We start from the raw sequence: 72,089 nt of genomic DNA, 5'->3' as shown, positions 1-72,089 counted from the left end.
GTTCAGGCTATGTGCCTTGGCGTTTAATCAACACAACGTCACTATTCACTATCTTTAACCTTACTGATAAACAGATCAGTATGGCACAAAAGGGTGCTGATTATACAATCCTGAGCATTGAGAAACTCGAGAGATTACCAGTGATAATGTCAGAACGACCTGTCAGTGAATGGATAATACATGGGATAATTAATATTCCAATATCAACCTTCAGGTTTCAATACTGCCAAAAATATATACAGGCTGGCATGTACGAAAAATTGGGAAAAGGGTACATTAAAACAACATGGAACTTGCCCTATTCACATGCATGTGTCAGTAATAAAGGACAGAAAGTGGTTCTTAGTGGCAATAATTGTGCGATGTCACTAAGCGGTACACTTCTGTGTAATGGAATTAGTTTGCATGGAGCCTGTGAAGGGAACTCAAATAACCTTTCATGTCACCAGCTAGGCACACCTGCTACAGAGATAGAATCATTCTTTCAAAGACTCTATAATGGGAGTTACATTCTAATTGTGGACCGCAGATGCTGTAGTCTTATGCCCGGGACTCCTTATCTCGTAACTACGACTGCGAAGGTCAAGTGCTGTGGACGCTTATTGTTCCCCAGCTCCTTTCCAGACAGGGAGGCAAGGGCATGGCCCAACTTGAAAATTACTTCTATTCGAATAGACACTTTAAGCAGAATGAAAACAGTGCTTCTTCGGACGCCGACCAGACTCACGTCATCAAAAGAAACGTATGATCTCCTAGTCGCAAGGACGACTGCAGAGATTCACTCATTGTTATCAACTAATTCCCCCATACATTTCGCAGAAATCCTGAATGAAATCTTAAATATTTCTGATACCAGTGGAGTCTCAAAAGTATTTAAGACAGTATTTTCAATGGCATTAACACCATTCAAAGCCATACTGGGTATTTTTCCAGATTTCGTCCATTCGATTTTTGGCGGACTTCCCCTCATTTTAGGACTAATTGCAGGAATCCTATTCTTGGTCCTTATATTTCGTTATGGCAAACCGTGTCACAGACAAAACACCTGCGACAAGGGAAGAAACAATCCGAGCCATTGGATACCGGGACCGGATATCAAAAATCCTGGGACTTTCCCGGCTTAGAGACCTGAACATGACTTGGTTTCTTTCATTTCGACCAATGTGGCATCGATGTGTTTTACCTGTATTAAGGTGCTTGCTGTGCGGAGAAGAATGCGTGTTGGACACCTGTCTGACGCTACAATCAGATGCGCCAATGGATGCAGAAACATTGTTGAGTCCAATAACGGCTCATGCTTTGTGCTGCTCTCAACGGCTGCCAATCCTGATGACGGCATTCGTGGAGACTTCACCGCTACGATTAAGGGGTAGTGGAGTTCAAGATGAAAGCAGCATCGATCAGGTACGACCTTCTGTCAGCAATACTAATCAAAACGTCAATGGAGACAATCATGCACATGAATGCATGGTTACATCCTTTTCCGAGTTAGTGGAACTCTCCCAGGAAGCTGTTGACAGCTTTTTCGACAGTCTAAATGATATGATGTTCTCACCAGAGCAGAAATAGAGACTTTTGAGCAAGCTAGCACACGGCGTTCCCTGAATTTGGTCTTCAACTTTAATAACAGAATACCATGAACGATTTCCCCTCCTGTTCACGGACAGCAATTTTTCAGCAGCCCCAAAATATTTTTCGATTTTTTCGGGACACTTATCTTCTGCTTAAAGTAAGAACTATTCTTAGAGAACTAAAATTTCCATCTTTAGAAACGTTATAGACATTAGCTGCCCGCTGGTATGTTCATAATTATTTTTATTCTGTGATGAAATGGTCTCGAACCTTTTCTTCTGTATTAAGAGCCATTTCATGTGTAAATTCTCATATACCAATTAGCAATAATGTATACATATGCGTGATTACTTTAGCATTATTCTACAGCTTGAGTGCATATAATACATGTGACTGTTTTTTCCGTATATTGGATAATTTCGAAATGCATTATATGTATTTTGGGGTGGTAAGGTATACACAATACTCTACAGTATGTTTTACTATGCCTAGATTCATAAACATGGCCATAGTTAGCGTGGAGTGGGTGTGATGTATTCCTATAGGTTCTGTATCGATCCCCCTATTCCTGACCCTGTTCTGGTTAACAAGTTAACTAGCAGCCATCCCATGATGCAGAAACCGTTATCTGATTAAGCCACACTACGGCACAGGAACGTGTTATCTGATTAGGTCATAACGCTTGCCATCTAATTAGACAAGCGATATTCCTCCAGCCCCTGATAAGGCATACGGAGTTCTCAAAACAAATCAAACCTATGACAACCTGGGAAAAACCCTGCGGCCATTGTTTTGATTTCATCGAGAACTTCAGCAAAAGAATGTGCTAACGACCAAGTCGTATGACATCCTTATTGACGTATCTATGTCCATCCTTACGTCAATCTCGGCACCTTACAGGTATAAATATTACCGGTATTGCCTTAAGCAAACACACGCGGTGGTGACGAGATCGGAGCAGCCAGACTTGCCGAAGCCCAGAGCAGAGCAGACCCCGCTGGCGCAGCCCCGCCTTCCTGACGCGCTGAGAACGAGACGCTGCTTTCTCCTGCCGAGAAATCCAGCTCCGGCGCTTCCGGGTAGCCCTCGCAGGCAGCCTGGAATATCGAGACCAGAGACGAGAGATACCATCCCTCATTCATCCTAGATTCCAGGTACAGAACTGAACAACCCCTCGCAGAGACTTCTTGAGTCAGTCACTTGGCAAAACAAACTTAACTTAAACTGCTACTTTCTATTCCCGCCCACGTATTAGGCTTAGGTCAGGTACACCGGGGTAGGCTTAGTTAGAAGCACCAGTTGAGTACGATTAGTCAAATGTTTATATGTATGTATCTATTTTATCAATTTTAAACTACCTTATGGCTTAGAAACCATATAAATGTTTTTACAGTATTATTTTATACTTCTGCTTTTATTGTATGCACTTTACTTAACCATAAGTATTGCAATAATATCGATCCATTTCTCTTGTACGAGAAAAGAGACTGATCAATAAATACCATCTTTTATTGAACACGCCCGTCTCTTCCTTTTCTCTACAATCTGGTGAGACTAAGAATGCACGTACTGACTGAGTAAAATAAGTTGTCTTTTGTTTTCACACGACTCTAGAGATACACTCTTGATTAGGGGAGAGCAAAGTTGTCATGTTCTTTGGTTGTCAGAAACTAAATCCCTTCTTGTCTATCCAGGGAGGTTCAACTCCTCCTTGCCTATTCGAGAAAGTTTCTAGTGAACTCTGAGCTAGCTGGCAAACCCAAAACTTTAAGTCTAATATCGACAATAGAAGACCTAGTTAACGTCTGGTCTAGGCCTATACTATTGAAGGTATTATTCCAATGCGCAGAGCCTATTGGGATAATAGGAACTACACTACACTCTGACCTTAATCTGACAAATAACTTCCTTAATCTCTTTGCTGGCTACCTTCTTATCCTTTGTTTTACAACATTTCACAAAGTGTCCTTTTTTACCACAACCATGACAAACAAAATTCATGGCTGGACAAAACCTAGAATTAGCCTTATGACCTGACTTCCCACACCTATAGCAGGTAAAACCAGTGGAATTAGCTTCCTCTTTACCCATCACCTTCACAAACGGCTTTACCTCTTTAATTTGCGTAACTTCAACCTTCACCTCTTCGACCTTTTCCTCAACCTTTCCTTTATCATTTTTTAATTCATTCACACATTTCAACATATGCTCGACCCTTTTTGCTATCCCAATTACTTCCTCTAAGGGTGGTTCATCCTTAAGCCATAACTCTTCCCTGATCTTATCTTCCTTACACCTTAAAACAAATTGATCCCTAATACGTTCCTCATTCACAGCACCAAACTTGCATGTAGAAGACAACTTTCTTAGAGCAGTTATATACTCCTCTACAGATTCTTCTTTACCTTGTTCACGTTTCCCAAAATGATACCTCTCCATAATAGTACTCATTCGCGGCAAATAATGTTTATCAAGTTGTAGTAAACACACCTCGTACTCATCTAAACCCCTTTGTTCTTGTTGTGTCAACTCGGGTAAGTTTTCCAGTACTTCTTGCCCCTCCCCACCCAAACAATGCATGAGTAAGGAATGCTTCCTTTCCGCGCTTAGGTTAGTACCACATACTTTTGCATAATGCGCAAATATCTTTTTCCATTTGCTCCATTTTACTTTTAGTTCACCTGGATCACTTAAAAAAAATGGAGGTGTGGTCACATTCTGCATTTTTTAACCTATTGTTTAAACAACACAAAATGCAAAACTCTAAGCAGATTACTTTTCTAATAAAATTATTCACAAGGAGAGAAAAAAAATGATAATTCCACCACACTTTTGTAGAATCGTGCCTTTGAATCCTCTAAACTATTTATATATAAACTTAAGTTGGAAATATAGTCACAATAAAATTATAACATATTTGCCTAAAACCTAAAAAGGATTCCACACACCACACACAAAATTACACATTTTACAGTTTTTTTAAACCACATTTCTTTCTCTTCAACTTGAAAACGATCGTATAGCTTTGAAATAGTGTTCAAACCGGCTTCTCTTTCCCACAATGTTGTGCTTGTTAGAGAAATCCTCCCTCAGTAACTCTCGCTGTTGCGCAGACACACGACGCTCTAATCAACGTGAGAATAGACCATAGCGTCACACGCCGACCACATTGCTAGGGAGATCTTCACCAACTCCCTCTTCCTGATTCGAATACGTCACCATTCCTCGAAGAGACTTGCACTGAACTGATCGCGCCGTCAAAGAGAAACGGTAACCGACCAAACTTCCTTCTCTCGTTTCATGCGTCTCCCATACGCTTCACTTTGACTATTTGTGTGAACCTTCGAGATATTTCACTAGCGCAGTGAAAGCTTTTTTTTTTAAACAAAACTCTGCTTGTAGCACAAACACCGTTAAAATTGCTATCGTTTGAATAAACTTCCCTTGACTTTATTAATTTAAACTGCCGCTGGGGAATACCAAAACTCCCTTACAAAACACGCTGCCGCTGGGGAAGTGCCAAACAAAAATACAGGAGCAGACTTCAAATAAAGGCAAATATTTAAAATTTGCCACACGTTCACAGGAACAGTCTAGGAGCTCCTTCCCTCAATGAACACCTTTCCTCTACAGCCGCTGGGGAATATACAAACTCCCATTATAAACACACTGCCGCAGGGGAAGACTCAAACAAACTCCAATAAAATAAATTCCTGATTTCACGCAAGGGTGAAAGCTCAATTATTTATTTTATTTTATTTTATATATAATATTTTATATTAAATTATAAATTATTTATATAAAAATGAGGAACGTATTAGGGATCAATTTGTTTTAAGGTGTAAGGAAGATAAGATCAGGGAAGAGTTATGGCTTAAGGATAAACCACCCTTAGAGGAAGTAATTGGGATAGCAAAAAGGGTCGAGCATATGTTGAAATGATAAATATAAAAATATAAAAAATTAATTATAATAAAATAAATTATATATATATATATATATATAATAAATATATATATATATATAAAAAAATAAAAATAAAAAATAATCTTGGTAAATGTCAATTTCAATGAAGGCACTTGTTGTAGGATGATACTTGCGATGTGCGGCTTGAAAAGTAAAGCCTACCCCTCATTCGTAAAATAAATTGCTGGGTTCATTTTCCTTACAAATCGTGTGGTGGTTCTTTACTCGCATAGGAGAAGCCACGATGAGAACAGAAAACACACATTTTCATGCTTGCATTGTGTACCCCAGCATACTAGATATCATGCAAGGGATGAGCAGTGGTTTGCAGAATCTTATCACAACGAACGACTAAAGTAATGTTAGCAACACAATCTCTTAAACTTTTCTGGGAAGGGCGCTACTTTACCAATGTGAATTGTAGGCTAGTGACCCTCTTACATTTGAAGTTCCCTAAATCCCCATGAATAGCTTATGAGAGCTGCTTCAACATTCAAATATCGGGAGGCTGCAGTAGGCAAAACAATACTTAAAATGACACTCTATCCCATCTCCAGCACGCATTCCCCTTTATTAAACAAGGACCACCATACAGGAGATCTCTTTTTGCAAATGAGTGAGGATTAAACTGCTCTTCACATTTTTGCTCCTGCAAGTTTGGATTTGGCCCTTTTGTGTCATTTGTAATCTGTAATGTAAAATAAGTATTCCTCTTGGTCTCCAACCTAACCAAACGATCTTCTCCGTTCAATTTCACACTCAATCACATTTCATGTACACATTTACACACCCCACAAATGATTAAATCAACATGTGTACTACATCATATTTGACATACAATAAAAAAACATATGCCTGTATATTCAACAAACGCATCGAATAGACTAAATCTGTTGAACATATTGTTAGATTGGGTTCTTAGATAAATCAGCAGAGTCAAACGTTGAAGAAATCTTCTTTTATTTGAAATGTTCTTCACAGCATCATTTCTACACCAGCCTCGATCAGGAGCCCGGCAACAACTGCCAGACTTCGAATTCCCTTACAGAATTTCCACCCAAACATTCTACACATTCTAAGTATCAAAGAGTAGCACACCTTCTATAAACAAACCATAGAATATAACACATATTTGATGAAAAGTTTGCACTAGTCGGATGCCTGTCATGATTACATATATGGATTAGTTAACGAACTGAAAATGAAGTGTTCTGTTGTATGTGTTTTATTTCTCATTTCCCTTGTTTCTGTGTTCTCTTTCCGCAGAAATCGGTATGGTTTTTTATTGTATTGCAAATATGATGTAGTACACATGTTGATTCACTCAATTGTATATGGAAGATAATTCGGTGAATTTTTGTAATTCTTATTTCTATGATCCAGCTTTTTATTGATGAATTGGTCTTTAATATTGTGGTGTGACTAATTTACCACATAACTTTAAATAAATCCAAAATATTTTTAAACTATTTGGCTGTTTGTGGCACTACAATAAAAATGTGGGTGTGTAGATGTATACATGGAATGTGATTGAGTGTGAAATTGAACGGAGAGAGGAGTCTGGTTAGGTTGGAGACCAAGCGGAACACTTATTTTACATTACCGTCTATATAGAGCCCTGTCCTTTTGGTGAGAGGGGCCTCTCCCATAACATTACAACATTTGTAATCTACCAGCCATGTCCATATGCTTGTTGAATATCAAGGCAAACTCAGTAGGCTTTTGTGAGTGCCTCTGTTGGACGTGAGAGGAGGCAGAGCTAATTAGACACCTTGAATACACTATGTTCAGATACTCTGTCCAGGAGCTGCAGTATAGTGCCTTTTCATGTGAGCTGCAGTTCTTAAGCGGACTTTAGTAGGACAGCTCATGTGACTTCTGCTCTGTATTTTCTCACCTTAATACATCACTGCAAAAAGATAGAGCAGCTATTAGATATTCTTCGCAGGTCATTGTTCACTTTTAAAATAACGTGATGGCCTTGGGATTACTGGATCCTTTTGCACACGTTTTACTGGATTCTGGGGCGTTTAATACAGTTATTTACAATGTAGTGGGCGTGGGGAAAGCAAGGGGCATTGGTAGGTGGGTGGAGAATGCTGTGCTCTCTCTAGCAGGAGCTCAGTCTGCTTCCCTCATAGTGCTGGAGGTGGTGGGCTGTGGCCAGACTAGCACTTTTGCCCACAAGACCTTCCAGGTGTGGATTCGCACCCCACAAAACAAGTCCAGTGTTTACAGACTTGAAAATTTTAGGATAGAAAAGACTGAAATATACATGGTTGCCAAGAGCAGTTTCTACTCCAGCACCCACTATGACAAGCTCATAAGGGAGGCCTCTATACTCCAGTAAAACTATTCCTTAGTTCCTCTGGTCAATATCCATCGGTTGGGATGGAAAAGTCCCCTGCATGGTGATGGATGTGCTCTCCTGTCCTGAGTTCCACAGCTGAAATGTATATCTGAATTCCTGGAAATGAATTTTGGTAATGGGCTAACACGGGTCATGAGTATACACCATAACATCGGCCTGTCTCACTGAAATGTTGTTTGCTTAGACCAGAAGGGGCACACTAAGCACACCTCTCATGAACTTAGAGCGCTACTACCCTTATTTAGAGTTAAGAGACGTGAGCACGGTGGTGGCAGCATACTTGTTTTGTGTTCAGTAGACTCAGTAGTGTCTTTTTAGGGGGGTTTAAAAATGGACCTGCAAATTCCTCATGCTCATGCGTGTGAGTTTCCATTTGGGGCCTGCTATTGGTCTTTCACTGCTTGCTGTTCTGTAAAAAAGACACAAATAGGCCAGAGGCGGGCGCATAGCTCCGCCCCAGGCCTATTGGTGTCTATTACGCGCATTTCCTGACATATGCTTTAAATTATCGTGCCCAGACACGGGCCGCGATAATTGGAAGCATATGTGCCCGCGCACACCACTTGTTTCCCCTCGGTCTCATTCTCTCTGCTCTGGGAATATCTTTGCCGCCTCTCCCTCCCTTCGCTCTTTCTCCCTCTGCCTTCGCTCTCTCTCCCTCTCTCTCTTCATGCCTTTCACCCAGTCCCTCCCACCACCCTACAGGAAAATAGAAAAAAACGTGACAGGTAATGTCCCCTCCTGTATTTCATGAGCAGGATATGTAAAAAACAAAAAGCTCCCCTCTTTTTCTTCTCCCTCAACCGCTTGGCTTGTTAACCTTCCCCCCACCCACACACAGACCAACTCTTTCTGTATGCTAACTCGATAAATGATAGAGCTGTTCTTTTTCTTATGCACCCTGGCCTCAGATGGACCATCTATAGCTGTCCCCTGGGGTCTTTTTCGCCCCCGCTGCCAATTAAAAATATGCACACCCGCTGCCAATTAAAAATATGCATATAAAATTAAAATAGCAGCTTGGGTAATGTCGGCAGGGGTGTAGGTAGAGGGTGGGTGGAGGTGTTCATCCTAAGGAAGGAAAATCACTACAGTTCGGTCGGATCGCCTTTGGGTGAAAGCATCACCCCAGCACTAAATAAATGCACAGAAAAAAATGCAGATGTTCTGGAGAAGGGAGGGCATGATGCCGCTCCTTCCAATTTTTATTGCTCCGGTGAGAGCTGGTTGGGGGTGGGGGGCACGATCCTGCGCTTCCGTTTTGGTGACAATGCAGTTTTCGTTTGCATTGTGTGCCATGCGTCACTGACAGGAGGGCAGTGTATGCTGATAAGTGACAACTCTGGGCTATAAATAAGACTTCAGCAGGGTCGTTGGCTGGGGGGGCACGTGGATGCAGGCGAACCGATCCCCCCTCCCCAGCTCCCATCGTTCACTAAGGCTAAGGCTACTCAGAAGTATTGGCAGTATTTCTGCGTGTACTGCTAGTTTCCCTGTGTGTACATAAGGAGCAGGGGCTGACAGGCCGACCTCAGTCTTGGCTGCTGACCAGCGGCTCGACAACTTGGTAACCAGACCGTGAGAAACTAGGGTCCTTTTTGGGGCAGGAGGAGCAAGAGCCCGCTGACATGTTTAGATTCCCCACCAAGGTAACTATTAGGAGTCAAAGCATATCAGAATAGTTGTATGCACCTATCTCAATTATATGTGCCTGGGTCTGGCTAAAATTTGCAAATGTAGCACCAATGTTCACAGCTTGGTGCTGCCACAGCACGCAGGTGTGAATTGTGAATGTCACCGTACATTTAAGAGGTGCACTGTGTCATGTGCATACATGGGATATGCACTTGAACGAATCAGCCCACAAGTCTTTCCATTTGCATGTTCTGTAAAGCTGCAGACAGACTCTCAAATAGACCCTGGAACTCCATCTCTATGTCTCTAAAATCACTGAATTTAGATTTTAGGGACGGAGGATCTTGTACCATCCACTAACCCAGCCAGAGAAAGGCTCTGAAATAGCTCTAGAAAAAATACAGCGTGATGTCCTTAGATGGTCTGTGCTTTTTTTCCACCAAAAATCTGTCCTCAATCTCCCAAATAAGCTGCTGTTTGATTAGAAGCAGAGGCTGCCCAGTCGAAGGACACACACACAGAACCACACACAACCACACACACATACACACACACACAACCACACACACAACCACACACACCTACACACACAACTCCACCACAACCGCACACACAGCCACACACAGAGCCACACACACAACCACACACACAGCCACACACCTACACGACCACACACACACACACACACAACCTCACACAACCACACACACAACCATGCACAACCACACATACAACCACACACACAAACCCACACAACCACACAAACAACCACACACAACCACAACCACACATACACACACACAACCACAACCACACACACACAAACACACACTACCACAAACACACACACACAACCACACACACAACCACACACACAGCCACACACACAAACACAACACACACAACCACAACCACACACATAACCACACACACAACCACAACCACACGCACAACCACCAGCACACACACAACCACACACACAACCACATCTACAATCACAATCACACACACAACCACACACACATACAACCACAACCACACACAACCACACACACACACCCAACCATACACACAACCACACACACAACCACACTCACACACCCACAGCCACATACACACAAACACAACACACACACAACCACACACACACACACACACACAACCACACTCAACCACACACACACAACCACACACACAACCACACACACACAACCACACACAACCACACACACAACCACACACATAACCACACACACACAACCACACACCCAACCATACACACAACAACACACACAACCACACCCACACACCCACAACCACACACACACTCACACACACACAACCACAACCACACAAACCACAACCACACATACCACCACACATAGAACCACACACACAACCACACACACACAACCACACACACTACCAAACACACTACCACACACACAATCACACATACACTACTACACACACTACCACACACACAATCACACACACACAACCACACACACAAAATCACACACACAGCCACACAGTCAGTGCACATTTTCAACAGGCACAGACACCATCAGTTGTCAATGCACGCTTTCACTGGGCACAAACATCACCAGCCGTCAGTGCACGCTTTCACCGGGCACAAACACCACCAGCTGCCGTTGCACACTTCCACCAGGCACACACCACCAGACGTCAATGCATGCTTTCACCAGGCACACACACACGACCAGCCGTCACTGCACGCTTTCACCAGGCACACACACACCACCAGCCGTCAGTGCACGCTTTCACCAGGCACACACAGACCACCAGCCGTCAGTGCATGCTTTCACCAGGCCCACACCACCAGACGTCAGTGCACGCTTTCACCAGGCACACACACCACCAACCGTCAGTGCACGCTTCCACCAGACACACACACCACCAGCCATCAGTGCACAATTTCTACAGGCACACACACCACCAGCCATCAGTGCACACATCTATTGTTAACGCATCCACAATTAACTATTGTAGCAATTGCAGTATGGTACACTTTACTTTTAAACATATTCATCTAAAGCGCAGCATGCCACCATTGCTACAAAAATAAATACAAATTTTTTTGGCCTACAATTTATAGACTTTTGTTGCAATTGGTGTTGCAATATTTAGCAAAGCCAATAGCTCCAACTTAATTAATGCGCGACCTATTGCATTGCAAATGCTTGTTTACTTGTGCCAATGGAGTGGCGATTGCTGGCCTACTTGTGTAAAGTTCAGTAGCTGTGCATTTCAAAACCCAGATCCTATGTGTCTGGGTTTGGACTATAAAGATGGAAACTTGAATCCCATACTTTTTGGAACAGGTCTGAGGACCAAGGTCTTCCCGTCTCCCTGCTGGGTGAGAGGCTGTCACCCAGGAATTCAGGACCACTTGCCCTGCGCCTTAAGGTCCAGCTTTCTGCCTGCCAAATCCAAAGTATCTTGTGTGGAGGAGAGTGCTTAGAGTCTGCCTGCCGGCCAAGACCAGTGGGTCCTGTGAGAATGAGGAGAGCACCTGGAGGGAGCAAGGCCCAGTCGGGATCCTGTTAAGGGGATCCCATTGAGAGTATTCAGTGAGGACCATTGCAGAAGTGCGACTGTCCATCTAATTCTGCCTCGTCTCCACCCTCCCCCCATGTGCCAGGAAGGCCAACACTATGATTTTCGGCTCATTACCCATTAACGAACCAAGTCAGTTGACCACTTGCGTGGAGGGAGAGGGTCCGCTATAATTGTGTGGGTGGCTACTTCTATATAGATGAGCCCACTGTGGAGCCACGACTGATGCCCTGAATCGTTGTGCCACGGGAACCACTGGGAAACACTCACCGACCACTGGAGGAGCCAAGCAGGAATATCTAATATCAATACAGTCGTCCGAAGACTGAAGAGGCTGATGCTGCATCGGGAAAAGTCCTCAGTGTTTGGCGACTGGAGCCCGCGGAGGAACAGTGCAGTCCTCTGGATTTGTCAGCTGCACCCGGGTTGTACAAGACTAATGAAGGCTGTCAGGCCTGCAAGAAACTTGAATGTACTTAGCAGTCGAGAACTGCTGACTTAACTCTTAAGGCCAAACGTAAACTATATTTGCATGGAGCTAGCATGGTTCACTTCTGAGAATCACCTCCATTATCAAATGGTGAATAACACCCCACTAGATGGGACAGACGGACTTAGGGATTCGTCCAAGGACAATGCTAATGCACCGATCTTAAGAGGCAGAGGAAGTTAATTTAGTGTACTGATGCAATATTTTGTGTGTTACATCAAAATACTTCTATTTCATTAAATGAAGTATTTGACTGAAGAGTCACCTTATTGTTGTTACAGTTTGTACTTTGAGTTGTGAGCCTGTTCGTGTGTTACACCTACCTCCTCCTGAAGAGCCTTGGATTGCTCAGCTCGCACTACCACTGATGAACCAAGTAGTACTTATAGGAAGCTGGCTCTGTATATACTATACCAAAATGAGGTATAGAGTGCACAGAGTCCAGTGGAACCCTAAAGGTAGGCAGAGGTAAAAGTAGATAACACCTTACTCTCTATTTGTGGTAGTGTGGACAAGCAGGAAGGCTTTCTCAGAGGGTAGTGTTAAGCATTTGTTGTACACACTCAAGCACCAAATGATGTCACACACTCAAAGACTGAACTTAGACCAATTTGTTTGTATAAAAAATATTATTTAGTTATATTTCTTTTCTAGAACCAAGCAATCCTGGTACAGGTAAGTGTAAATGGGTACTTTCAAAGGCAGTTTGAACAATACAAACAAGCTGAATGAAAATGTCTTTGTTACAGGTATGTACATATTTTCAATATAGTGGAAATTACTGTTAGATTACTTTGATTACTTTACTGATTACTTTATGGATAAATTTTTCTACTCAGTGTGATATACCTAGATATCACACTGGGACATTTCCTAGAGAAAAGTTAAGTAAGTCGTTTTTAGTTATTTGCTGTTTTTCAAGTCCTCATACAAAACCAACTCCACACAAACAATTTGCAAGGAAAAGCAGTCAATGAATTCCTATGGAGAAAATGTGGTTATCAGTTAACAGGTAAGCACTTGATTGTGGGAGTTGGTATTCTGGGGTTACAACAGAGTTCCCCCAAGGTCAAGGATGGACCCTTGAAACACCCTCAGCGGCACTAGGGCAGCCGGGTGCAGAGTGCTGAGGCCCAATGTTATTCAATGCGGGATAGGGGACCTCGGTTGGTGGCTGCTCATAAGCCACACGGTTGTGGGTGCAAAGGTGGGGTGCTAGAGGGCACACGGCAAGATGGCTACACCGTAGTGCAGCTCTGCCGGCCGCCGTCATTATCCTTTCCGTATCCTACTCCCTGTAAGCCTACTGAGCCGTCAAATGCAAGGCGGCTCCTTTACAACAGTTGCGCATCGCTTTGGCAGTGTCTGGAAGTAGCTGACAACCCCTAAGAGAAGTGAGGAGCAGATTCTGACATATCGGCTCTGCGGCCACATGGCAGCCGCGTGAGTGATGACGGACGGCAGTGGAAATTCCAGTGCAGCCTGATCAGCTTTTATGTTCTCGAAGACACAGCACTAACTTCTTCAGCGGGTGTTGCTGAAGACCACGGGTGCCTGCCTGTCTCTGCATCCTAGGAGCGGCTTGCTGCACGGGACTGTTGCCCAGCACGGCCGCAGGCGCAGGTATGCACGCGGAGCTAGGACCAGCCCGCTGCGCCTACCCGCTGACTGTGCGGCTTGCGGTGTGTACCTGGCTGCCTCGAATGGGGGATATTATGCCTCTGGTTCCTGTGACCCGGGAGGCTTTGGGAGAGGGCCGCGCAGTAGAATGCCCCCACTGATTGTGGGCTGAGGCCGTGGTGGGGCCTGTGTTAGCGGGGGTGCGCTAAGGGGCCGAGGCACTTTCGATCCTGATGGTTCTTCTGACTGCAGCACACCTATGAGGCTATTTCTTCTTCTTCACTGTGGGTTCTCCTGCTGTGACGGGCTGCACTGGCCTAGTGCTTCTGATGTTGTGGAAGCCGGAGTGCAAGGCCAGGGCCTACTGGGGCCCTTCTGCCAGGCGGAGAGTCCCTGGGGCGTACCGATGCAGGGGATATCTCATGGACCTGATTCTACTTTCTGATCGCTGCTGAGCCTGGAGGGCTGGAACCTGGGGCTGCTTGATCTCGCGCTCCTTTCGCCTACTCACCGTACTGCTCCCCCACCTGGATTGCATGCAGGGGCCTAGTGTGGTACGCTGAGGTGCTTTTGGTGAACTGTGTCCTGTTGCCCTGGTCTTGGACCATACTATACTACCGGTTGCCCATTGCCACTGTTCTGAGACTTGCTGGGGCATTCTGAGCCATCGGTGGGCAGCCCCGCCGAACAACCCGGTCTAGCTGGGGAGGCTTATTCTCGCCTGCAGGCGTATTCCAACATTATACTGTGTCTAGAATTGGGGGGCTGGTACGTTGCCCTGTGAATCGGACCTCGAGGAGACTGGCCAGCGGACACTGTTTGGAAATTCGCTGACAGAGGGTGGAGAAGTCCACTGCATATGGGGCCTTCGCTGTGCACAGAGACCTGCCCTGACTCCAACAGTCTCCCGGAGTGCCTACTGTATAAACAGTGCAACAACAGCACGTGCAGAACTGACCCGGGGACATTATCTTTGAGAGCGGGCATCAGTGGCTGCGTGTCTCTGCTGCCCTGGGCAAACTAGACAAAAACCAACCACGCCTTAACTTGCGCAAAGCAGGCAAATCACAACAATCCACCGTTTCCAACTCGGAACTGGAGACTGCCGCTGAGGCCCCGATCGCTCTGGAAAAGAAACTTTCAGCTATCCAGGCTAGCCTGCAGTCTATAGATGGTAAAATTGAGGCCCTTAATGGCGGTATGGACTACATATCAGTTAAACTAGACAAACAGGTAGTTAGGATCGGCAAGGCGGAGCAACGCATTTCAGATGTGGAAGATGGGCTACAACAGGTCACTTCAAAAACAACAGACATGGAGAAGATTTTAGCGATCATTCAAGCTAAAAAGGAACATCTTGAAGCGCAATAATATACGCATATTGGGTCTCCCAGAATACACAAATGTGGGCAGATTGGAAACCTACGTGGAAAACATACTCCGTGTAATCTGTGGTGCCAAAAACCTTTCTGCCCTGCTCAATGTGGAAAGGGTGCACCGCTCCTTGGCAGTTCATCTGCCTCCAGGCGCCTCACCCAGGCCAATCATTGCCCGCTTATTTAATTTCATGGACGGGGATGTGGTGCTCCGCATTTCCCGCCAGAAGGGCACCATCACATATCAGAGAAATACCCTGTCATTCTATCCTGATTTTATGGCAACGGTTCAGGCGGCAAGAAAAGAATTTCAAAAAGTAAAGAAGATCCTGATCACGGAGAACATTTAATACACCATGCTATATCCGGCTCGTCTGCGGATGGGTACAGATGATTTAGCCAGGATTTTCACTAGCCCCGAACAGGCCATGGATTTTGCCAAGTCTCTTCAACGCAAGAAATAAGATCCTCCTGCTGCATCGGATACCGGGGAACTGACCTACATGGGTTGTCACTTCGCTTCTGAACTCGCTGGCCGTCTTGCAGCCCAGGTGATGTTGAGAGCATTGTTGTCATTACTCTACTGAACACTATGGCACAGTGCCATTGATGTTGAGTTTGGTAATGGTACCACCATGGTATACTGATGTCTCTGACTGCATTTCTACACTTCTATCCTATTATTGTACGCAGCATTTTGCACCACTGCGAGTGAAGCATTGTTTTAGTCTGCATTGGGGGTATTGTCATAACATGTTTCTGGCGCACGTCTAATGATCTAGAGAGCAAGTGTTCCTAATCGGCGGCCACCTCCCTTATTTACCAGAGAGTTGGATGTGCTGAGGCGTTCCCCAATGGGTTTACCCCATAGCACCTTTTGCTCCTGTTTCTACATGTCGGGGTATATTTGAGTTCAGGGAACGGCTTTGGCAAATTGGGTCTGCTAAAGTGGGTGGGGGTGGGGGGTTTCAATGTTGTTCAGTGGGATTTGCTCAATGCGAATGCACCAATATGCTGGCTATGATATTCATGTACGACTACTTGGGGGATGAGGGGCTGTACCTGTTTTGATTTGGTGATTGTTTACTGCGATTGCACCGTTTCGCTGGCTATGGAATACAGTTTCTGCTTTCTATTCACACCGAAGTTTGGATATTTTGCTGACGGTCACTGTCTTGAAATGTGTTGATGAGTGACAAATGTACTTGTTTGACGTGGAACGTCCGTGGGCTGAATTCCCGCCCCAAACATTGATTGGTTTTTGCCTATCTGGATCGGGATTCAGATTGCTCTCCTACAGGAGACTTACCTGACCAAGATATCTGAGGCAAGATCGCTCTTAAATGGGCTGGCTACAAACTTGCTTCATCATATTCTTCCTATGCCTGGGGGGTTATCATTATGTTTAAACAAGGTCTCCCCTTAACACCAATAAAAACCTATATAGACGACAAAGGGCACTGTGCTATGGTCCATGGTAAACTCTGGGTCTCCCTTATTAGTATTATTAATGTATGCGGTCCCACAGTAGATGAACCAGAGGTATTTATGTGGAATATCTCTCAGACATTGCCTGCGTGTGGCTGTCGGTTGGTCATCATGAATACTTAAGTCAACCGATTGAAGAATCGGACATTAAGGCGGCTCTAAGCGCTCTATCCAAAAAAAAAACTATGTGGCCTATCTAGTAACCGCCATTTGCTGGAAATGTACACAGAGACACATGCATCTGGTGTGTTGCTGCCATCCCTGTGCCAGGTGTTGATTATCACCTTACTAAAAAAGTACAAGTTACAGGATCTCTGCGAATCATACCGGCCCTTATCCTTGATCAACATAGATGCTAAAATACTTGGTAGGATTCTAGCGAACAGGCTCCAGCCTCTGATGCCTTTTCTGGTCCTCCAGGGCCATTCTCGTTTTATCCCGAATAGATCCACATCCCACAACTTAAGAACTATATTTGCGATGTTTCATGTCCTGGATCCAGATTTGCACGCGGCAGCGGTAATGTTAGACGCTGTGATTTCACTCTATTGAGTGGAGTTACATGTTCCAAATTCTGCAACATATGTGGTTTCCCCCAATATTTATTGGATGGGTGAGATTACTATATGCCAACCCTTCAACACGTGTACGCGTGGGGGGACTGTCATCAGAGCCATTCCGGATCAACAGGGACACCCGTCAGGGTTGCCCTCTGTCACCGTTACTATTTGCTCTTTCCCTTGAGCCTTTTGGCTTGTGTGATCCGCCAGTATCACAGAACGTCGGCCCTCAACTTTATGCACCGTCCTGTCGGTATATCCCTCTATGCCGACGACATGGTGCTTTTTTTATTAGAGAGCCCAACAATACCAGGCACGGGTGCTAAGAGAGTATATCAGATTTGGGTTGTTCTCTGGTCTCACTGTCAACTGGGACAAGTCGGTGATGATACCGCTGACACCCGCAACGACCCTTCCAAGTATGGAGTACCCTTTGGTATGGGCCACGGATCCAGTGAAATACCTCGGTGTGTGGGTGCATTGGAACCCCGAGATTGGCATAAAAGAAAACTATGGCAGAGCGTGTACCTCTCTAAAGAATCAAGTTGATAGGTGGATTGCATTGCCACTCTCCCTGGTTATCAAAATGGTCATTTTACCACATTTTTTGTACTTATTTTGCAGACTCCCTATAAAATTGCCTCAGCATTTTTTCAGCGTCGTGTGGACTTCTTTGCTTCGATTGATCTTGGGAAGCAAGCAGGCTAGGGTAGGCTGGGGGACAGTCACACTCGATTATGCCAAGCGGGGATTCAGACCTCCAGACCCGTACATATATTATCTCTGTGCCCAAGCGCAATATGCACACTAATGGTTCTATCCCCATTCTTTCACTCCTCATGTGGCAGTGGAGGATGAAGAAGCGTATCCGACTCCACTACCCCGTCTTATCACGCACACACATAGAGGCACGCCAAAACAGGAAATCAACAACCTTGATATGACTATTGCGGCCTGGAACTCTATAGGCAAACTCGCAGCTAAGCTCCCTATCTATGCCCCGGCACTGCCCCTAGCACACCATGCTGCGCTCTCGGTGACACAAGAGGGGAGCCCGCTACGGTCAATGAAGGAGGCTGGTATTGATACTGTTAGATCTGGGGGTCTCTAGTTGGCAGAAGTAGGTACCACTGTCCAAATAGGGACCCTTGGTTCTAGTCAGGGTAAGGGGGATACACTCTTTAGATAACCCCTGCTCACCCCTCTGGTAGCTTGGCACAAGCATACAGGCTTATCACAGGCAATGTGTAAATTATTTGTACCAACACTCACAGTAACACAGTGAAAACACCACAAATGGACTCCACACCAGTTTAGAAAAATAAAGTATCTTTATCAAACCACACAAGACCAAAACGACTAGGGTTTGTGTCAAAATAATCCACAGTTACGTCACGTTTAGCGAAAGTACCTTTAGATGCGACAAAAGTTCCAAATGGAAGCTGCAGTGTTGAAAAACAAGCGATGCGTCACTCCTGAGATCCTGGGGAGGCGATGCGACAGCTCCGCTGGACGCAGCGGGCGTGTTGCAACAAATCCGGTCTGTATGGGGAGGGATGCGATACCTTGTATGGGTTCTGGTGCGCAGGTTCGGTGGAAAGCACCTCGCAAAGGCACAATGCGACGATCTCTGGGACGGCGACGATCTCGGGTGCGGCGGTGATGCGCAGCATAGAGTCTATCTTCTCTTCTCGCGGCCCCTCGAGGCGATGGCTCTGCGATGATACTCGCAGCAACGTGATGCGGTCCGCAAGCAAGCGGTGCAGCGATCTCACCCAGGGCGACAGGCGCTGAGACGTTCTCCATCTTCTCGGCGGCGGAAATTTCGTCGCACTGTCGGGGATGCCTCCGCAATCGAGCGAAGCGTAGAAATTGCAGATTGTCTTAGTTTCTCCTTGTCCAGCTTCCCAAACAGCAGGCATAACTTCCAGAGGCCCCACAACTGGATCAAGCACTCTTGGAAGGGCAGAACTCAAACAGCAGAGTTCAGAGGGAAGCTGGGGGGGAAGTCCTTTTGTTGCTGGGACGTCTTAACAGGGAGCCAGCTCTTCTCAGGCCCTTGGAGATCTCTTCAAGCAAGGGGACAAAGCAACAGCAAAGTCCTTCCCCTCTCCTTGGCAGCAAAGCAACTGCAGGTCAGCCCACAAGTACACAGAAGGACAGTCCTTCCTCTTCAGTCTTCCAGCTTTCTCCTTGGCAGAGGTTCCTTCTTGATTCCAGGATGATCTAATTTTCTGTTGTCTGGGTAGCCCTTTTTTGATACCAGTCTTTGTTCTCTAGCGGCAGAGAGGCCTTGACTTGGTCAGAACCAGTTCAGGTCAGTTCCTGAGCACTTTGTTTTTCTGTCTTCTCCTTTCCTTTCAGAGAGGGGCAGGGTCGTCAGACACCCAGCAGGAGGTGGAGCCTGCATTGTGGAGGCAGGCACAGCCCCATTCAGGCCCAGGTGCTATCCCCTCCCACCACTCAAGATGTAGATGCAGTTATTCAGCCCAGGGCTGACTCATCCAACCTCCTGGGGGCTCCCCAGCCCCTGTCACTCACAAACCAGACAGTCAATTCAAAAACAGGTCAAGGCACACAGAAAGGTCAGACAAGAGAACAGACACTTTGTAAAAGTGCTGTTCCCAAACACAGGATTTAAAAACATCTGTCCTAAAAGATGTGTTATTAAATTCTGAGTTCAGGGATCCCAGACTTTAATTTTCTATCTTGCTCCTATGGGAAGATATGCAGGTAAGCATTATACACAACATTCCCCATTATAGCCTATGGGCAAGATAGCCATCTCAATAGTGAAAAATGAAAATGGCTGTAATTCACTACCAGAGCATGTCACACACACTAGTACATGCTCTACCTTGCATATACACTGCACCTTGCCCAGGGGGGTACCTAGGGACTTCTATAGGGGTGTCCAATGTGTACAGAAAGGGAAGGGTTGGGCCTGGCCAGTGTGGACACTGGCCAGGGCAGCATGGCAGTAAGCAACTGCTCACAGGCACCATGGTGGCAGGCCTGAGATACCATTTTAGGGCTACTCCCGTGGGTGGCCCACTAGTAGCATTTGAATCACCAGCCCTGGCACACTCAGTGCACTCCTACGCCGACGACACTCAGCTGATCCAAGGACCCCATCACCGCCAAAGCCAACCTCCATGAAGGAATGAAGGCCGTTGCCGACTGGATGAAGACCAGCCGTCTGAAGCTGAACTCAGACAAGATGGAGGTCCTCATCCTCGGTTCCAACCCTTCAGCCTGGGATGACTCCGGTGGTCGACGGCACTGGGGGCAGACCCGACACCCACCGACCACGCAGGCAACCTGGGAATCATCCTCGACTAAAAGCTCTCAATGACCAAGCAAGTCAACGACGACTCCTGCATTAACACCCTCCGCATGCTCCGCAAGATCTACAGATAGATCCTGACAGATACAAGAAAGACAGTCACCCAGGCCCTCGTCAGCAGCAGACTCGACTACGGAAACGCCCTCTACGCGGGAGCACCAACCAAGCTCATCAAACGACTACAACGCATCCAAAACGCCTCGGCATGACTGATCCTCGATGTACCACGCCACGGCCACATCACCCCCACCTGAGAAACCTGCACTGGCTCCCTGTCAACAAGAGGATATCCTTTCCTTCAAGCTCCTCACCCACACACACAAGGCACTCCATGAGACCGGCCCAGCCTACCTCAACAGACGGCTCCCCTTCTCCATCCCTAACCACCAGCTACGCTCTGCCGACCTCTCACTCGCCACCGTCCCACGCATCCGAAGAACAACCATTGGTGGGAGATCCTTCTCCCCCCTCGCCGCCAAGACATGAAACACCCTCCCACCGTGCCTACGACAGACCCAAGACCTGCTGACCTTCAGGAGGATACTCAAGACCTGGCTGTTCGATCAGTAGCGCCCCCTCTCCCCCGAGCGCCTTGAGACCCTCGCGGGTATGTAGTGCACTTTACAAATGATTGATTGATTGATTGACTTTACTAGGGATTTCCTGGTAAAACAAATATGGCAATCATGGATAACCAATCACAATAACAATTTATACAGAGAGCATATGCACTTTAGCACTGATCAGCAGTGGTAAAGGGCCCTGAGTCCTATTGCCAACAACCACGGGTCAGGACAAATAAAAGAGTAAGAAGCAAAAAGTTTGGGGAAAACCCTGCAAAAAGGGACATTTCCAACAGGTACCATGCAAGATCTCTACTCTGATGGGAGTTTCAGTACTCCGGAAGGGCTTCGATATATTACCAACTCTACTCCACTGTTTCAATTTACTATACATAGATTTAAGCAGGCTCTTAGCACACAGTACTTATGCAGCTGAACCGCCAGCCTTGCAGGCACCCCAACTGTTAACCCCTTCGCTGCTGGGGTCATTCCCCCGCTGTTCTGGGGGAGAGGGGGGCGTGCACAGCGACCCCATGCTCATGACGAGCTGAGCTTGTCATGAGGCACGACGCTCCTGTGCTCATGACGAGCTCAGCTCGTCACAGGTGCATTACCTCCCGTGGAACGCTCAGCACAGGAGGGGAATTCTCCCCGCACCTGAGCGTTCCACGGCTCATGACGAGCTGAGCTCGTCATGAGCACCGGAGCGCCGTGGCTCATGACGAGCTCAGCTCGTCATGAGCCTCGAAGAGGTTAATGGTTGCGCCCACAAGGAGTAAGCTGGTCACCAAATTCTAAAGAGCTGTGCAAGCTGAGAAAGCTGCTGCACCGGACAGAAACCTTGCCCGCTGGAATGATAGGCTGACACCGCCCCTGATGTCATCAGAGTGGGAGCACATATGCAATCTCACTAGCACCCTCGCACTTAATGGCAACCTGCTCATTATAAATTTTAAGTATATTCGCCAGGTGTATCACACACCCTTTAAATTGCACAAATGCTGTCTGCACGTTTCTAGTAAATGCAAACGCTGTGGCCAACCAGACGCTGACTTCTGGCACCTGGCATGGGACTGTAGGTTGGTGCTCCTCTTTTGGTAAGAGGTGAAACATTTTGGTGAAACATTTACAAGACATGTCTTGGGGTGCTATTGCAATGTACACCATTAATTTGTCTACTGTGCTATGTACCTAAACTGAATGGGACCCTGGGTAAATTTGTGCCGCTTGCATTATTGATGGCCAAGCGCAGGGTGGCTCTAACATGAGAGAGCACCCTTGCCACGAAACTCGAGCACTGGATTAAAGACATGGTGTATGGCAAGGAGAACCTCAAACTGTTTGTAGATGAACTTCCAACATCATCTAAACCCAAGGACGTCTGGGAACCTCTACGTCAATATCTCCAACAGCAAGCCCACACCAGTTCGCAATCCACAGCAGACTAATAGAAATGTATGTACACAACCTTTATATTGCAGACTTAATACACGTCTCTGGTCAGACATCTAGCAGTAGTGGTATATGGACAACGAGCAATCTCACGATATTAGTATGTTTGTTCACTGTTTGAGCTGCCTTGCATGGCAGTGTTGGTATGGATATCATTTTGAACTTCAATAAAAAGATATAAAAAAATAAATAAAGGTTGTGGGAGCAAAGCACCTGGTGTTAGGCTCAGGGCAAAGGGGAATCCGAGTTAGCACCCAAAGTACACCCACCGTGACACAGGGGCGGCTTGGTGCAGGGTGCTGGGTTGGCATCGGGTGCCCTGTTGGTTTCAATGAAGATTCTCCAGTTGGAACAAAGCCTGCAGGCTCGGGGAAAAAGATCTTCTGGAGGTGACCACCAGTTGTAGAGGTAAGTTGGGGTGCTTGGGGATGCAGAGACACCATCGGTTGGGCCACCCAAGGCCATGGAACGTCGGGTGCAGGGGTGTCTTTAGGTGTCTGGTTTGCCTTACCAGCTCTGGTCGCGGTCAGGGGGATCCTCCAGAAAGAGGCTGCAGGCTTTGCTTGGAGATTTGATGCAGGTCAGAGATCACCAGATCTCTGGTCAGGATCGCTGGAGAGACCTTCTCATGGTGTTGGGCCACTCAAACTCGGACCATAGGCATCGGGTGGAGAGTGGTGCAGACTCACTGATTTGGCTGGAGCCAGAATCTGTGGGTGAGCAAATCCGGTGCTCACAGGAGACAAAGTCTTTCTTGTGGAAGGCAGGGCAGGTCCATGGGGTTCTTGAGGTTACTGGCTTCAAGACACACTGAGATTCCACTGGAGCAGGTTCGAGGTGGGGACAGGCCGGTAGGGCTGTGAACACATCAGTGGGCGTGCTCCTCTTCTTAGTTTTATGTAACAACAAGGGGTGGTGATGGACATAGTTTCTGAATTAAGCAGAATACTCTCACCCAGTCAAGAGATCAGGGCTAGATCCAACACTGTTTTTTAGCTCACTGCACCATCCCAGTTCAGAACCTGGCTATATGCAAATTAGTCTGTTCCTGTCCCAGTGCATGATGGGAACAGGGCAAACCAAACTACCAAGCCAATTCTTACACTGGGAAGGAAACAAGCTTCCGGGGACCGGTTTCTGGCATTTCAGCCGTCGTCGGCCCGGCTTGCTTGAATCCTGATGGTGCAATGAGCAAGGGACTCACATCTGAGTATACCCTTCCACGCTTAGGGTGAACAAAATATTTAACAACAAGGGGTGGTGATGGACAGAGTTTCTGAATTAAGCAGAATACTCTCACCCAGTCAAGAGATCAGGGCTAGATCCAACACCGTTTTTTAGCTCACTGCACCATCCCAGTTCAGAACCTGGCTATATGCAAATTAGTCTGTTCCTGTCCCAGTGCATGATGTTCATCACCACCCCCTTTTCTGAATCGTTTTTGGCCACTATAGGTGTGGCAGGGTATACTCAGACATGAGTCCCTTGCTCACTGCTCCATCAGGATTCAAGCAAGCCGGGCCGACGACGCCTGAAATGGCAGAAACCGGTCCCCGGAAGCTTGTCTCCTTTCTGGTGAAGAATTGGCTTGGTAGTTTGGTCTGCCCTGTTCCCATGATGCACTGGGCCAGGGACAGACTAATTTGCATATAGCCAGGTTCTGAGCTGGGATGGGGCAGTGAGCTAAATAACGGTGATGGACCAAGCCCTGATCTTTGGACTGGGTAAGAGTGGTCTGCTTAATTCAGACACTCTGTTCATCACCACCCCCTTTTCTGAATCGTTTTTGGCCACTATAGGTGTGGCAGGATATACTCAGACATGAGTCCCTTGCTCACTGCTCCATCAGGATTCAAGCAAGCCGGGCCGACGACGCCTGAAATGGCAGAAACCGGTCCCCGGAAGCTTGTCTCCTTTCTGGTGAAGAATTGGCTTGGTAGTTTGGTCTGCCCTGTTCCCATGATGCACTGGGCCAGGGACAGACTAATTTGCATATAGCTAGGTTCTGAGCTGGGATGGGGCAGTGAGCTAAATAACGGTGATGGACCAAGCCCTGATCTTTGGACTGGGTAAGAGTGGTCTGCTTAATTCAGACACTCTGTTCATCACCACCCCCTTTTCTGAATCGTTTTTGGCCACTATAGGTGTGGCAGGGTATACTCAGACATGAGTCCCTTGCTCACTGCTCCATCAGGATTCAAGCAAGCCGGCCGACGACGCCTGAAATGTCAGAAACCGGTCCCCGGAAGCTTGTCTCCTTTCTGGTGAAGAATTGGCTTGGTAGTTTGGTCTGCCCTGTTCCCATGATGCACTGGGCCAGGGACAGACTAATTTGCATATAGCCAGGTTCTGAGCTGGGATGGGGCAGTGAGCTAAATAACGGTGATGGACCAAGCCCTGATCTTTGGACTGGGTAAGAGTGGTCTGCTTAATTCAGACACTCTGTTCATCACCACCCCCTTTTCTGAATCCTCTTCTTAGCTTTAGCATGGCCCTTCAGTCCTTCTTCTTCATCTTCTTCATGGTCGGTACTTGTCTGAGGAGGCCCCTAAATACTAGAGTTAGGGAGGTTACAGGTAGGTAAAGGTTGGGACCAATGGGTCCCTTCCTTGGGGAGGGTACCCCCCATATGATGACACCCTCCAGTGGGAGGGGTACATATACCTCAGTGTGGTTGGCTGGGTCCCCCCAACCGCAAGATGACATGGACAAAGAGTTGTGCTTCACCTCGCCTCCCCCACCTGAGGGGTGGGGTTGGCAAAGGTGGGCACACCTCCCTTCCTGACTTGGTTTTCCTGCATATTCCCCCGGCCAAAGTGGGGGCCAGAACTAGATGGGGGCCAGCTGCTGGAATCAGCAAAGGCCTGGGGTAGCTCACAAAGGCGTCAAGCCTTTGAAGCTTCCCCTTCATGGACCCTGCCCATCCTGGGGGAGGAGGCTTGGCACCTCGTCCCAGGATGTGCATTGCTTCAGACCTCCAAGAGTAGCAGACTCCTGACCCAGGAGTCTAGAAACATGTCTGGTGGTGGCAGCTGATGAGCAGCCACTCAGCCTGGGCACTAGTGTTAGGTCGTAATTCAGGGGGCATCTCTAAGATGCCCTCTGAGTGAATTTTTCATTAAATCCCACACTGGCATCAGTGTTGGTTTAATGTGCTGAGAAGTTTGATACCAAACTTCCCAGTTTTCAGTAAAGCCATTATGATGCTGCGGAGTTCGTAAAGACAAACTCCCAGCACCAAACACTAATAATGGACTTACTGCACTTGTCTTAGACACTGTAGGGGTACAGGGCTCATGCACCTGTACCCTCACCACTGGTATAGTGCACCCAGCTTGAGGGGTAGCTGACCTACGCCAGGGCTGTGGGTTATAGACATGTCCCACAGGGATGAGTTATGTCGACTCTTCACTTTGTTCTGCACCAAAACATGCAGCCTGCAAAGGCAGTGTGTGTGTGTGTGTAAAGGTACAGGGCCTATAAGGGTGGCACAATAAGTGCTGCAGCCCTTAGAGGACTTCCCTAGCCACAGTGCCCTTGGTACCTGTGGTACCATTAACAGGGGACTGACCTGTGGCCAAAGAGTGCCAATTGGGTTTTGTTTTTAATGCGTTTAGGGAAAGAACATATGATCTGGGTACCTGTTTGGCAGGAACCTAGGGCACACTCAGTCAAAGTTCATAAGCAGTTTAGCAAAAAGTGGGGGCAACCACGCAAAAAGAGGACACTTTCTTACAGTACTAGACTCTTACTCAGGCCCCATAGTGGGTCGGACCCTGGAAAACAGGAGTAAAAGTCCTCAATCTCCATGTCTGGGCTCTGTAGCTCATGCTTGACCCATTGCCCACGAAAGGGAGTTATATTACGTTATATAGATTTGTAGAGCTCCCTATCACCCTGGAGAGTATACTGGTGCTGGCAGGAGTGAGTCTAGCCAAACCTAGTGCCTAGTGGAACTACTTGAAAAGACAGGTCTTTAGCTTCTTACGGAATTCAAGAAATGAGGAGGAGGCCTTTATTTGTAGTGATTTTAGGAGCGATGTTGGTGAAGGCATGACTGCTGGATCTGGTTTTCGATCTGCATGGGATGTGTGAAAGAAGAAGTCCCAATGAACAGGGGTGTCTGGAAGGTTTGGGAAAGCAGATGTGATTGTTGAGGTATGCTGGGTCAGTAATATGTAGTGCCTTGAAAGTGTGGATGAGGAGTCTGAATTGTGCTCATTTGTATATGGGGAGCCAGTGGGCCTTCTTCTGGTGTGGTGAGATGTGAGTGTAGCGTGGGAGGTTAATAGTGATTCTCACCACTGAGTTCTGAATGATCTGCACGCTTCTGGTGTGTTTTTTGTTGGCCCTCGCATAGTGGTTGTTTCCATAGTTAAGCTTACTTGTGACCAGGGTGTGTGTAATAATTTTCCGGGTGCTGATTGGGAGTCTTTTGAAAATCTTCCTAAGAATCTTCAGGGTATGGAAGCATGAGATGGTGACCGTGTTGACCTAGGAAGTCATGTTGAGTTTGCTGTCAGCTATTGGAATAGATCATGGGGAAGGGTGTCAGAGTCCCAGGATGAAGTGCTCTTCCTGAAGATCACAATTTTGGTCTTGTCTTTGTTCCGTTTTAGACAGTGAGGGCCCTAATATGATGGTGGGCGGATCACCACTGCCGACCCGGTGGTGGCGATCCGCCCGCCAAATGACCCAGTTTCACTCCCCGCCATAGTATGGCGAGGGGCACCGCGGCGGACGGAAAGACCGTTCGCCACTTTTCTGCTGGTTGATATTCAGGCCGGGTGAAAAAGGAACAGGATATAGTGGCGGTGCCTTGCATATTAGGATGCCTGCCTTTCCATGGCGGAGACTCTGCCATGGAAAGGCATGCGGGAAATCACCCTGGGGACCCATTACGGGCTCCCGGGGGTTGGAGGGTGTGGGTGGCTGTACTGGAAGGTACCCATGGTACCCCAAATCATTGCCATGCACAAGGTGGCAGGGACCCCATGGTGCTTGTCACATTGTGCATGGCAATGCACAACATGGGCCTTAACATTGCGGCGGGTGCTGCTTACAGCAACGCCTGCCGCAATGTTAATGCCGAGGATGCAGCCGCCAGTGTGACAGGCACATCCTAATTGGCCTGGCCGGAGCGCCGCAACTGCGGCGGTCCGTCCCATGTCCGTTATGGTGGCGGGTGGATTGTAATGGGCCCCTTAGTCTTCATCCAGTGGGCAATTTTAGTAATGCAGACATTGAACTTGATCCCGGAACTGGACTTTTTGTCTGTGAGGGAGAGAACGAGTTGTGTGTTGTCGGCATAGGGACACTGATGTTGTGAGAATGGAAGATGCTGGCTAGAGGGATCATGTATACATTTATGAGGTTCGGGCTCAGGGAGGATCCTTACAGAACTCTGCAGATGAACTTGCAGGCATCCAAGGTGTATGGTGCCAAACTGCTTGACTGGCTCCTTCTAGTCAGGAAAGAGCAGATCCATCGGAGTGCATATCCTTGGATTCTGAAGTCATGTAGGCGTTAGATGAGGATAGGGTGGGAGGCCGTGTCTAATGCTGCGGAGAGGTCCAAGAGAATGAGGCATCGTCTCTGTCCAGAGCCATCTGGATAATAGTCACAATGTGTCAGGGATGCGAAATGTAAATCAAATGATTAACATTTTTTTGTTATTAAAATTTGATAAATCCTTTATCAACATGGCACTTTGACCTAAAATAAATTTGCCATGTGGCAGCTGATTCATGTCGACTTTGAGCTATTCCAATTTTTTGAATTCCAAAGCCTCAATAACAAAGTGCCTGTGGGTCAGCTTGGGTTATCTCCTGGAGTCATAAATGTTTTCCAACTGTGAACATCTATCAACATCAAAGATAAAGTTTCTAGGAAAGCTGTAACCTAAATGGCGTGGCAATTCTGTCAGAGCACAGTAGAAATATTACAACTGGTATGAATTTATCTTCACAAAAATAACTAAACTGTGAAGCAACACTGGCAAGGGAAACGGATTCTTTCTTTTGAACACCATTTTTTTATGAAGTTAGCTGGGAAGCTTATTTTTTCATTTGTTTCTCTGCACAGCAGGCAATAAAGTCATTTGAATCAGAAAAATAACAATCACAACCGGATCAGTGTTTTTGGCTCAGTTCAAAGTTGGAAAGAAGAAATGCAAGTGAGTGGAAAATTAACTCAAACAACTTAAGGGCTATAAACACATCTATGTGTTTCTGAAGGATGTGCAACAGCAGAAATTGCTAAATATATAAATGATCTGACACGAATTAAGGATAGTACGGTTTACTGAGTCGAGCCTCAGCATTTGCAAGCTGCTGGTGATTAATAACAAAATGATATTTAAAGCCACAATGAACGATTCATAATACATGCATCATCAAAAATCTTAATTTAAAATCGTAACTTTAAAACATGTTTTGCATGAAATAATCCAATGCTATAATATTTTCCAGAGTACCCAACAGCATTAATACTCTGCAGCAGCATTCATGTGAAAATTACATGGTAAATAGAAACACGTGTTACTCCTTGTGACCCAGGAGAAGTGGTGCCTTATACCACGTGCCCCCACCTTCGCATTTATCAGAATTCACCTGCTTGTAAATATCGCCATATAATTCCTGCCTAATTAAGACGGTGTACTGCTATCAATTGCCAGGATGGTGTGGTGACTAGAGGTGTGGGTGATGTCCAAATTCTACAGGGTTCTTATTTGGTTGTACGTCAGAACAACACATGCCTTTAACATGCACGCCGTTACAAAGGCAGTTTTCCTTCTGCTTTTAACTTCAAGGTAGCACTGAAAGATCAGCTGGCAATGGGATGCTGCACAATTAAGCCATTGAGGCACTGACTTATATCAACGTTTAGTCCGTGGATAGTCCTGATGTTGCGCAATCACCCCCTCACGCAAGTTAATTAAACACATGGGTTGCTGAAGCGTGACTTTGATGTCTCCTAATTATTTTACTCACTAGACAAAGTCCACAGCATTTAAAAGAATATATCTAAAATGTTTGAATTTTAATTTCTTGTGGTTTTTCATTGTAGTTCATTGTTTTTTTTATATTTACTTATATTCAGTCCTTTTCAATTTCAAATAGGCTCTGTATTCCAGAAAATATTTAAATGAGCTCTATAATTTTAGCTTAGTTTGCTTAGTTCAAATGAATAACAGAAACATATTTATTATATATTTTCCAAGTGTAATTCTTACATACTTAATCAAAACGAATTACTTATGCATTCTTAGTTTAGGCCTGAAACTGATATAAATTGCAACCATTCACAGGAATAATGTACACATTTGACCATTTATAGTTGTTTTTCTGGACCATGTCCAAATCCTAATATGTCCAATTACGTATATATGCAATATTATTTCGTTTTACCTTATGGTAGGGTTGTGTCAAGCCAAATCTGAATGTTACATTGACAGCTGAAACAAAGAAACGCATAGGGCTATTTCTATAAATTCTCCCAGGTACAAGTGACCTGATTTAGGCTTTGGAGCTCTTTACTCTGTCCATTACATCCACCACTCTGATGCAAAGAAAACTGCCATGTTTAGAGATCACTGTGAGCCCAGGTGTGGTGACTATACCTTCAGAGGAACTTTACTGTGGTTTATTTGAGGTTAAAACAAGTTTGGTGGACGTCTTCTATCAGTTTTCACTTCCATCCACAAAGCCAAAAAACAAAATCAAAAGTGGAAGTTTGATATCAGAAAACAAATACCTCATGACCCACAAACCTAAGGAGTTTTTTCCCTCAGTGTGGGGTCATTATTTTATTTTCTGCATTCTTCACAACCTGACTTTACCTGGCAGTGATGGACAGAGAAAAAGGATATAAGACCATTAGTCTGAAATAGGGGGATGATGTCAAGACCTTACTCTGGCACTCATTACTCCGTCAGGCCTGCGGAGTAAGCTTTCCTTCGACAGAGCCAAGGGGACACTGCCGACAGAAAGCCGACTCTCTACCCAACTCTAAATAAATAGGGCAAGTGGACTGAGAGTTTAGTGGACAGGGTACTTCCTCACAAATGTGACGGAATGCCCTGTACCCCAAACTAAATCGGGCCCTAAATTTTAAGGTTCAGCTGTCAGTGTTTACAGATGTTTTTTTTTGGATGAGATCAAAATAAGGTTGTAGATATTACTGGCAGCGTTTGATATAAAACTACTTCTTGTGTCTAGAAGTTTGGAAATTTTTCATTCAAGTAATTCTCAATACATGAGAATGTATCTACTTCACAGTTACACAGGAAAACTATTACAGCCCCTTATGAAAAAGGCAGGGTAACCAAAATAATTTGGACTTCTTGGTGAGAAAGGATTTATCTCTTGGAATTTCCCGGAAATGTTACCTTGTAAATTGTAGATGTGACAAGAATATTTACCTGGAAGTCGGATAGAACAGGAACGTTTCCCTTCCTTCCCATAAACAATAATTAAATAATGACGATTTGCTACTTCTATTGTAGTGTAGTTCCTATATTCCCAATAGGCTCTACGCATTGGAATAATATATCCTTTAGCTTTGACGTAAGACTGAGGTCTACTAGGTCTCTATCGAATATATTAGACTTAATTGTGAGTGCCAGCTAGCTCAGAGGTCAATAGAAACGTTCTCGAATAAACAAGAAGGGATTAGTTTCTGACAACCGCATAAACATAAAAAAATCATGTGGGTAATGGATCACTTGTCCTGCATAACCTGGGTTAGCAATTCTCATGTTCTGTGTCCCAATAAAAAACCCTCATTCAGGTGTAAAAGATGGAAATGGCGGTATATCTTGATTCTCCGCCTTTTATTCATGTGACTGCATCATCATGGGGTTAGTGATCATGCTTCCTCCACCCGAAGGTGTACCCCTGGTTAGAACAGTAGTGATCAGTGATATTGTAGGGGCCATAAGTTGTTTTTTAAAAAAAACTACTCGTCCAGCCAGGAGTTGATTTGATTAAGTCTGGATTTGAGATATTGGTTAAAAATAGGGTGTGGTGCGTGTTGAGATTTGATTATGGATCTCCCGCGCTTTGAGAGTCCTTCAAAAATGGTAGACATGTTTCAGCCTTTTTTTGCCTATGTAGGTCGGATGGGCTTTCTTCAGGACAAGGGTGAAAAAGTGAAATGAGACTGTGAGTGTCTCTCTGTGTGTATCCCTCTGAAAATGTTTCTTTTAGAGGAAAAGTGAGAAAATATATATTAATCTGTTTCTTGGTAAGGTCCAGTGGTACCCGTGAATACAAGAGGGTGGGGGATGTGGAGAAGGGGGACACAAATGTGTGGAGAGGTATTGAATTCTGCTGTAGCATGAGCAAGTCCTGTTCCATTATGTCTATGGCAGAGGATACTATGCTGTCCAAAGAATACATTCTGGATGACAAAGTCGTTAACCCATTGTCAACTACAGAGAGAGCTTTCTCTAAATTATTATGGTCAATTTCTCGTATTCGTTCTGCAGACTCTGCTTGTGTCGCTTTCCAAGCTTCCTTATAAATGGCATATATACCTGCGTATATAAAATGTTTATGCCGTTGTTTCGCAGGACCTTGTAAGAAGTCCCTTAAATCAACTCAATTTTTAAGTTACGATAAGTGTTGTTTGACCTCTGTAAGTGTGGACTTCTGTAGCCACTCAAGGCACAGTTTTCCTACACTGTATGTTGTTACTATCCCTGGATGTTGTCTCTGGACATATCTTGGATCTGGCCTAGTTAATGTAAACCCTTGTGTCTTATTCAGGAATCTATCGTGACAGTTAGAACTCGGTAGTAGTGTTCCCTAACAGGGTAACGTCTGTACATTCGTTATTAAATTGTGATGTAATACAGTTAAAGCGTGCAATATAAGTATCTCGTTTTATAGAATATGGAGTATGGGTGCTGAGTTCGCCCAAAACACCTACTACCTAAAGGTGTTATTTGCACACCTGGATGTGCAATAATACAGGTTACTGGATATTCATTACTGCCAACTTTATTGTAAGTTATTGTTTCGACAACCTGGGCAGTGGGACTATTCTTTTGGTGAGTGTGTGTGTGTTTGCCCTTAACGCACTGACTTATCCATGTTTGGGTGTCTGTAACTTTTTGTGACACCAGTCTTTTCTTTTCTATCAACCATTGCAGCCTCCTAACTGGATACTAATATGGGGCATCTATTTATTGGAAGATCAGTGAATTTACATTCTGATTGTAGTGAGTTCAACTTGAATGATGGGTGTTAGTGTTTCCCCCATAGTAATTTTGAGTTAGATATAAGTTGCAGCACCTTCCTTTTAGTTTACTGGCTTGTCGAATATAGGACAGCCTTGATATTATGGAATATTATAGGGCTTATTCTGTGGAATAGGTGGTTCACAACTCCTTGAATTTGGACATGTTCTTTGTATTTGGACATGCTTTGTTATTGGACATATCTGTTCCCATTTGATCATCCATCTCGACAACCTGAGGCTACCTAGTGACTATGTATATTATCATGTTTGATTTCCCTTTCGAACTTCAAAGAACGCAATTGTATGGTAGTTATTGATGCAATTTCTATTATAGGTGCGACCAGATATGGTCCTCACTTGGTTCCTGATTTCTGTAGTACGTCATTTGGTCCTGATTTTTGTGATACGTGCTATTTTCATGGTGGGTTATATTCAATTTTATCATTATTCTTAAAACATTATGGGTGCTTGTATCCCTTCTTTTGGTTATTGGGTGTATTCTATCACCTCTCTGCTTCTTCTCTTGATCACAACTTTTTTCATTTTTTTCTTTTTTTACTCACTCCCCATTGTAATTATGAACATAATTAGGAATATTTTTATGAAATATAATTGTTTCTTTTGTCTTATACTATGGTACTGCAACACATATGTCCCTTCTGTGAGTCTAGGTGTGACACTGTTAGATGTGTTTTTTGTTGTGGCTTATCCTGTATTATATATGTTTGTATATATTTATAACGTGTATCAACTTTTTATGTATATATCTGTAGATATTTATGTTGTCTTGTGCCAATATTTATACATGTGTACAGTGTATTTATTTGTGTATTTTTTTATATTTCCAGCCTTGAAAAGGTCTTTTGTAAGACAAAACAGGTGTCGGCAAGTCGTGTGCTGGGCGTTTTATTATGGAGAAACTGATTTTGGAATAAAGGCTAATGAACAGCAAGATCATTACTTGTTCTGGATTTTCTACTTCAGAACAGTGTTGTTGAGAATGTCCCTATAGCTGAATCAATAAGATTGTACTAATAAATGGACGTAATTTAAATATATATGACTTAACATTTGATATTAGGTGTGCTGGTAAAGCCCCACAATTTTCCTTCTATCTTGACAGTTGTTTGTGTCTGTGGGCCAGATTAATCATTTCTTCCAATCAGGATCAGTACTGTTTTCAAGTAAAATTGTTTTTACGTCGACCCCTCCTTCTGAAGTGTTTTTCCTATCAGGTGTAGGTGTAGGTATAGACAGTTTGTTCCAATATTTTATCTTGGCTAGACCAAGACAGGATGTCTGTTGCACAGTGTCGTTCAAAAACATTATTTGTTCAGGGATAATGCAAGTGCGAAATAAAGCTTCTGTTCCCTGTACTTGCCAGTCTTTTGTGCCCCAGACAGTTTTAGTTTCTATTTTGTCACTCCAAAAGTCGATACCTAATGAGGACAGCTTAGCATACAAGGCTTCAGAATACATTTGCTTAGTATTAGTCAACATACTTTTAATTCTTGTCATTCTTAAAATTTTTAAAGTACAAAGTTTCTGCATTTGAGATATTAAAACCTGAGAAGTATGGACATTTATCATAGAATGCTTTTGAGCTACCTTTTGGTGGCATTGGACAATGTTCCTATGATTGAAAGTATAAACATTTCTAGGGTTTGCAGGTTTGTGCAAATAATGATGACCATTGTGATTATAACAGTACATTTGTTCATAATCTGATGAACCTGCTAAGTATTCATGTTTTGTAAATTTTGCAGACATCTCTAAGTCTGACGCCATATTAATAACAGTCTCAAAGTCCCAATCATCAGAAAATGTGCTGGGTGAAACAAAGTCACTCAAGGAAACCTTGAATTGATGTAGAATCTTCAACAGCTCTGCAGGGCCAAAGATGTCATAATCAGTTCTGTCCCATGCTATACCACCAGGTATAGGAACGGCTGTGATGTTCACTGATATCAAATCTCTTTGCTCACGATGAGATGATTTGTGTGGCTTGAGGAGCAAGTTAATAATGTTCATACTTGCTGTGTCCATTTTACTAAACCTTCCATTTATCAGCATTCCCAAAGTTAATACAAGGATTATCCAAAGTAGGAGAAAAAGCACGCCTAGCACAATTGAAAATTCAACCCATGGTGAAACCAGATACGTTTTTTCAAGTTGCTGAAAAAGTTCTGTTACTTGTTCTTTAAATGTTTTATTGGCTGTCGTCGTTTCAGGCTCACTGGGATCCTCGGAAAACGTATCAAAGTTAATGAAATAGCCAGAAGCAGTTCTGTCAATTATAGGTATTGCATCCGGATTACTTGAAATCACTGGAACTACTGGATCCCTTGTCATATTAGTATAGTCAGATGCTATATCATTGTAGACAGGTGTTTCTTGACAAACTGTTTTCTGGGTTTCAAGAGGCACAAGTTCCATAGCTTTATTGCTTAGTCCTTCTTTTCGTACTGCAGATTCCTCAAAGGTGATGAGTCTCTCAGTTTAAACCTCTTGAATAGTAGCAAGATTTTGTCGTCTGCTACATCTTTGGAGTCCACTGGGCCTACTACTTATGATTGGCCACATGATGGGGTTTTACCAGGTCGATAGATACAAACCTGTTCTCCTTTCTTCCAACAAGGGGCGGCAGTAACACTGTTCTTAATCCGTGGATTGCTAGCACAGGTACTGGTTTTCTGTAGGAAGGCCAAAACTCCTTCTTCTCCGTGGTCTTTTCTCTGACTAGATCCCCAATCTTTGGAATCCAGACAGACCTTGCTGGGACAGGTGGTTCTCCTTCAGTGGTCGTTGGTTTCTGTATTGTGTTGCTTTGACTTCTCCTTGACTCATTTAAGTCCTGTAAAACAGCCAAACGGTCTTTGATATCAAAAGATTTTTGTTCTACCACTGAAGGGTGACGATTAAGGTCCTGGACAAGCATTCTAGTACGAAAAAGGATTTCCTATGGAGTTATTCCACCCAGAGAACTTCTTGGCAGATTATTTAGACTACGTTGGACACTTACTAGATGTTTGACCCACCCGTCACCCGAGCCTAATAGCCTAGCTGTTATAGATTGCTTTATGTCCCGGTTTTTTCTTTCCACTACAGAATTTCCCTCAGGATGGAATGGACTAGAATACCGCGGAGAAATGTGGAGAAGTGTGGCTCAGTGGTTAGAGCGGCAGACCCTGATGCAGAGGTCTAGCCTGGGACCAGGGTTCAATTCCTGCCTCGGTGGGTCTTGGGCTCAACTGCCTCGGACCTGATAATTCTCGCCTTGGTGCCTATTCTAATCATGGGTCCCACTCTGCAACTCTGGGCAATAGCTTGCTTAATCTCCACAACAGCCCCAACAACGCTAGGATGCCTGGCTTCACCTTGGGGGAGCCCAGGAGTGGGCACTTCACAGGGAAAGGCCAGGAAGGGTTCCTCAGCGGTATTCGTACCAGTGCCGAGATGCCTCATGGGTGATTTGTCCACTATACAAGTACCACTACATTTACATTTCACATTTACCGCAATGCCATGGCCATGGCCATCTTGTAAGCTTACTCTATCCCCCACTCCAGGGATTCGAGCAAACGGAACATTATTTGCATCAGTTATGTACGAGTATTTGAGTGGAAAGCCTTTTGGTAACATTTCACCGCTGTCTTTGTTGGAAGCGGCGACAACCTGCATTATTTCGCTGTCTATTTTTGTTTTCGAACGAGTGATTGCAGCTACGGAAGCCGTTTGCACAGCTGTCTTCGCGGCTTCATCAGCCAATTAATTCCCTGCAACGTGAACTCCATCACGCTGATGACTCAGTGTATGGATCACGTGAGTCTTTTGTAGTTCTTTTTGTAACTGAACTACTTGTTCCCAAAGCAACGTATGCTTGATTGTGCCACCGTTTGCGTCTTTGAAACCGTTTTGAATCCAGTTCTGCAAGTATTCATTGTAAGATTGAATGCAGTATTACGAATCGCACACTATGAGTGTGGAGAATTCGCGATCAGTATTTTCAAGCGCCATCTTGAATGCCTGTAGTTCAGCTCACTGAGCTGTACAATCTCCAAGAGATTGCGTTTTTGTGACCATAGGTCGGAATTTACCATCGCGCCAGCGACCTTTAACGATCGCGCACGCAGCACTATAAGCTTGTTTACCCCCAATTGCGGACTGTGCTGATCCATCTGTATAAATTATACATTCGTATTGTTCTAGAGGCAGAATCTCAGTGGACAGAGGACATTCTTGTTTGTATTATAGAAATTCTTGTGTTTTCAAATAAGGGTCAAAAACATATTCAACGTCTGTTGCAGCAAGAGAGTTAACCCATTGTATCCTAGTTGGATGTAAAGCCTTTGCATTCAGAATGCTTGCTTTTGTCACTGCCTCTAAGCCAGGTGCAGGAGTAACGACCATTATGCGTTTACCCTGTGCTAGAGTTCTCTCTTTTGCTACTGCAGTTTGAACCACTGTCAGAAGTTTTTCTGTTGAAGTGAATTTCATTACAGCTTGTGTGTACAAGTGTGATTTGTAAGCAATTGGTACTTTTTCACCTTCATTAAAAGTTAAGAACGTGAATCCGCATCTTCCTGGGATTATTCTGATTATAAGATTGCATACGTTTACGTGTGTCTGTAAATGTGTTGTTGTTAACATGTCTGATGGTACAGAACGGAACATTTCTGTGTGTTTTTGAGTTCAATTAGTTGTTTTAAAATCTGGTTTGATTAATTCGTAGAGAGATTTAACTCTTTCTGCGTAATTTAGGATGTATGTTCTTCCAAAATTCAGGAAACCTAGAGTTGACTTTAAGTTTTTCAGCATTTTTGGAGGTTGGAGCAGCACACACTTTTCTTAAAAAATTGGCTGCCAGGCTTTTGCCTTCACTTGATAACTTGTATTCTAGAAAAAGGACGTTGAAGTGGGCAATTTTTGATTTCTTAAAGTTGAATTTATACCCTTCAGATGCGATCCAAGCATAATGGTGTTCAGTCTGTTCAAGTTCCTGTCCAAGTCATCGTCTGTTACATAGATGTCATCGACATACGATAATGCCTCATCATCATACGTTTGTAGTAACTCTGTTACTGTAGCTAAAAATAACCCCAGACTATTCCTGAATCCCTGGGGGAGACGACAGAAGTGACGTTGTGTCCCCATGATTGAGAAAGCGGTCAAGTTCCTGCTTTCAGGTGCAATGTTTTGACCGAAGAAACTGTTAGAAATATCTAATGTGGTTTTATATTTTTTACGCACAATGTTAATCATTAGTGCTGCACTGTGTGCATTTTGTACTGCAAAGGTTTTGCAACAAGAGTTTAACCTCTTGTCTGCTACGGTAATTCCCCCCCGGTGGGGGAGGATCGGCATCGCTGCTGTGCCCCTGACGAGCTCAGCTCATCATGACTCACAGTATAGCTGTGCTCATGATGAGCTGAGCTCGAAACAGACCCGCCCACTGATTAATTCTCCCGCAAAGGCGGGGAATTAGCCCCGCGTGGGCGGGCCGCGGCCGTTATGACGAGCTCAGCTCGTCATGAGCACAGCTCCACTGTGACTCATGATGAGCTCAGCTCGTCATGAGCATGGGAGGGGTTAAATGTCTGTAGTCCAAAACTAGACGATATGTATTGTCTGGTTTGGAGACAGGAAACAAAGGATTGTTCATTGACGAGGTGCATGTTTCAATCACCACTTGGTATTCAAGTTGATCTAAGACCTCCCTGACCTGGGGCCTCATTTATGAAAAGTGACACATCGCTGCGTGAAAACAGCGATGCGTCACTTTTCACTGCGCTCTCCCTGCGACATGATTGATGCGTCATATTTATAATATGATGCATCATGTTGCAAGGAGTTACAGATACGTCAGTATTTCTGACGTATCTGTAGGCGCAAAAGTGACGTATTGCTGGAGTGTGTCACAAAAGTGACGCAACTCCAGCAATGCTTCCTTTCACATGGGGAAAGCCCCATGTGAAAGGGCTTGCGTCAGTCTTACGCCTTCTGTGAGGTAGGCGCAAGATTTTGACGCAACAGCGTCCTAAAAGTGACGCAGTGAAATCTCATAGATTTCACTGCGTCACTATTACGAGGCTTTTTGCGGGTGAACGCCCCCTCTGCATACATTATACCTGACGCAGGTATAATGTAGCGCAGGGGTTTACAAAGTGATGCATCTGCTTAGATGCGTCACTTTGTAAATAGTGCGCATCAGGAGGCATGTTTTACGCCGCCGATGCGTCACAAAAAGTGACGCATCGGAAGCGCAAAACTCAAGCAAGGCCTCATAAATGAGGCCCCTGCTTTTTAGCTTCTTGCTTAACTGGATACTGCCTCTGTGCAGTTGGTTGAGTTTTTAACTGGATTTTATGGTGAGGAGAATCATCCTCCCATCCTATATGATTTTTGTATATTGCTGGTGCCTGGGCTACAGCTCATTTTCTGGCATAGGTATATTTTAAGTGAACCGGAATATGATTCGAGAATGCTGGCATAATGATGTCTTCGCCATGTGGGCACTCCCTGACAAATTTTGGTGGCCAGTCTTTTTCAGCTAGAAGAATGCCATAACCCTTAGAGAGCTTCTCCCGAAAGAGTGCTCTTATTTTCCTAGTTATGTCCCCCTCCATCCGGAGCGTTACTTCATATAACTTATGGGGTACACTAACCCTGGTGTCAGCTGTTTCAACTTGAATGTACTCATTCAAGTTCACTGTCTCCAGATGATCCTTCAAGATCCTGCGAGTTATGGTGACTTCTGCTGCGCTGTCCAACATTGTCTGAGCCCACTCCCCGTTCTTGAGTTGTGTCCTCAAGATCTTCGGCATGTCTGATTTTTAGACCTGCTACCTTCTTGGTGAATTGGGTTTCTTATTTTTTGGAACGTGTTGATCGTCTTTGGACTTCACGCGTTCTTCCTTGTGTTCTGACCGTCCTCTTCTTACCGATTTCTGTGATGAAGTCTGAAAGGTACGAGAGGATCGTGTATCAGTATCTTGATATCTTTCAAGTTTCTTCAAATTATCCCTGTTTCTGAAGTTATACCTCTTTTAAGAGGGCTCCTTTTGAGGAGAACCTCCTCGGGACTGAGAACGCTTCTCTTTAGAAGTTTGTTTAGTGTTCTCCCACTTCTTTTTAGGAGTAGTGAGAGTGTTTTTAATAAAGACCTTTTCAGGACTTTCTGTTAGTTGGGGTTTAACTGGTTTCCCACCCAAACTATCTCTACCTAGTTCTTCATAGGATTTTTCAATTAATCTGGCCAGTTCATATGGTTGCACAGTTACATCAAATTCTCTTAATTTTTGGCGGATCGCCACGGATGCTGCCTCACCTTTAATATTAGCTAATATTACAGCTGAGACCTGTTTGAAATCTCTCAGTAATTTCATACCCAGATTCAAAGGACATCTGGTATAACCGCCATAGACGGAACACCATGTATTTTTGTGTAGATTGCAGCAAAGACAGTAACCCAAGTGTCGCAGTGGACCTTCCTGTACATAAACATTCCATGGCAGTTTGTTTTTTCCATGTGTGCTGCACAAGGCAGCACACATGGAAAAAGCAAAAACGAGGAGAAATAATTGATTTCTCCTTGTTTCACCAAGTTAAGACCTGGTTTTCCTAATTTTGACACTGTCTCCAATGTACACTGCCGTTGTACATAGGGGGCAGCATCAAAATGAATGGGTGTTGTGGTGGAACGCCCACCGCAACACCCAGTGCCTACCCCAATCACGCTAAGCATAGCGTGAAAGGAGGGTCTTATTTACAAGGCAAAGTTAAGCCACGTTAAGTGGCTCAACGCTGCTTAGTAAATAAGGCTACGCCCCTATTGGCTCCACAACGTCGTACAAAAATTACGTTGTGGTGGCGATAGGGGCTTGTACATATGCCCCCTTATGTCCAAAGTTAGAGATTCCACAGCTTGAAATCAATGCTAATTTAAAAGACTTACCTTGTGATCCAATTGGCCCGTTTTTGGTAGGTTTTAGTTAAACAGTTAATCAACTATTGCCACTATCACGCCGTGCATAAGGTCAGCAGACAAATAACATATCTTCCTGAAACATGGAGTTTAGCCTTTCACCACTATTTCAGGTTGCAGATGCTTAGCAGAAATAAATAATCAGATTACTGGCACAAACATACATATTTTCATATATGTAACTCAATGAGGATAATTCCTCTCTTGGGACCCATTTTAATATCTTTAAAAGTTCTATTACTTTCCTGTATTTATCCTCCAAGAAATGGATTATATCTGCTTTAATTAGAAATCATCTTGCCATGAACGAAACATAGCGACCTTCCAATGGGAAACTAGAGCCTTTCAGACATTTCTCTAGTTTTTGATTTCACAAAGAAAATGTACTGACAGAGATTATTTTATCGATATAAATAATAATGCGTTTCGAAACTCACACAAAATATTATTGTATCCACTGTAAAAGATGTGAGTTCTACAAAAACTGCAGTTGGAGATTATGATTTTGGGAAATTTTGTCTTTGTTTTTTCACTTTTGAATCTTGGCCAAAGAGCTAGATAAAGGGCATCACAAAGCCATCCAGGAAATAAACTGAAGACCTAAATACCATTCTTGGAAAACACACATTTCTAAAGCTTTCGGTCTGTTTTCTGCAGCTGTCATCTAACCTTGGAGTATCCACAGCGATTAACAATTTCAGCTGGTAACTAACCGAGTTCCAAGGGCGAAAATTCCGCACAATTTAGATGTGGACGAAATGTTAAAATGAAAATATGGGTGGAAAGTATATGTGGTTTAATTGTGAAACAAAATATACATGTACAGGTATATAATATTATGTGTGAATTAAATTATAGAACACAACACAGTTAAAAGACCGTCATAGAGCCATCAAAACATACCTCTTGCTACTAGAATACAATTTAGAATCATACAATTACTGTTGCAATTGTTGGGCGGGTTTATGAACCTGATGCTCAGGTTTTTATCATCATGTGACCTCACCCCTTGGCGTATGTTCCGCTGCAAGTAAATAAGAACAAAGTGGCACCAATTTAAGGCCACTCTAAAGTAGATTTTGGGGATGTTAGAAACTCTCCTTAACACACTATGCCACCATCTTCATTGGTCCCATAAAGCCTTTCCTATACCCCAAGCAATGGTTCTGATATGGAGCAACAATCCATTTTCTGCGAACCCTAATTCGAGATAATCCATAAAGCACCACCTCAGGATCCCAGGCTGCACTGACCCTAAGCACTTCCCTCCTTAAAGCAAATGCCCCCAGTCATTGACCCTAAATTAGCAATCACCAGTGTATGAAGCATTGGAAGCTTCACAGCCATGCAACTTTGCACTATGAAGGACATCCTGTGTTGATATGTATCTTTCACAGGGTATACGGCTGGCCATCATACATCTTCTTGATCTTTGCATCCCTACGTGTCTGCTGCAATTTTCAGATAACTGATTGACTGGTGCAATTATTAGTGCACTGAGTGGTCCCATTGATCCAAATTAACAAATGAAAAGCACAGCAGGCACAGGAGATATGCCTCCTCTACAGGCCACCAAATAGCCTGGTACAACCAGCACCCATGTATGTGTTGTTGTAGGTCAGCCACTATACCAGCCTCTCTTGTTCATGTTCGTAGCAAGAGCTAATTTCCCTCTGGCAAATCCTCTGTAAGGCGCATGAAGCACCTTTCTTTATTAACACTAAATAGGTGGCATTTTTTTACAGCCCACCTAGTGGTCATCCTAAGAATATCAAAGACCACCACGCATAAAGTGAGCACTGAAAGAGCTCATTTAAGCCATGGCTCTGACACAGTGATGGGGTGAATATCTTGAATAGTTGAAGACTTTGAATAGTGACATTTTACCACCATCAACAGTAGCAAATGTTTGTTTTTCACTGTCTAATAATACAGCACGAAAACTTAACAGCACAAAAACAAAACATCACATTACCACCACAACAGAAAAAAACACAACAAATATACAAAAAGATCCTAGTCACACATTACCTTTTCCACAGATCTTCTTTCGAAATATGATGGCGAAAGATGTTTGCACCAGGTACTCTGGGGCAGATTTAGAAGCCCCTGCCGCCACCAGTAGGTAACTTTTCGTGACGTACTAGTGGCATAGGGGGCTTCTCCATATTTACAAGGACAAGAAAAGCCACCCTGCGTGACTTTTCCTCGCCTTGTAAATACGGCCCCTTCACACACAGCACTTTGCGTTAAAGGGGCGTTCCATGGGTGTTGCTGTGGGTGTTCCCACGCAACACCCATGGAACAAGAACACATCTCCAGATTTCCGATAAATCGTGAATCCGGAGATGCGTTTGAATGCTACGCCACCCTAGAGGTGGCGTAGCGAGGTGCAATGAGGAGAAATGTTTTCATTTCTTCTCGTTTTTCCTCTTTCAATACGTGCTGGATTATAACGCACGCATTGAAAGCGTAAAATGGCTGTAGTGATTGTTTTTGTGCAGGAAGGTGGTCAAACACAATCTCCTCATCACGCAGGCATCCTTGCACCATGGTGCAAGGGTGCCTGCGCCAGTGCATGGCTGCAATTTGTGCGCCAGGGCAGGGGAGAAGCACAGAGATGCGACATATTCTTGTAAATATGTTGCATTCCTGTGCTTCGGAAGTGACGCATTGTGGCGCAGCCAAAGGGCTTGAAGTGCCACTCTGCAGCACTTCATTGTAGATCTGCCCCTCTTTATTTACCACTAAGAACATGAACAATAGAACCAGGTAAAAAAGTTTTGGTGCCCACCCACATAACTATTTGTTTTCTTAAACGACGACTGTAAGAATTTGGGGCAATTAGCAAGGGCCGATCACCGCTTTACCGGCACTTTTTGCCGATAAATCGGAGATTTTTGTATTACCCAATTACCAAGCTGTCGTTACCAGCAGTTAGCGACAGTTTCCAGGCGATAGCGACCGGTTTGGGACCCGCTTTGCATGCCAGCAATATTTATCGCCAAATACAGCTATCGCCTATTAGCAATACTCGCGATGTGATAAATAAACGCGTGCTAACCGCGATTAGCGCCAGGATTTTACACCTGGTTAAAACCTGACTTAGCCATAATAGTCAATAGGAGGTGGATTCTACGGCTAAGTTCCCTCCTGCCTATTAGCGTGATTTTCCTTGGCGATAGGATTTTTAAAGCTGGAAAGCTCATGTTAAAGATGGGATTCGCCGATATCGCTGGATTTTTTATCGCCGTGGAGATAAACGTTGGTAATACTGCATTATCTCCATGGTAAAATCCAGCGATAGGAGGCGATAAAAGAAATTGCGCTAGGCGCGGTTTGCGATAATTATCGCAAGTTGTTGTTAATATGCCCCGAGGAGTATTAATTGAGGGGGTAAGAACCAACCTCAAATAATAATCACAGTCCTTGCCAGGGCAAATCACAAAAGTCATAACATAAACCTGTGCTCAACTCCCTGGTAGCTTTGGCACGAAGCAGCCAGGCTTAGCTTAGAGGCAATGTTTAAAGTATTCAAGCAGTAATTACATAGTAATATAGTGAAAACACAACACAAGAAAAATTCCATAACAATTTAGAAAAATAGAGAATATTTCAATACAAAAAAGAACACAAACATGATGGAAATCCAATTAGTAGAATTAGAGTTATGCTTTTTTGGTTTGTATTTAAATCAAGGCAAAAAGCGCAAAGCACCAAACGCGGGCAACAGGTCTCACTTCACCAGAACATGGGTAAGATTAAAGACTGACCGAGGTGATGCGCAGGTCAGATATCAGGGCCAGGTTCATCTCAGTCACAAAGTTACCTTCTCACTTCAAAATATTTATGGAGGTAGAAAGCCTTCAGTGAGGCCTGCCAGTTCAATAGTAAGGAGTGGAGAATTTGCAGGCCACCCCATACTCTTTCCACATTGCCTTCATGCACCCAATCTTATCCTTTCAAGGAAGCTCTTGAAAACCTGACTCTTTAATACCTGCTAACACTCTAGAGCTCCTGTATGTTCTCCTCTCCGGTATCATAGTTAGCGCTAAGACACCCTTTGATAATCGAGCGCTTTAGAAATATTTTTAACATAACATGACATGTAGTAAAACATGAAGTTGGTCCCCGGCCAGATAGCACCTCATTGGGAAAACCAGTGAAGGGAAAGATTCGTACCCTGGCCACAGCCGGTGCAGTCACCATCATCAGAGGGTGGCATGGTTTACCAAGGCCAGAATAAATCTGTTGTCCATGTATGTCTTGGGGTCCAGAGGCCCAGTGATGTCAACGCCATCCCTCTCAAAAGGGTCGCTAACAACAGGAAAAGGTTGAAAGGGGCCTTGCACTTGCCCCCTGTCTTGCCACTTGCCTGGCAGGTATGGCCGGACCTGCGGTATGCATCTGAAGGCTTCCTTATTTGAGGCCAATAAAATTGGGTTAAAAGCCTGTCATAGGTCTTGTGTTGCCCCAATTGACCCGCCAGTGCCGTATGATGAGCCAGTCCAAGTAGGAAGGTCCTGTAGCACTGGGGAGGGGGGGGGGGGCACCAACACACATGTTGCACCAGACTTAAGAGTCTTAGGCTCACTATACAGAAGACCATGCTCCCAGTAACTCAGGTGCTTGCCAGAGGTGTCACTAGCTATCAGGGTCTAAGTCTGTTGCCGGAGACCCACAAGAGAAAGGCATTCCCTCTGCACCTTGCAGAATTCCTCCCTGGTAGGACCTCCTTCCTTCTGTCAGTTGGACAGTTCCGACAGCTTCCCCAGTTCAGCCACAACCTTCCTTGTAGGGTCCCAGGGCATCCCCTTCAGGTTCATCATCCACCGGGACCTTGGGAGTCTCAGGAGTGGGTTTCCCGTGCCCCTTGCCCATCCTCTTTTTGGCAACCACCTGGGCCATTCTTCCAGGCTGTAGGTCCTCTTGACTACCACCTCGGGCTTCCATGGACCATGTGGTCAGGTACACCCACTCAGACAACCATATATTATGTTAAGTTAAATGAATTTGTTGAGCGCGCGTTCACTATACAGTTCATGGCGCTTATAAAGAGAGGTGGTCGGCTGCTCATTAGATCATTCATTCATAGGCCTGAGAGAACAGCCAAGTTTTTAATTGTCTCCTAAAATAAGAGTAGCATGCAGAACATCTGATGTTAAAAGGGAGTGAGTTCCAAAAGTGGGGGGCCAGTACTCCAAAGCGGGATCTGCCAGTTATTTTCCGTTTAAAGGTGGGGATAGCTAACAGGAACGGCTGGGATGTCCTAGGGGCCCGGACAGGGGCTTACTTCTGAATGAGAGTGGACATAAATTCTGGGCATGTGCCTTGAAGTGATTTAAATATCAGGCATCCAACCTTAAATGCACAGGTTACTGGGAGCCAATGTAGTGTCCTAGGGGCCCGGACAGGGACTGAATAAGGGGACGGAGATGCAAATTAAACAGGTACGGGGACAGAGAGGAACCTCGCGGGACCACACAGGTTAATTTAACTCTTGAAGCCGTACATTGGGAGAGACGGACTGATTGAAGGCGATTGTCTAAAAAGGACATCAGCCATTGAAGGGCGGCTCCCTAAACCTCTGCGTCCCTGACATGGTCCACCAGAATTTTATGGCCGACCGTGTCAAAGGCCGCCGAGAGGTCAAGGAGCACTAGAGCATGGGTCGTGCCTTTGTCAGTCTCTTTCCTTATTTCATTCAATACAGCCAGGATTACCATGTCAGTAGAGTGAGAAGGGTGAACGCTTCTTTGGTGAGGATGTAAAAATTGGGATTGTTCAATGAAAGAGCAGAGACAGTTGGCCACATGGGCTTCCAGCACCTTAGCTAAGTAGGGAAGCAGTGAGATAGGGCAATAGTTTAAGGGGACAGAAGCATCTGCACCAGTTTTCTTGATTAGTGAGTGGGACTATCAGAGATTCCTTAAAAAATCTGGGGACCAAGCCCTGAGTTAGTGAGTCATTTAGAAGTGATAAGGCCGGCTCAGGACATGCTAGGAAGATTTCTCTCAAGATATGGGGGAGGGGGGCTGCTGACAGCCAGGGAGCCTGATTTTGCTTTGGTTAACAGGTCCGGGAGGGACTCTCTACTAATGGCTTGGAACTGATGTAACGAGTAAGGATTTATGGATATCACATACTGTTCACCAGAGTAGGAATTAACCGGAATACTTGTTTTGATTGAAAAGATTTTATCAATGAAAAAAGTATTCAGGGAGTTACACAGTGGTGCCTGGGTGGGGGCTAATTTAGCAGTGATTCTATCTGGGTTGGACAACGCATTCACAAATGTGTCTTTAGATTTATTTGTAAAATTCAGAATCTTGTTCGAGAAATCAATCAATCAATAAATTTATAGAGCGCACTAATCACCCGCGAGGGTCTCAAGGCGCTGAAGGGAGGGGGGTGCTGTTACTGCTCGAATAGCCAGGTCTTGAGGTACTTCCTGAAGGTGAGGTGGTCCTGGGTCAGTCGTAGGTGTGCGGGGAGGGAGTTCCATGTCTTGGCGGCCAGGTAGGAGAACGATCTTCCTCCGGTTGTGGTTTTGCGGATCCATGGGACGAAGTGTAGAACGAGAGGCGGTAGTTGAGGTATTAGGGGCCCATGTCGTGGAGCACTTTGTTTGCGTGGGTGAGGAGCCTGAACATGATCCTCTTGCTGACAGGGAGCCAGTGCCGGTTTCTCAGGTTGGGTGTTATGTGGCTGCGGCGAGGGATGTCGAGGATGAGTCGTGCATAGGCGTTTTGTATGTGCTGAAGTTGTTTCTGAAGTTTGGCTGTGGTTCCTGCATATAGAGCGTTCCCGTAGTCCAGTCAGCTGGTGACGAGGGCCTGGGTGACTGTCTTTCTGGTTTCGGTGGGGATCCACCGGAAGATCTTGCGGAGCATGCACAGGGTGTTAAAGCATGATGATGAGATGGCGTTGACTTGTTTGGTCATCGTGAGGGAGGAGTCCAGGATGAATCCCAGGTTGCAAGCGTGGTCCGTGGGTGTCGGTGCGGTGCCCAGCGCTGTGGGCCACCAGGAGTTGTCCCAGGCGGATGGAGATTGTCCGTGGATGAGGACCTCCGTTTTGTCTGAGTTGAGTTTCAGACGGTTGAGCTTCATCCATTCTGCGACGTCTTTCATTCCTTCCTGGAGGTTGGTTTTGGCGGTGGCTGGGTCTTTGATGAGGGAGAGTATCATCTGGGTGTCGTCGGCGTATGAGATGATGTTGAGGTTCTAATTGCGAGCGATGGTGGCGAGGGGGCTCATGTAGATATTGAAGAGGTTTGGGCTGAGCGAGGAGCCTTGGGATAAGCCGCAGATGATCTTGGTGGCCGTGGAAGGAAGGGAGGGAGGCGGACTCTCTGGGTTCTGTCGGAGAGGAATGAGGTGATCCAGTCCAGGGCTTTTCCTTGGATCCCAGTCTTGTGGAGGCTGGTTATTAGGGTGCGGTGGCAGATGGTATCGAAGGCGGCCGAGAGGTCTAGGAGGTTTAGGAGTCCTAAAGTTAGGAGTCCTAACTTTACTACTCCTAAACTGAGAAAAATCCTAACTTTAAGACTTTCGGTATTCACAAAAGGCATTTAGGAGTCCTAAAGTTAGGAGTCCTAATTTTACTACTACCTAAACTGAGAAAAATCCTAACTTTAAGACTCTCGGTATTCACAGAAGGCATTTAGGAGTCCTACAGTTAGGACTCCTAACTTCTGTGTATACCAAAATGAGTAAGTGCCTTCTGTGAATACCAAAATGAGTAAGTGCCTTCTGTGAATACCAAAATGATAGTAAATTTAGGATTTTGTCTTAAGTTAGTTCTGTGAATCAGGCCCTCCGTGTATAGTATTTGTGCAACACTTAAAACAGTAAAACAGGGAAAACACCACTCAAAAATAAACTACACTTGGATAGACAAATAGGGCTCAATTTATTGAGCAAAGCAAGATAAAAATGACAAAAACCCAATAAGTCAATAAGTAGAACTGGAGTTATGAATTTTTTAAAATGATCTTGAAATATAGTGCTTGACTGGGGCAAATCCAATAGTTCAGGCCAGCCGCAATGGTGTGTGAGTTGGATACTGGGACCAATCTTGTTCCACTGAAAAAGTACCTTTGGATGCAGTATGTGTCGAGAAACTGATGCACGGAGTAGAGGAGATGATGTGTCGTCGTCGATCCGGCTGGATTTAGGTGATGTGTTGGTTCCAATTCACGTGGTCAGAGATGCATCGTTAACGAATCCTTTGCGAAGAAGGTGATACGTCATTGTCGAGCTGCGCAGCTGGCGATGCAATGTCTTCATCCTCAGCGGTGATGCGTCAGTGTCGAGGAAAGAGCCATTGATTCTGATCGGGTCATCAATGGCAATGTGTGGTTTTTGTACTACTTGGCAGGGCAGGACTCACAGTTGACTGAGTCCAGAGGCTGTAGCAAGGTTGTTGGAAGTCCTTGATGTCTCTAAGACTTCAAAACAGTATTCAAGCCAGCAAGCCCTTGGAGTCACTTTGGTTCTTGGGATGTAGAGATGCAGGTCCACTCCTTTTCACTCCCAGTCAATGAGGGCAGCGGGGCAGGCACAGAAAACCAGAAGTCCAGCAAAGTTCAGCAGAGCCCAGCAGAGTGGCAATCCTTTCAGCAGCACAGCAGTCCTTCCTGGAAGAATGTCCTCAGGTCCAGAAGTGTACTGAGTTGGTGGTGTCAGGGGTCCAGTACTAATACCCAGTTGTGCCTTTGAAGTGGGGGAGACTTCAAAGAGAGGTCTTTGCATTGCACATGGTTCCATCCTTCCTGCCCTGGCTCCAGATTCACTACATTGGGGTATGCACTTCTTTTTGTGGGGACGGGCGTTGCCCTATTTTGGTGCAAGTGTTAGCTCCTCCCTCCCATCCTGCCCAGGATGCCCTATCAACCTGATGATGGCCCATCAGGCACACCTAAGTTCTTTGTGGGTCTAGAGGAAATGCACTAAGCCCAGCTGTCACCCACCCCAAATGTAAATTCTGTTTGTTCCAAACCAGGAAGTGGGACGTGCACTGTGTATGGAGTTCCTTTGCCGGTCTAAGGCATCAGATTGATAAAATTAACTAGAAGGCAGCCTTTCTACAGTTATTCCCATTTAGAACAGCAATAAATCGTCATTTAAGATGGCAATCCCCCACGCACTGAATATTAGTGATGGTCACTAAGTCTACAGAGGTATTGTTTAAACTACAAAAAAAAGAGCCCCTCGGGTGATTTTGAATAAGCTTCCTGGCACTTCGTTCCTTTTAGAAGTTTACTCCAGAATGTGTCCATTTAAAACACACATTCAGCCCTAAGGAAGACCTTCCAAACTAAGAGCAGGCCCACTGTGAAGACAAAACATGTTGGCATATTACAACTATGGTCAGGGGATGCATTTCACTTATTAATTAAGTCATAAATCTGTATGATTATTGCGTTTATATGCTTTCTTTCTTCTCCCCGACCACATAGAGCCTTATGATTTATACGGGATTAAATTATGGAGGGACAATACAACAAATCTAATTCCCATTAATATCCCTATTTGTAAATCCTTAGTTGGACACTCACAACTGAATGTCATGAATTCATGGGTTTGTCAAATGAGTTGTTGTAAAATCTACATATGAACTATGTTTGTATACACAGTTATAGTTTTTGGAAATTAGCTGGATATGTTTTATAGTTTTGTATTTGGAATTGTAAATGTTAGAAAACTGGATGTTTTAATTGTATTATATGTTAAATGTGTACATGATATATGTCCGCAAAGCCTCACAGCCTATTTACAAAAAAAGACATTAAAATGCAATGAATCTTTATTGTACATATGTGCATGTTAAATTTGACTGAGATGTGTGATACAGAGTAATATACAAAGATGAAAAAGAGGGAGAGAAACAAAGGGAGGTACACATACATAAAAAAACTAAGAACTGTTGATATTGTGTGATTAGACATATATGGGGTATATGTTCCAGGAAAATAATACATAAATCTAAGGCATAGGGGGTCCCTTTGTTGTCTGATTAACTTTCTAAACGTGGCATTTGCAGACTTGCAGCTAAAAATCCAACTTTACCATAAGTTGTGATTTTAAATTGTGAGTTAAAAAACACCAAACTAGAAATATACTGAACTCGTAGTATCTATCTTTTCCCAATTGGAAATTACACTTATGAAATGTATTAAGGTAATCTCAATGCTACCTGGACAAGTAAAAATTAAAAAAACATGTCCAACTTTTTAAATACATTATACCCTGCGCTGGGGGCTGTCCAGGGCCTACCTTAAGGGTGACACATTTGTATTAAAAGGGAACCTTTGGGCCTGGCAAGAGAGTTAAGTTTTCAGGTCAAAATGGCAGTTTAAAACTGAGCACACAGGCTCTGCTGTGGCAGGCCTGAGACACGTTTAAAAGGCTATGAAGTTGGTGGCACAATTAGTGTGTAGTGTAGTTCCTATATCCCTAATAGGCCTGCGCATTGGAATAATATACACTATAGATTTGACATAGGACTGAGGTCAGTATGTCTCTATCAAGTATATTAAACTTAATTGTGTGTGCCAGCTAACTCAGAGGTCACTAGAAACTTTCTCGAATGAACAAGAAGGGATTAGTCTCTGACAACCTCATAAACATGACAACTTTGTTTCCCTTAGAGTCGGAACAATATCTTCAGAGTTGTGGAAACAATAGATGACTATTTCATTCAGTCAATCGTGCATGCTTCGTTTCTACAGAGTTGCACAGAAATAGAGAGATGGGCGTTTCAATAAAAAGGGCTTATTGAACAGTCTTCTTTCTCATGCAAGAGATATGAACTGCTACAATCGTTAGACAGAATGCGAAGTATAATGCGTACAGCGCAAACAGTAATATAAAATAATACTGTAACAGCATGATCTGTTGCTGTGACATATATAAAAATACATAAATAAATAACACAGGCTAAAAATACTCAACTGGTGCTTCTAAATACTCCTACCCCAGTGTACCTAACCTAGGTCTAGTACGAGGGAAGAAGTAGGTGCTGGTTTAGCATAGGTTTTAGTTTTGCCAAGAATTGCCAAAGGTTTCCCTAGGTTCTAATCACCTCCATACCTTAGAATCAGAGAGGTTGGTATCTCTTTCCTGGGACTCGATTTACCAACAACCCACAAGGGGAGTCAGAAACACTAGAGCTGGATTCTTGGCAGGAGGATGACAGCTTCTGTTCAGTGCGTCAGCTGGGGAGTTGGCTTCCTTCGGTACTTGCTATGGTGAGCTGCGTCGTGGAAGTAGGTAGTCGAAGTACACCGAACCACACCGTGCTATGCCATAGCAAGTGAAGTTATATTTATACCTTGCAGGTGTTTAGGAATGCCAGTATTGAATTAAAAGTCTGGCATATGAACGTCATGAATGAACCCCTAAGGAATAGATGTACATGCATAATAAATGAGTTCTTGGAGAAATCAATATCCAGGCAAGTAGAAGTTCCTAAAGCTTAAGAGTCTGATTTTCCAAGAAATCGTTGTGATGTAGATGAACGGATGTAAGTAGCCATGCCTGTATTTGGGTAGCATGGACTAAGCCTAAATAAGGACTGGATTTCTATGCCTATATATGGACATTGTGAATTGTACCTATATAAGGGCATGAATCGGGAAATTCATACGGAATCTAAATCGATACACAACACCCACTCCACTTTCGTATGTACCACGTTACTAAAGTCTAAACATGATAACATATCTAAAAATGTATCTACACACGGACTTAAAGCATGTTTCAAACATATTGTAAATAATGTACCCAAACTATTGCATTGGTGCTGTACACATTAAAGCAAATATTCATTCAAAGCATATTTTCAACATTTTGAAATGCAAACATGAATGAATCATAAAAATATACATTTATGAAATGGCTCGTAAATACAGAAGAAAAAAGGGCAGAAACTATTTCATGTCAGATTACATAAAACTGTTTGTTTGTGGACAAGGTCATATATTGTCTCTGGAAGTATTCAAAGAATTCTTGCTCTCTATGAATAGTTCTACTATAAGCAGATTACTTTGTGCCAAAAAATGAAAAATACAAATTTGGAAGAAAAAAAATTAATCATAGGTAGAAGCTCTTTGTTTTCAAAAAATGAAGGTCAAATTCAAAGTCTCTCAGAACACTGTGTGCCAAATCAAAGTCAGTGCTAGGGCTTGGAGAAAACATGAAATATTCTATGTCTTAGACAGAAAGTCGTCTACCATTGTAGGCGAAAGTTGGATTACCTCGTTTGGAAGATTAACCGCACATAGTTGTGAAGCATCGCCTTCAGCATTGGTTGCATCAGCAATGTTCGAATTGAATGGTACCTGTGTGCCTATTATTTCCTCCCGTACCTCAGCATCAGCATTTTGCGGCTGTGAGATCTCAATGAATGCCGTCGTCAGAGTTGGTAGCCGCTGGGGACAACACAGAGCATGGGCCGTTACCGGTTCAAGCAGAGTATCGATATCCGTAGGCATGACTGATGGGAGTGCTAGACAGAAGTTTAGCGCACATTCTTCACCGCATAGCAGGCAGCGTAGATCAGGTAAGATGCAATCTTGCCAGATTGGTCTGAATGACAGAAACCATGTGGTATTTAATTCTCGTAGATGAGGTAAACCTAGAATACAGCTTGCTCTATGGTGCTTGGAGTGGCGTATGTTTAAAATACGACTTAACATTTCTGAGAATTGTATAGGGCAGTTTGTATTCAAAAGGGCATGTATCTCAGCAGAAGTCCTTGCTACTTGTAGATCATAGGTTTCTTTGGCAGAGGTCATTGGCACAGTTTTTTGCAAACGAATGGCTTTCATTCTGCTTAGAGTATCAATTTGTATAGACAAGATGTTCAGTGAAGGCCATTAAGGCGACTCCCTTCCTGTGTTGGTTTTTGGAAACAATACTTGCATACAGCAAGTGACCCTGGATGACACAGTTACTAGATATAGTATACCTGGCAACATGCCACAGCAGCTGTGATCTTCAACATGAGTTAACTCCCATTCGAAAGTTGTCCAAAAATTGGATCAATCACTGAAGCTGTGAACCTTGCAGGTGACAGGATACGTTTTTAGAGGAACCATCACAGGCCCTTGTAAATTAGTACCCTGACAAAGGAGAGAACCGCTTAGTGCATATTCACAGTTTGAACCGCTAAGAAACACCTCACGCCCCCCACTCCAACATCTGTGTGTGTATGGTAATTCCCAGGATGTCTTGATGTATTCTTTACCCAACCTTTCATATTTGCATGCTGGTATGTGTTTTAGGCACTACTGAAAATGGAAAGTTTAACAGGCAGAGTGATTGTTCCATATATAATCCATTCAGTAGCTGTTTTTTCTGCCACTGTAAATGGTAATCTTTCCAGTTTTCCAATGCTCAGCACCGTATAGTCTGCTCCCCTTTGTGCCAATTTGATCTGTTTATCAGTGAGATTGAATTCTGAAAACAGTGACGTAGTATTAATTAAACACCAAGGCACATAGCCTGAGCGAAGGTTTTGTAACGTCCAGCCTAATAGCATGATAGAACGTAGTGGCGACTGACCATGTTGCAACATGACCAAGACCTGTTCCATGATGTCTCTGGCAGAAGATACTATGCTGTCCAATGAATATATCCTGGACGACAGAGTCATTAACCCATTGTCAACCACTGAGAGAGATTGCTCTAAATTATTTCGATCAATTTCTCGTATTCGTTCTGCAGTCTCTGCTTGCGTAATCTTCCATATTTCGTTATATGCAACATATATACCGGCATATATGAAACGATTTTGACGCGGTTTTCTTGGTCCTAGCAAGAAATCCCTAAGATCTGCGCCATCTTTAAGTAAAGATAAGTTTTGCTTCACATCCTTAAGTGTAGATCTTTGTAGCCAATGAAGGTAGAGCTTCCCTACACTGTATGTTTTTACTATTCCAGGATGCTGTTATTTAACATATCTTGGATCTGGCCTATTGATTTTAAACCCTTGTGTTTTGTTCAGGAACCTATCTTGACAGTTATTTGTGTCTGTGGGCCAGATCAGCCATGTATTCCAATCTGGATCTGTTCTGTTGTGATGCAAAATATTATGTACGTCGACCTCCCCTTCCGCAGTGTTATCACTCTCAGGTGTAGGTGTAGGTATGGACGGATTGTTCATGTCTTTGATCTTGGCTAACCCAAGGCAATACGTTTGTTGGACAGTGTCATTCAAAAACATAATTTGCTCAGGGATGATACAGGCTCTAAACAATGCTTCTAACACCTGCACTGGCCAATCTTTCGTACCCCAGACAGTTTTTGTCTCAATGCTGTCTTTACAACAGTTGAATCCTAGTCTAGATGGTGGGCAAAAAAGGCTGCAGAATAAATCTGTTTTGTATTGGTCAACATACTTTTCCTTCCTGTTCTGTTCACATTGCTGAAGTAAAATGTTTCTGGATTGGATACATTGAACCCTGAAAATTATGGAAATTTCATAGCAAATGTTTTTGAGCTACCCTTTTGTGGCGTAGGACAATGTTCCCATTGGTTATACATTAACCCATTTCTAGAACTTGCAGATTTGTGCAAGAAATGATGGCCATTATGGTTATAACAATATATTTGATCATAGTCTGAAGAACCTTCTAAATATTCATGATTTGTGAGTACTGCAGACATTTCTAAATCTGACATCATACTATTAACAGTCTCGAAGTCCCAATCAACAGAAAAGGTATTAGAGGTAATAAAGTCACTTAATGAAATCTTAAATAAGTGTGGAATCTTCAACAGCTCCGACGGGCCAAAAATGTCATATTCAGTTCTGTATCAGGCTATACCATCAGGTATAGGAATGGCTGTGATGTTCACTGATGACAAGTCTCTATGTTCACGATGGGCTGATTTGTGTGCCTTGAAGAGTAAGTTGACATTCTGACTTGCTGTGTCCATTCTGAAAAATCTTCCATTAATCAGCATACCCAGAGTTAATACCAGAGTCAACCAAAGTAGAAGAAAAAATATTCCCAACACAATCCAAAGTTTAATCCATGGTGAAACCAGAAAAGTCTTTTTGAAGTGATGAAAAAGTTCAGTTGCTTATTCTTTGAAAGTTCTTTTCACTGGCGTCATTTCAGGTTCGCTGAGATCCACAGAAAATGTATCAAAGTTAATGAAATAGCCAGAGGCAGTTCTGTCAATTGTTGGAATTGCATCAGGATTCCTTGAAATCACTGGAACCGCTTGATCACTTGTTACTTCGTTGTAAATACGTGTTTCATGACAAACTGTTATTTGGGTCTCAAGAGGAACGAGTTCCATAGCTTTATTGCTTAGTCCTTCTTTTCTCACTTCAGATTCTTCATTGGTGATGAGTCTCTCAGTTTGAACGTCTTGGATTGTAGCTAGCGGAGTGCGTCTGCTACTTGGTCGGAGTCCACATGGCCTACTGCTTAGTATCGGCCACATAGTGTGGTTTTATCAGGTCGATAGACACAAACCTGTTCTCCTTTTTACCAGCAAGGGGCGGCAGCAAAACTGTTCTTGATCCGTGGATTGCTAGGACAGGTACTTGGTGTCTGTAAGAAGGCCCAAATTCCTTCTTGTCCGCAATCTTTTCTCTGACTAGATCAGCAAGCTTTGGGATCCAGACAGGCCTTGCTGGAAAGGTTGGTTTTTCCCCAGTGGTGGTTGGCTTCAGGAACACATTGCTTTGTTTAGTTCTTAGTACATTTAAGTCCTGTAAAACAGCCAAACAAGCCAAATTTATTTTGTTCCACCACTGATGTGTGACAATCAAGGTCCAGGACCAACATTCTTGTCCCAAAAGGGACCTCATACGGAGTGATACTCCCTAGAGAACTTCTTGGCAAGTTGTTAAGATTACATTGGACACTTATTAGATGTTTGACCCACCCGTCACCCGAACCTAATACCCTAGCTGTTATAGATTGCTTTATGTCACCTTTTTTCTCTCCACAACCGAATTTCCCTCAGGATGGAATGGACTAGAATACCACAATGCAACGCCCAAACTGGCCATGGCTTCTTTGATAGCTCGAGAGCTAAACGCAGGACCCTGGTCAGAATGTAGCATGCCAATTGCGTATGTGCCGATAAAAGACTTGCAAATCTTTTATAAGAGTTTGAGCGTCAGCCGAGCGCTGAGGTCACATCCAAAGGAACCTTGAACACGAATCCACTCAGACCATGATATATTTATAGTTACCATCCCTTTGTAAGGGACCACAGAGGTCCAGGTAAACAAACGCTAATGGTTTATCTTGAATTAACAGGGGTGTCTGCGCAGGACATTTCACAGTAGAGACTTTCATCTTTTGGCATACATATTTCACAGTCCAAGAGGTAGTTTCTGGTCTGTTTCCTTATGCCGGGTCACCAGTATCCTTGTTTTAATAATGATACTGTGGCGGAAACACCTGCATGATGAGAGGCGAGACCTTCATGTGCTGCTAGAATTAGTCCTAATCTACGTTCCATGTTTGGAATTACCCTATCCCCCACTCCAGGGATTCGAGCAAACGGAACATTATTTATATCAGTTATATATCAGTGTAAACCCTTTAGGTAACGCTGCACCGCTGCCTTTGCATGTCGCATTGACAGCCAGCATTATTTCACTGTCTATTTTTGTTTTTAAACGAGTGATTGCAGCTATGAAAGCCGTTTGCACAGCCCCTTCACGGCTTCCGCAGCCAATGAATTCCCTTCAAGGTGAACGCCATCACATTGATGATTCAGCGTGTGTATCACATGACGTTTTGTAGTCCTTTTCGTACCTGAACTACCTGTTCCCAAAGCGTTTTATGCATGATTGTGCCACCTTTCGCATCTTTGAAACCATTATGAAGCCAATTCTGTAAATATTCATTGTAAGATTGGACACAATAGAAAGAATTGCACACTATGAGTGTGGGGAATTCGTGATCCGTATTTTCAAGTGCTATTATGAATGCCTGTAAATCAGCTCGCTGAGCTGTACAATCTCCTAGAGATTCCGTTTTTGTGACCATAGGTCTGAATTCGCCATCGCGCATATGACCTTTAACGATCGCGCATGCTGCACTATAAGCTTGTTTCCCCCCCGTAGCGGATTGTGCAGATCCGTCAGTATAAATTATACAATCATACTTGTCTAGAGGAAGAATTTCAGTAGGCAGAGGACATTCTTGTTCATATTGTAGAAATGCTTGTGTTTCAAATAAGGATCAAAAACGTATTCAACATCAGTTGCAGTAAGGGAATTATCCCATTGTATCTATCTCGGATGTAAAGCTCTTGCATTTGGAATGCTTGTTTTTTTGTCACTGCCTCTAAGGCTGGTACAGGTGTTACGACCATAATGCGTTTCCCCTGTTCTAGGGCTCTTTCTCTTGCTTAAGCGGTTTGAACAGTTGTCAGAATTTTTTCTGTAGAAGTGAATTTCATTTCTGCTTGTGTGTACAAATGTGATTTGTATGAGATTGGTACTTTTTCACCTTTGTTACAAGTTTAGTAGGTGAATCTGCATTGACCCGGAATGATTCGGATCACTAAGTTGCATACGTTTCCGCATGTTTGCAAATGTTTAGTTGCTAACATGTCTGTTTGTAGTGAACGCAAAATTACTGTGTGTTTTTGTGTCCAATTTACTGTTTTAAAATCAGATTTGATTAATTTGTAGAGAGGTTTAACCCTTTCTGCGTATTTTAGAATGTAAGTTCTTCCAAAATTCAGGAAACCTAGAATCGACTGTAAGTTTTTCAGCGTTTTAGGAGGTTGGAGCAGCGCATACTTTTCTAAAAAGTTGGCTGCCAGGCTTTTGCCTTCACTTGAAAGTTCATATCCTAGGAAAAGGACGTTGAGATGGGCAATTCTTAATTTCTCAATATTGCATTTATACCCCTTCAGAGGCGAAGTATAATGGTGTTCACCCTGTTCAAGTGCCTGTTCAGGTCAGATAGATATCATCGACATATGACAATGTCTTGTCATCATACGTTTGTAGTAACTCTGTAACCTTTGCTGAGAAAAACCCTGGACTATTCTTGAATCCATGAGGGAGACGACAGAATTAACGCTGTGTCCCACATCATTGAGAAAGCGGTCAAATACCAACTTTCAGGTGCAATATTTTGACGAAAGAAACCGTTAGAAATATCTAATGTGGTTTTATATTTCTTACGCACAATGTTATTCATTAATGCTGTACTGTGTGCATTTTGCACTGCAAATGTTTTACAACATGAGTGTAAGTGTGTGTACTCCAAAACTAGACAATATGTATTGCCTGGTTTGGAGACAGGAAACAAAGGATTGTTCATTGATGAGGTGCATGTTTCAATCACATACTTGCTTTTTCAAGAATTATAGAAACTTCACACACACTATGCCGAATTTAAATATTGTATCTAATATTCCCCTAAACATTTAAAGAAAAAGAACACAATACAATTTTCCGCAAAATGTAAGTGGATCCAAAATGAGTGAGTGTGAACTCTTTTTGCACAGGATATTTTACGAAAAAAATCAACTTAGGCCCTGATCTGAATAGAATGTTTGATCACAAGAAAGCAAGTTTAAGTCTTAAACAGCAGCATAATACTTTTCATGCCACTTCCCGGTTTGCCTCTGGAACGCCCTAGAGTACGAGACAGTAATTCATCTTCTATCAGTCCCATGTCTCTCATGCAAGACTGCTAAAAAGCTATACATTCTATGCCAACTGTAATGATGTTCATGGATGCTATGAACATTTGCCCACGCCGGATACCACGTAACCACTCAAATCGCCAGATGATTGGATTTTCGACAACAACATGAACAGCGTTCAATCCCAAAGGGAAAAGACACGGTATTTGTGATATGTGCAGCTTTTTATACTGTTGGTGGCGTTTTGCCTAATACTTAGACATTTACTCTGCCAAGACATATGGACATATGGTCCTATCTGTGGATAACGCTCATTTGTCCCAGGTTGGCGTTTTTTTTTAACACTATTTAAATTACTAATGTGTGTGCACTCCTTCATTTGTCACGTCCCACGAAGGCCACAGATGGGGGAAGGGAGAGGGAACCTAGGAGGAAGCCTGCTTCCACGCAGATTTTTAGAATAAAGACAGCGCTGGCTTCGCAGGCATCAGAGCAGCGGGGAAGGGAGGCCGCCTTATGGAGCATAGTTAAAAGATAGAGCGCAACGATAAATGTACAAGTCAACATACTATTAAGCAGGCTTTATGGGGAACACAAGCAGGAAATAAACCAAGTAGTGCTGAGGGCAGAACTAACCAACTACAGAATAAGTAAGCTGTATTTGGTCCGTGCTGCGTGGCAAAACCGGAGATGATGTATCGGGACAAGTAACTAAGAAAGAGCCAAGAAAGAGCCAGGAAAGAAGAGTAGCGGAGGAGTGAACCAATCCCAAGCAGCAGGCGGGATTACATGCAATATAGTGTTAACTTTAGGTCTAGCGACAATGCATGCTCTATCTAGGCTCGACCTAAAAAAGGGAAACATCAACCGAAGTTGCTGCCAAGTAGACCGGTCCATTTAATACAGTGTGGCTCTTCCTTAAAACATTATTGACAACTTACCATCAAGAAACTGAAATAGCACCTGTCAAACATGCTGTGATCTTGCCCCCTGTAATTGGTCTGTCAAAAATATGTTTTTAAAACTTTCTAACACAATTTAAGTTCCTACTTTGTCCAAGGCTTAACCCTCTTGCCACTCTGCAAACATTTCATTTGGAACCAGTATGAAGTTACTACCACCTTTACACATTTGAATGGTGCCGGTATCGTCAAAAGCCACATGCTCCCAATACATACCAAAGCAAGCAATTTGAAAAAAGGATGCATTTTGAAACAGTTCAAACCGCAAGTTGTGTTTTATCTGCTACTTTGCATTTAGTCCACTTCCTGACACATTTTTCAGACTCCATATCCTGACACCAATACGCATCTCTCCTGCCTTAGTGTGTACAACAATCCCCAAATGTAATCACCTCTCTTCAGATGGAATAACCTTATCTCACCTCAACACAAGCTCCTCTTTATCCATTTGCAAGTTGGTATAAAAGTGGCCAAAAAACATATACTTTCAGTGGGTGTAGAGGAAATCATTTATCTTTCTGTTTTCCATATGAATAAAAATACAACATTCCTGGGTCTGACAGTCTGGCTACTGAAATCAATGCCCCCTCCAAGAAATATATATGTATGTATGTATGTGGTATTTTTATAGCATGAACCTTTCCAAAGACTATGGAGCACGCTACAGGGCCAAAGGCAAGTATAGCCAACAGGTGAATTGGGAAGTAGCTGGTATGTGGACTGTTGCTACATCATGAAGTAGTGTTCTTCAAAGAAGTGTGTCTTCACCTCTTTACTGTACTGGGGCAGGGTTGGCATGTTCCTATGGCAGTGCCTAATTTGAGCTCAGCACCGGCACTTAATTGTCAACACCAGGGCGTGTAACTGTCTGCCACAAGGCGGAGCTGTCTGTCCGCTTTAAAGATGAGTATAACAGTTGTTTATTAATTCAATATACATTAAAAATGCCTATTGACTGCCACCCAAGCCAGTCTTATAGATTTGGGAGCCTGGAATTGACTGAATTGTCACACTTGTAGGAGTGTGGTGCTTTGTAATTATGTTGGTACTGCCACTGACAGCGCTGGAAGGTGCAATGTATGGTGCAAGCTGCAGTGGTCTCCTGACAAGTGCCCCAGCACTTATGTTTTTGATAAATTAAGCACTGTTAGAGGCATTACACACTTGCTAGGGTTGTACACAGCAGCAAGAGAAAGGAGTGTCTTTACGCCAACTGCAAGAGGAGCAATTATATCACAAATATCTAAACCAAGCTAAAATTGAATATTCCTCACACTGTACTCTTTCTTTCCTGAGCCTAGATTTAAAGGTACTAACACCGCAGATGCACCCAGACCAAATCAACTTTGTTCCTGAGGAATACATCCCAAAACATTGTATGTTATTCCTGTCTTTGGATGCCCTAGAAAAATACCTCCTACCATTGATGGCCTCTATAGATAAACTGAAGAATTTAATAACCCGGGGAAGGATTATTTGTTCACAGGACTATACAAATAAAGCTTGTTAGTGATATATTTATGTGGCTGTGGCTCCGCCATGGAAAACTGATAGCACAATCTAACAGATTGGATTATTTCTGGGTCCTTTCCAGTGGAGGGAGGGGCTCAACATGGAAGTCCCCTCTCCCACTTCAACTTGCTGTAGAAATGGAACTGCTGGCCCATGTTTGCAGGAAAGAACTGCTAGGTGTAAGCAAAAACTAGACTGGTGAATAACCCTCCATATACTAATATGTGGATGACATATTAGTATACCACCGCAATGCCTCAATTGATTTCGAACTGGTCATGTGCACATTGAAGGATATAGTGCCACATTAAGCTTCAGGCTAAAATGGGTGGAATTATATATTTTCCCACTTAGGGCACAAGACAACAGAGAACAGCATTGTCTGCCCTGTGTAGCACTGCAGTGTGAAGAGATGCTGATGTTATTTCATATGATAGTTGATCCAAGCAGGCTCGGCATGGGCCGGTCTCCTTCGGGCAGCAGCCAGGGCCGGACTGGGAACCAAAACCGGCCTTGGCTAAGTGCTCGGCCGGCCCCCTGGGGGGGTTGGGGTGTGCCCGAGCTGTTTGCCAGTTCCAGTTTTTGCCGATTTTGTTACAGGGCCCGATATTGCAGCTATACTGGAAAAACAGCCCTGCAACATAAATGGCCCCGTGGGCCCAAAACCGGCCCCACTCTGGCGACTCACCGGGGAAATGGCTGGTGCCCGCTAAAGCCAGCCCGGCCCTGGTAGCAGCTCCTGTTGTCCAGTGCCGTAGGAAGGGGGGTGCGATGGTTGCAGGCTGCCCCGGGTGTCATCACTGAGGGGGTGACAAAATGGCAAAAATATGTGTTTTAAACACATATTTTTGCCATTTTGTCAAGCCGGGGGTGACAAGAAATTTTCTGCACCAAGTTCCACCTGACCTTGCTACACCACTGCTATTGTCTATACTAGGCAGAGCAGCACTATCAAACAAGATAGTATTGCCTCTTCATTTATACTTTTTCACTAGCCTACAAGTGGGTTAGGTATTTAGAAAACAAAGGGATCGATATATAAAAAGACTTTTTGCAGAAGCAAACACTTCTGTTTGTAAAGTCACAGAATTTGCAACTGCAAAATGGTATTTGACCATGTACTAAACCTCTTTTATGAATTTGTGGGTTTTGCAATTAGGAGGGGGCATGAAAGGGGTGTCCCTAATTGCAATTCATAATGGTATATATCAGTGGTTCTCAAAGTGCAGCACGGCACACTTTCTCTTGTGGCCCGCCGGTCTTTCTCCGATCCCCCATGTAAGCCAAGAGTTGCAGCAGAGAATGCTGCTCCTTGAGTACCATTTTCTTTGTTGCTGATGTTAGCCAAGCAACATCGTTTTATAATTCTGGGTTTGCCTTCATTATTTAGTGAAGCTTGTTTTATGATAAGGGCTGACCTGCTCCTATAAAAAGCTGAATGACTGTGGAAGCAAAGCCCAGAAATAAAAAAAACAATGTTGTAAGGGTAGGTTTTATGCTATTTTAATATTACAGACACATTAACTGAACAATCATTGCCAAAGTCAATAGGTCTAATTTATGAGGCATATTGGCAATGATTTTTAGCCATGGTGTATATGCAGCATGGCTGAAAATAAAGTTTAAAAAAAGGTACTATGACATGGCAGTCATGTCATTTAGCAGGCATACGCTAACATGGATGCTTGCCCCTACAAACTGAGGTGAGCATTATTTTTCTTTTTGTTTACAAATCCTAGATAGATTAGTAAATAAAAGTTGCATGACATGCACTTTTTTGATATTGCAATAATGTGCTCTTTTGAAACAGGGCTAATGCGCCTTAAAAAAAAAAGTAAATGGGGGTGTGAGTTGAGGATGGGGCATGCCACTGTATAGATGCGGCCCTTGGGCACAACCCAAACTGTACTTTATGGCCCCCTAGTTTGTGAGCACACATGGTATATATCAATGGTTTCTTAATGCAACTGAGGTCGCAAGCCGTTGAAAGATTAACAATTTGTTCGGTAACTGATTCATAAAGTTGAAAGTGTCCCTGTGGGATAGCTTTCCCTTTGTTTAACAGGTCAAGCAGCCTTGGGAGAAGCAGGCAGTGGTCCAAGGGAGAACTGCCTGCTCGAACTACTTGCTCCCCCAATGTCTTCCCAAATGGGAAGCATTCTTTAAACCAGCATCTGCTCCTTAATGGAACACTAGCAGCCCGACCCGACGTTGTCCGGGTATGAAATAGAATGTGTGTAATGTGTGTATTTGGCAAGGGCAATTTATTTTAAAATCTCGCGGTAGACAACATTTTTTGTTTCATTAGAATAGGGACGGAGAAGGCCCAGCTGCAGCCCTGGTTGATGTTAGCAGGCGCGTGTAATTGGTGTAGTGATCCGCCGCCTGAGCCCGGCTACAGCCCTGGGTGATGTTGGCAGGCGCGTGTAATGTCGTTGAATGAGAGAGTTAGAAGCCGCGGGTAAATCCGTTTAATGAGAGAGTTGAGTGACAGTGAGTAGGAGAGGCTGCAGTAATTGTCCCCGCAGACACGCTCATTTGCGTGTTCCCCCGCTTGAGGTCCAGATGCAGGCCTGTTTGATGTTAGCAGGCGCTACATAAAACTTTGCAAAAAAAAACAAAAAATAAAAATATGGTGGCCGTCTGCATAGCCTATGTCCTTCTGCTGCAACTGCCCTTTCCAACGCTGTATTGGGTGTTGTGATTGGTGCTGTGGTTACTTCGATTACCCGCCTCAAAGGTTTGGGCTCTCTCTTTATAATATTAGTATGGATGGGATGATTTAAAAAAAAAAAATGTTTCCTGTTTGAGAAAGCAAACACAGGGGTGTAGGTCTGCAGTTGTTTACAGGCCACCATCAATACATTAGTAGCCAAGCACAGGCAATCTTAAATAGCGACGGCTTAATTAATATTTATTAGGTAGATCATACTGTAACGCTCGGGGAATGGGCATTTGACACTGAAAATTATTAGTGACAGAGGTCGCATCGCAAAATGGTAGTAAAGTCATCAGAACTCAGTGCGCAGTGTGCACCCACTGTTTGTGACCTGCCTGTTTGCACATCTGACCCTAAATTATTTGCTGCTAGAATTTAGATGGGGTTCTGATAAAAATAGAGTGGCACATAACAAGTTACAACTCACAGTAATAGGAGGATTGGTGCTTCTGTTGAACTGTCATTTTTGGCAGCTCAATTACAGTGGTTGCATAAATGTCTTTCCACAAAAAAATCCTGAGGTACTGGGTTTTTCAGAACCGGTACCAAACCAGTAACCCAGCGGTGCAAGGGTACACCCAAAGACCTCGGGTTCTTTCCTGATTCAGACCACAGAAACTCAGAGTCTTCTAGGTGAAGTCAAGGATCGATTTTATTGGCTGCAACCAAGGTAACAAGCGTCCTAGAAGTACAACACACGGGATGTATATTCTCAGGAGACTGCTCGACCTCACAAAGTCAGGCTTCTCTTTTTATACGAAATATTGTGCTTTAGGCAAACATTCTTCGAATTTACAGTATACTATTCACATTTCTTTGTTACAAAGGAAAAGCAGATTCATGATGACATGTCCATATTTCACTTCGTCCAGTCCACAACAAATCACCCGGCAAGGCCCAACATTTCATCAGATATCGGTGGACCCCCAATAAAAACGGGCACCTCCCCATCATAAAGCAAGTGAGAGAAAAGAGCAGGGACAGGTGTGAGCAAGATTCGGCAGGGTGTGTGTGTGCTGAAAAGGTTTTATGGCCTGTTGAGCCTTGATGCTATCTCATTCAGCCACTGGGAGAGGAACTGACCAAACAGGTTCGGCCTGGGGCAATGGTTCCAACTTGCCCAGGTCACAGGAAAGTCAATTAAGGTGTATGTGTCCTTTGGGATCGAATTTAGCTGTATCATAAGCCTATGTAAAGGGCAACTCACAAAATGGCTGCCGCATACAAAATGGAAGCCAAGGGTTCAGAACGAGAATGACGATTTCGAGGTGAAATCGTCACTCGAAATTGACGAAAATGTTTGTACATGGTGTACTCGTCATTCTCGGTCTTTTGATACTAAATTCGTCCTGTTACGATGAAGTTTTATTCTCGAGTCCAGAATTATTACACGAGTCCAGGATTTTCAGAACCACAATCCTCTCCCTAGAAATTAGGTTGAGGCCAACCACAGTAATCAAAGCATCGCTGAGTGAGAGAAACCACCTCCTATACACCCTAAATTAATGTGTGTAACAAGGAATTGCTGGAAGCAGTGCCTAATGTGAATTAAAACAAAACGGGATTATGCACCTCATGGTCTACTTGGTACAATCCTAGGTTCTGTAGTATTGCTCTGCTAATTGACTCCCTGTGAACAGAAGTACGGATTCAATTAGTACAGCAAATTGTAAACAGACATATAGCCTACAAATGTGTCAGTTCTTGGCATATGACTCAAATACAGGAGCTACATGCAAGACAAAGGGTTTGAGATTAAGGACAAAAAAGTTGATGAGAGACGAGCTGATAATATGTTTTGCCATTGGCAATCACTCATTTTTTTTTGCCCAATCTGTTTTTATTGTTTTACGTTTACTCATAGTCATGACAGGCATTTCATATATCAACTGACAGTCATGTATAAGGCTGCTTGCCAACACATAAGTGTGCGGTAACCCCGGATTCGTATGCTTTCTAACTGTACTTTAATTGAAACAAGGAGCGCTCACGCAGGAGCCAACTGTACTTTGGTCCGAAAGTCATGATGCAGTCTCTGAAGGTACAATACATCTGCTCTCAGTGAGCCTCTATAGGCTCCTTCGCAGGCCTAGTGTTTCTTCCCTTCGAATAGCAATTACCTCTGCCCTGAACCATGCCTGAATGACACACTCCAGGCCTTTGAGTGTGGCGGGTCGTGTGCCTTCCACCTCTTTGTGAGGAGGCGTTGTGCAACCACTAGCCCCAAATCCAAAAACCTAAATGTAACCTTGTCCTTAGGGGACCTCCTGAAGTGGTGTAATATGTACTCAGGCCAATCAAAGAGTATGTTATGACCTGTGAAATCCTGCCGCAACCCACCAACTGTGTGCCAGTATGTACCCAGCCTAGGGCAACTCCATAGCATATGCAAAAATCCCGCCCCAGCTCGCTACACCTGGGGCACATGGCATCGTTACGATGAAAGTACCTGTTAATCAGCTCGGGTGAGAGGTAAGCCCTATGGACGATGAATAGCTGGATTTGGCGGAACCGCATGTTTCTAGGGATACGCCCGGGACTTTTAAGTATCCTTTCTCACTTCTTATCCACGAGTGACTGCCCCAGGTCCAGTTCCCATTTGCGGCGGAGTGGATCTAAGCTGAAAACCACATGCACCCGCAACGGTGCCGCAAACCAGCGGACCAGATGCCTGCCCCTCCCCATGACGTGTAGATATTGCGTGGTTAGATGTTGACTGGGCTCCATAGTCACATCCTCCCATTTGGCGTTCAACCTTGCTATCAGGGAGTGGTGCGCTAAAAACCAACCAGGTGGGAGCCCCTCCTCCGCCACTATAAATCTCTGAGTGTGCGTATATCAGCCTCCCACCATTCCCCAAGCACAGGAGCCGTAAGCACCCCTTCTCCACTAGGCGAGCCCTCCAGAGGTATCGCAGGCACGTAAGGGACAACATCCCTGGTGAGATATAGAGCCCTCCGACAACATTTGTACACCACCGCCAAGAGGAGCGGCGCTGGCTGCGCAACGGCAGCGGCAGGGTGAAAGAGTCTGGTTATATGTTCCAGCGAGTACAGCGGCAGTCTTGTAGCCGTATCGTCCCTACCCCTATCTGCCAGCCAGTGAGTGACCCATTGCAGCTGATCGGCTAGGTAGTAGTGTTCGAAACAAGGGGCAGCTTCCCTTCCTGATCCGTCGGTAGATATAACTTCGCTAATGCCAGTCTATGTCGAGCGGTGCCCCAGATAAAGTCCCGTAACATCCTAGTGAGCATGTTAAAAAAGGCCGCCGGAATAAATAGGGGCAAATTAACAAAGTAGTCCAGGAGACGGCGGTGCATGACCATTAAGACGAGCGCCACCCTGCCTGTGGTCGTCAGCGGAAGTGTGCACCAGATGTGCACCTGCTATTTTAGTGCCGTGACTGCCCTCCCAGGTTCCCATCAAACAAATCAGTTGGTTGGTGTTAGATCTTTATCTCCAGATAGCGGAAGGTATCCTCACTCCACTGGACCCGTGTGTCACCCAGAAAGCACCCTGGGTCAGTGTTTCCCTCCCCAAAAGCGTAAAGACAGGATTTACCCGCATTCACTCGGAGCCCCGAGATGGTGGCGAAGGTCTGCAGCAGTTGGGCCAGTTGTCCAGGTATTTGCCCCACGTCTCTGACATACACCAGCAGGTCATCAGTGTAGAGCGACACTTGATGGACCACGTCCCCCAATGGTATGCCATCCCCCAGAGTCGCACGTATAGCAACGGCTACGAGCTCAATTGCCAGAGCGAACAGTAACGGGGACAGGGTGCACCCCTGCCTAGTGCCTTGACCCACAGGTACAGCATCGGAGACATGGGGCCCAGCCGTACTCGGACTGTGGGGGTTTTGTATAGTAAGTTGACCACTTGGAGGAACCCCATGTCCAATCCATATCGTAACAGCACCGCCGATAGATAGCCCCATTCTGAGCAGTCGAATGCCTTCTCCAGGTCGAGGATGAAACATCCCGCCCTGGGCCACTCATGTGAGGCTTCGGCTGCCACCCTAAAGTACCTCCGGAGGTTCAGCGACGTGCACCAGGGATCTATGTGATCCTAAATATGTGGGGTCTCTGTCTGGTTTAGGCAGGGAGACCAGGTATGCTTCCAGCATCGAAGGAGGTAACGACCCCTCCTCTACCACCGTGTTATACAACATATGGAGTAATGGCGCCAGGGACTCACGGTATGCTTTATAGTACTCAGCAGGTAAGACGTCCGGCCCTGGCATCTTCCCAGACGCCATGGACTTGATCGCCACCCCAATTTCCTTTAAGGAGAGAGGCTCATTAAGCGCCTCCTTATGTTCCTCTGAGGCTGTGGGCAGTTGGATAGAGTCCAGTAATCTCTCCAGTAGATGCCTGGGGCCAATTCCTCTGGCTCTGTATAATTGATTGTAGTGATCAGTTAGGGCTCGGTGGATCTCACGCTGCATATACACCAGCATCCCCTCCGCTGTGCAAAGTGCTCCTATCGAGGCACGACTTCCCTCCTGTCGCAGTAGCCAGGCCAATAGGTAGCCCGCTCTGTCTGCCCTAGCATGGATTCGGGCCATGTGCACCGTGTAATTTTGGCATCGCAGACATTCCAGAAGTTCCGCATGCTGGGCGCGGAGGTCCAGCAGTCTACCCGTATGTCTGCCCCCCTTCTCTTTCATGCTCATATTATAGTAGCTCGGCTTCTAATCCTGCAAGGGAGGCTTATAGCATCTTATGTATATTCCACGTGGCTCATAGGCAGTGCCCCCTGATAACCCCTTTATGGGCGTCCCATTCTACTAATGCGCTGCTCGCCGTTTCTTCATTAATGTTGAAATACGCTAGAATAGCCGTTCCCAGGGAAGAGTGAAACTCTAAGTCCTCCAGTGCACACGACTGGAGTCGCCATGTGGGCACAGATGGGCGGTCTGCCTCCCAGCTGATCTGGAACCACAGAGGGTTATGATCGTAGTGCGTCTGCCCCAGGTATTCTGATTGCGCAATAAGCGGGAGCAAAGACTGGGAACCCACCATCCTGTCCAACTGGATGTGCAGATCATGGATTGCTGAATAATTTGAGGAGATTCTGTCAGTCGGGTGGAGGACGCGCCTCAAGTCTTGTAGCGCCCAGTTAGAGAGCCAGTCCCCAAGCACCTGCGCGTTGGACACCGCCGTTGTCGCACGTAGAGGGGGGAAGGATCTGTCCAAGTTAACGTCCAGTAACATTTCAAAATTCCCGCCAAGGGAGCCCAGCATAGGGGTCAGGACCTGCGACAGCTGTGCTAGAAAGGACGGCTGGTCTACATTAGGGGCATATAATGGTCCCAGCAAAAGCACTTGACCATTCAATTTCCCCCGCACGAGGGTATAGCTGCCCTCCCAATCTACTACCACCTCTTCACAGATGAAGGGAGTGCCTGCTCGTACCCAGATCAGTGTACCCTGTGCATGCGCTGAAAAAGTGGTGCCATATATTTTTCCCCTCCAACGCCCGCAAAGCTGATCAAGCTTTGCCTGGGTCATGTGTGTTTCCTGCAAAAGGGGATACCCACTGAGTGTCGCTGGAGGTAGGAAAAGATGGAGTAACGCTTCGATGGTGTGTGCATGCCGTGTATATTCCAGGTCGCAATGTTAGTACGTGTCATTCTTAAGCTGGTTAGTCAATCGCGGCTTAAGGTGCATGGGCCGAACCAGGGAGCTGGTGCCTTGGTCGGGGGAGAGGTTATCAGTGTGCTGCAATGAAAACAAACCACAGAAACAACAGTTAATTGTGAGCTAACCCAGTGTAGTGCCCGTTGGGGTGCGTGTGGTGACTATGGCTTATCTGCACTATTCCCACCCCTACCTCCGGTGTATACGGGAGGTGCATCAATGTGTCATGATCTAGGCTAATGCGCAGGTCTGGCACGATCCGCGGTAGAGTGCCCGCGACCCTAGGTGAATGCAGCGTCGAGGGGCAGGTTGCCCCTTGGTGTTGCGCATGCGCCTCTCTGGGCCCTGATGACACCCCTAGCGCGCAGTGTAGCTTAACGAGATGTGTGGAGAAATAGGTAAAACAAAACAAATCTCTATTTGCGTAAGTTGACCAGGCCTGAGCTCAATCATCATCAAAATAATACATAATCTAGTCAGCAGTCTGTGGAGCCACCACTGGTAGGTTCGATTCCTCAGAGATTACAGTGGACGGAGATGATGAGCCACTAGTTCCCGAAGCACTTCGTATGTAGGCCTCCATGCGATCGCTGCTATGCACAGTCCCAAGGGTTGCCACCGCCTCCAGAGCTTCCCGGCGCTACATCCTGATTTTCTACGGGCTGGGCGCTACTGGGCCCATCCTTGCAGACTGGTTCGTCCCTCGCCGCCTTCTTCGTCGGGGTCTCCTCTCCGTCAGGTTACCAGCATCCGAACCCAGAGGTCATGTTCCTGTCCACGGCACTGATTCCTCCAGCCAGTCCCACACCTCCGCTGGGGAGTCAAAGAATCGGGTCCCCTCTTTAGTGACCACTCTCAGCCGAGCCGGGAATAGCAGGGAATAAGGCAACTCCAGCTCCCTAAATTGACACTTCACCGCCATGTAATTGCTTCTGTGCCTCTGCACAGTTGCGGTATAGTCCGGGAAGAACATGACTCGACTGCTTCCCACGTTCAGATCACCTGACTTCTCTGTTTCGGGCAGCACTACATTCCTGTACCGGTAATTGAGGTGTTTGAAGAGGAACGGTCGGGGCCTGGCTCCCGGCTTGGGCTTCTGCGCCGGCACCCTGAGCGCTCACTCCACAACAAACTGCTGCGACAATGCCCCTTGGGGCAAAAGATCGCGCAGCCAGCGCTCGACAAATTGCTCTGGATGTCTGCCCTCCTCCCCCTCTGGAAGGCACACCATGCGGATGTTGTTGCGGCGAGAGCGCCCTTCCACATCATCTATTCGGTCTTCAAGCGCATGTACCCGGTCAATCATGTCTTGTAATGCTGCAGTGTGGCTCTGGGTGACAGGCTGGAGCTCCTGGAGTGC

The sequence above is a fragment of the Lissotriton helveticus genome, chromosome 2_1 (genome assembly GCF_964261635.1).
Source record: "Lissotriton helveticus chromosome 2_1, aLisHel1.1, whole genome shotgun sequence".
Classification (NCBI taxonomy): domain Eukaryota; kingdom Metazoa; phylum Chordata; class Amphibia; order Caudata; family Salamandridae; genus Lissotriton; species Lissotriton helveticus.
The sequence above is the reverse complement of the archived record's forward strand: the minus strand, read 5'-3'. Positions refer to the sequence as shown.